Source organism: Corylus avellana, chromosome ca8 (genome assembly GCF_901000735.1).
Source record: "Corylus avellana chromosome ca8, CavTom2PMs-1.0".
NCBI lineage: Eukaryota > Viridiplantae > Streptophyta > Magnoliopsida > Fagales > Betulaceae > Corylus > Corylus avellana.
Window position 1 is genome coordinate 3,822,245 of NC_081548.1, and position 70,492 is coordinate 3,892,736.

The window sequence follows — 70,492 nt, forward strand, 5'->3', positions numbered from 1 at the left end:
CAAACAGTTTTTTAAAAATACAAAAAAAAAAAAAAAAAATTGGCGAATAAAAACAAATTTTTAATGGAATTTGACTCTGGGGACTAAATTTTTTTTTTTTTTTTTGAATATCTCAAGAACCTTTGATTTTAGTTTCATCCAACATGAAGCAATTTGTAATTTAGGCTATTTACAGTAACTAATTATTTATTTATTCCAATTTTTTTTTTTTTTTTGTATTTATTCGCCCATTGTTTTTTTTTTTAATTTATTTTTTTATTTTATTTAAATTGTTTGGTTTTTTTCACAATTATTTTATTATTTTATAATAGGGGTATTATAGGAATATAAAAAAATAAATGGCATTTCTGATATATTTTAGTAGTTTGATGGGCTACTTTATTACCTTTTGAGCATTCTGGGGCTCTATTGACCGTTAATTTGAATAGCTTTTTTATATTTTTCCATTTATATTATTTCAAAATATTCCCCCAACAATTGCATTCATTTGCTAATTTAATATAAATGCCAAAGTATTTTTGAGTTTTTTTTTTTTTTTTTTGAAGTGTTTTATATTTTGAGTTGTTTGTTAATGTTTTTATTTAATAAATAAATAAATAAAAGTGTTAGCAAACATAGTCTTGGAGGTGGAATCACCTTAATGAATGGTTTAAAGCCACCCAAAAATCTTAAAAAGCTTCTAATATATATATATATATATATAAAGTTTATTTTTTACACTCCACTCCTTTTATGTAAAGTTTTGTCCCCTCATTCCGCTCTGATAGCCTTTAAAATTTATCCAAAACTGTAAAATTTAGCTCATTTTACAAATAAAACTTGCAGTCTCTTTTTAAATTAGGTTAGACAAAATTGATTTAGTTTAGTATATTAAACTTATATTTATAATTCTTGTATATATTTTTAAAAATGCATGTAAGAAGTAAATTTTTTATTAACATTTATGTGAAAAATAAGAATATATATAAGAATTATATATTTTAAGAACAGGCGTTAGTTTAATAAATTAAATTAAAAAAATTACTTTAACTTATTTTAATAGAAAATTTTGTCAAAATGACACGTGAATTTTATCCCCAGTGGAAATGTACGGATTCATAAGGAAACTTTTGGACACTTTTGACCCTAAAACTAAGGTTTCCCTAGCTAGGTACATTGTCTGTTCTTGCCCTACATGCACTTTGACTGGATTGGAATATGCTCTCTTCCAATAATTTATTTATTTATTTACTATTATTATTATTATTATTATTTTAAATCATTCACCCAAACTAATTATGATTAATTATCTTTAACCCCATCAACTATTACTCCTCATTTACATGTTATTCCTAAGTACTACATGCATCTCACCACACTCGAATCCTTTCAACTATCACTTATCGGCAAAACCTCAATCTATTAGTGAGAATCGTTAAAAGGGATAAAATAGATGGTGTGCCATGTACATGCATTCTTTAGACGTGAAATGATGAAAATACTTTGAGTTTAGAAACTAAATTTATTGAAATACCTTTAAAGTTTTTTTTTTTTTTAAAAAAAAATTTAAATATCAAATTAAAAAAAAAAAAAATAGAGTTGGGAGAATAGGTGGCTCGACCACCCTCAAATATGGTTGGAAGGGAAACTACTCCCAATGGCCATGGGTAGCTTTGACCACCCCTAATTGACAAAAAGAAGAAAAAAGAAAAAGGAGAGGGTGTGGCCGTAAGTTTGATTTAGTCATCCTCGTATATGGTCAGAAGGGTTGGCCGAACCATCCCCAATTGGTTAGAGAGTGGTTTGGCCACCGTCATTTGGCCAAAGGAGGTGGCCACTCCTTCTTCTAGATTAGTCATAATTTAATTGGTGTTAATGTGGCATTTGACAGTTTTTGTCAAAAAATTAAACAAAAGTCGATTGCAACGACCTATTTATTATTTTTGTATACAATAATTAACTTTCAACAAATTGTTATACTACAAAGAGCTTATTACAAATCACATAAACTGATTTTAATTTTTTCTTTTTTTAGTATTTAGTAAAAACTAAAAATAAATGATAAAGAATGAGTTGGAAGTCACGGGCTATACACCACGTTTTTTAAAAGCAGAACAGTAGACAACTTCTGAGGCAAAGGGCGGCTACTTCTGTTGGGGTATAGACAAGTTGATGGGCTGTTTACGTGGAGGAACAATTAATAAGAAAAATCAACCAATTCTCAATTCTGTATACAGATATTACTGATTGCATTTTATTAATTTCTACAAACATGACCTCATACATACACCTTTCTTTGACAGCTTGAACAGAAGGATAGTGAAATATATATATATATATATATATATATATATATATATATATGCAATTAACATTTAGATTAATTTGGAATGTCGTGTCGATATTGTTAAATAATTGTAGAATAAAAATATAGTATGTAAATTCTAGCCTTACTCATTAGTTTTATTTTTTTTAGGAAAAAATTTACTTTACCCCACTGAAGTTTCAGGTATTTTTCAATTTGAACCACAAAGTTTAAAAATTGGCAATGTACTTCCCGAATGTTTAAAAAATTTTCAATTCAAACCTTCCATTACTAATTTCCGTTAAATTGGACGAAAATCTATGAAATTACAGAATTACCCTCAAGTTTTTTTTTTTTTTTTTTTTTTTTTTTTTTTTTTTTTTCCGTTCAATTTAACGAAAATTAATAACGGGAGACAACACAACACTTACAAGTGACCACAACCATCTCCATTTCACTCGTAAGTCTCTTTCATTCACATTGACTCGGTTCACCCTCACTTGTAAGTCTTTTTATATTTTCAAGAATGTCCCGTGTCAAGAGTTGTTCTAGAGGGTTACAGAACACAACTCCAAATCAGACGCGTTTAGAGACTCGTCACAAAAAGCTAATTATGACTCTAATACTACTTATTGGAAAGATAAACAGTTTGAGAATTTTTACCAATAATACATTATTATACATATTTGAACACTACTTTAGTCCAAAAATTAAAGCTAATGAACTTTGATCCACTTATAAATATTAACTATTACCTATAAAAATAAAATTCTTAAAATACATGGAAAATTAAATGCCCTAAAAAGTTTATCCTTATCGTTTTTGGGATGAACTATTTGGGCATTTTGAGTGGTGGAGTAGAGTTTAGAGATCAATAATGGGGGTGGGCCTATCTAATCCTGTAAAGTGTGAAAGGTGTGGCCCACGGGCATTATGTATGTCGGAGGAAAGGGAAAATAATTATTGTCAAATTTAATGCTGTGGACTTGTCTTTTATTTGGAGTCGTTAGGAAACAGGAAAGAAGTTGAAATTAACGCAGGGGGGGTTCACACTTCACACTAAGAATTATATATAAAAAAAGAACTTCTTGCATTTGTATTTTGAAACATGATTCATGGGCTTCATTTTCCTAATCAAACGTGAAACGCGTTGCTTTGGTCATATTGACTTTTAGGTCCATTTTGATGGCTACTTATATTTTCACCGTTCTTCTTGGTTGTTTCTCCACGTCTATCTTTCTTCTTTTTTTTTTCCCTTTTCTTTTATCTCGACATGTTTCACATTTTTCAAGTGTTAGGTAATATGTTGGAAAAACGTTAACCACATCTGTAATTAGGAGTGAAAAGGTGGTTGCGGTTAGTGGTTAGTGGCTAAAACCAATAACCGCAATCGCCTAGGTAGTTAGTAAAATTTACTAACCACTTCCACTAACCGCTAAGCGGTTAACTGCATTTGGCATCCGCTAACTGCTTTTCTGGAGCTTTTTTGGGTCGGTTTAGAGAATTGGGCGACTCGACGATGGAGACCCTGCGATGGAGGCTTGGTGATGGAGACTTGGCAACAGAGACTCGGCAATGCTTGCACTCCATAGTATAGGTCCGTGGTGTCAAAACACTCTAGCCCCACTACACAACCATCGTATCGATCGGCTTCGTACCACACGATCCAAGCGATCCCTCGGCGTGCAGCGGCGATGGAGAATCGGAGAGAGACAAGAGGAGAGTCTAAGAGTTGGAGACTTGGTTGGCCATTTGGGTTGAGTGGGAGGCTTAGGGTATATATATATAAAGCGGTTAGTGGTTATAGCGGTTAGTGGGCGGTTAATAACTGCCCACCTTTTCAGCCTTAATATCAAGCTAAAATAATTAGTCAAATTACAATTCCGTTAAATCATCACCAACGTCTGAATCTTTGCAATTTTTTATAATAAAAAATATGGGTATTTTGAAAATTTTGACAAGATTTAACTGAAAATCCTAACAAATGGGGAATATTACAAAAAATTGAAAATTTGATACCATAAATTGAGAGTTTTTGAACATTGTGGAGTAATGTGGAAGTTCAAGGAGATTTTGTGAAGTTTCCTCTTAAAAAATTTTAAATGACATGCTATCAAATATAATACTAGATGCAATAAAACAAAATCTAAACGGTAAGATAGACTTGGAATTGAGAGGATCCCAGGTAGGGATTAGAGTTGAAGTGTAGAGAAAACAGAAATAGAAAGTAAGGGCTTGTTTGGCAAAACTTGTCTCTCTTTTTGTTTTGAAAAAAGTATTTTTTAGATCAAAAATAGAAATTCATTTTTTATTTTTTGTTTTTGCTTAAAAAGCAACAGAAAGTATAATCCCTTGCCCTCACAAGTTCCATGTAAGTTGATGACAGAGTAAGAAAAATGACCAAAGTTTTGTTATATATATATATATATATATATATATGATAATAATATAACAGTCTAATCTGACCAAGGGTACAAGTTGAAACAAAATAATAGTTCTTAATTCTTATCGACGAGTTGTAGTGGGTCAAAATTTAAAAGTATGAATGCAAATAGGTGGTAATTTAGGAGGGAAAAAAAAAAGTAATTTACCCTTTTTTTTAAGCAAGATAATATCATTACAATAGACATAAACAATACATTGAATACAAAAAGATTAAATAAATAGCCGGTAAAAACAAGACAGGACCTACACAAGGGACCAAACTAACCAATACGAAAAAAAAAACTTTGCCCCTTGAATTACTTCTACATTTTCATTTGCACCACTAAACTTTAAAAGTGCAATACATGTGACCATATTTTTTCATAAAATGCCCTCATTTTTACTTAAAAGTTTTTTTAAATTTTTTTTTTTTAAAAAAAACTAAATAAAATAATAAACATAACTAAACAAAACTAAAATACAAAATAAACATAAATTAAATTAAATAAAATAAAAATTAATTAAAAATAAAACTAACATAAACAAAACTATAATAATAATAATAATAATAATAATAATAAAAAGATTGTGGAATTGTTCGGCCACCCCAAAATAAAAAATGGGTGTGGTTTATCTACTTTTATAGACTATAAGAGTGGTTCAGTTACATCCTCAAATCTAAAAGAAGTGGTCGAACCATAATAAAAAAGGGTGGTCCAACCTCAAAACTAAAAAGAAAAAAAAAAAAAAATGTTGCGATTGATCCCTAAACGGAGCCCCTTTCACTTAGCTTCATCCGTAGGGCTTTTTGGTAAGTCGGATGGAAAATGACGATAATACCCCTGCTTTAAATTAAAAAAAAAAAAAAAAAAAAAAAAACGGCCAGAGACCCACAGGCCACAAGTTCACAACCGGTCGTGGGTTTGCATGGGAGGATTAGGAGCCGTGATTTAGAGCACGCCAGGCAGCAAATTTTTTTTTTTAATATTTTAATAAAAAAAAAAAAATTTTGCCTGCTATTTATCTTCACCCGGAGGATTAGATCCGAGGATGCCTCATTGGGAGTCTCCTTCAAAGATTTTTTTTTTTTTTTTTTTTTTTTTTCTTTTCAATTTTACGGCGCATTGATATTTTAACATATCTCACAATCATTTTAGTATTTCACACATTTACCGGCGGTGTAATGGACATTTCACGTGTTTGTTGTCCAAGGTAGCAAAAAATTCTAATGACAGCAGGGCTAAGCGAGAAGGACTAGTCGTTTAAGGGGTCAATTGCAATTTTTTTTTTTTTAATTTTTTTTTTGGACATTGCAATTGGGCTTAAAGTTAAGGGGAAGGTAATTGCAGTTTTCCCAAAAAATTAAAATTAAGAAATGGCCCAAGCTCGATCCCAAAGCTTCTTGGCTCAAAGGTCAAGAAATAGGCTACCATGGATGATGGTTTTTGCCTTGCAACCAAACAATGACTCTGAAAGGTTGCAGGAGATGGGCTCGCAATGGCTGTTACCATAAACACAAGGCTTTGACAAGGAGACGTGTGCTCGTACTGATTGGTTGAGAAGCCATGGAAGAAGCCTCTTTGGCAAAGCTCTAAAAAGGAGGATTCCAACAACACTAAGGATTGATTTGGTATACAGAATGAAAATAGAAGAATGCAGAATAGAATAAACTTGAAATAGCCATTCTCATGGCCCATAAGAGAATTACTATTCCTTAAATTGATAAATAACTATTCCTCTCAAAATTGAGTCAATTTAAGAAATAATCATTCCTTCATTGAACCATGATGATACGGATAGAATCCTTATCATATACTCTATCGCCAACATTATTCTATTTCACCTTATTTCATTCATAATAAAAGCTATTCCGTTTTCCTCATAGAATAGCCATTCTGCATATCAAACTTATGACGTAACCCAAGGGCTTTTCAAAATCTAGCATTTATAAGCAAAAGCAGGAAACCCCCATGCATTCTGTAGCTCGTTACTCACTCAGCAATGGAGGTGGCATTTTGTATGTAAAGCCAACGAGAAGATAGATACTCTACTGTAATGCATTTCGTGTTGGCTCCTTCATAAAGAATCTAAGCAGGGGAGATGAACAAGAATATAAAATGTACAGTAGCACCTGTATATAATTAGCACAAATGGGGACTTCAAAAAACCAAAAGAAAAACAATATAAAGGACAGGAAAATTTTGGAGTTTTGGGTGCTCAATCATACAAACCCTCCTGCTCCCAGATATCTACAAGGAAATCTATCATTTCCTGCCATTTTAAATCCAGTAAACAGTCAGAATAGTGTGTGCTATCACATGCGACTGATAACAAATGAGGAAACAATCTAGTCCATAAAAAACTTACAGGCAGGGGGACGGGCTGCGGAAAAGGCTTGTTGGTCGCGAGTAGACTCTCATAAGTTGCATTCCAACTGCAGAAACATGATGGTTAATCATAAGAGGTTAAACAGCAGAATGCTTGACCAAGGCTTGCTCAGTTGCAGGATTGTAACTATTTGCAGGTTGAGTGTTCCCATAAAGGATTCAAGACCTCCAAAAAAGTGCGCATTTATGAGCAAGAGCAAGACTTGTACTAATTTAAATAACTTTGCAATAAAGAAAATTTGTTTGTGATTACTCATATATACTTGCATGACAACAGATGGAACAGAATAGTTTGAATACTTCAGTATCAAAATCAATAGAAGTTATTCACCTTATTCTGGGTTCTCGACCTTGTCGATGGCTCTGCAACCTTTTGTTTCCAAGCCACTGCTGCCTTGTCTGGTTCCACAGAAGCAGACCTGCATCCAGCAAAGCTTCCATTATAAATAGAGTTGGCTTGACAGACATTTTTGCAAATGCAAAGAGAGGATTAATGGTGAAAAAAGGTTTTTTTTTTTTTTTTTTTAAGAGAAAAAGCTTGAACAAGATGGCACAGAAATTAAGCCTCTATATTACATCAAGGAGCACCTCAAAACCCATTCATTGTGTCCATGGTATAGGTGCAGAGGAGTGCACTCGTGCAGATCATTAGATTGGCTAAACCAACATCAGAGGAGATACAGAAATTGCTTAGAACAACACAACCAATAATTCAAAGTTAAAATAAATAAACAAAGAAAAGTAAATAAACAGCTATAGGAGCTCCAAGCTTGCCAAAACATTTATCATGGTCCTTTTATTGGGAGAACAAGAACAGATAGCAGTAATAATACATGAACTGCACACGATCTGGCACAGAAGCTACTTCAAGGCAATTGAACTTCGGTTGTGCCCAAGGTCCTTTTAAATTAGAAAACATGGGTGCAAATATTGAGACAGCTGAACTACACAGCTAAGAATTGGCTCAAAGAGCTCCAACAATCACTAGTTTTAGCAAGATTGTTAGAACCCACTAGCCCCGAGCTGGGGGATCGGACATAAGGCTAATCAAACAAGCTATGATAGATTCCAACCGGTAACTTCAAGAGCATAAGCAATGTAGAGTGAAATGAATTAACACAACAATCAGCGACCGTGAATAGAAGAACAAGTTAACAAAATATGAACTTGCCGTGATTTATAAATTCGGAAGGGTTGCTCACGCTGCCAGTACAACCCTGGGGATCAAGGACTGGGTTTGATGCGCTGATGGATGAGATGCTTCTCCGGGACTGAACTGCACTGTTGTCCATTTCACAAGTGCTGGTGCTCCAGAAATCCTCTGATACACTAGGTTTCTTCACAGATTGACCTTGAATTTTCAGCCCCTTCGATGGTTCATCCACCGCGATAATTAGTTCATGATTAGTATAGCATCCAAGGCAGCCTCTGCTCTGTTACAAATCAGGGTTTAACCACAAAAATGATTAGTGCCAAATATAGCGTTCGAAATAAAAAATAAGGATTGTTAAATGCAATTATTTCCTGAACTAAAATATAAACACACTACACGAGCTCCACGCCTCCTTGCCTGCCTCTCTCCCCTTGAACCACCCGAAGACATTTCACTAACAAATGTATTTCATTTCTACACAAAACACAAATAAAAGGAAAAAAAAGAAAAAGAAAAAGAAAAATCTCTTTCTTACACTGAAAAGCTTCTTCCATTTAACCTTGACCCTTTCCATCGTCAAAAGCGCAAATGCGCGGAAACACGCTCCAGAAAACAAACAAAACGAACAGCAGGGTTTCTTCCCAAAGCATCTCTCTGACTGAGCTAACAAACAACACCTAGAATACATAGCTCCTATATAATCCCCTATAGAAAAGCCAAATCTATGTATATAGTCTAACCAAGTTCCCAAGACTCCAAGAAAAGTATGGCAAACCAAAAACAGAAAAGGAAATTGAAAAAGCCACCAACATGTCTCCCTTTCTACTCACTCTCAAAGCTCGCTTGCTAAACAAGCAAACACCAGTCCATAAGATTCCAGAGGGTACAAAGAAACCATAAACTACAAGAAAACCTGACACCCTTAAATCAAAAAAGGAAAAAGAAAAGAATCTCAAATCTTGTATTTCTCGTAATCTCAGTATTCCAAAAATTGCAAATTTAACTCAACTGACCCAAACAGAAACTCTCTCAGGCCTCAGCTGAACAGACAAGTCTTATATTCTTTTACGCCAAAATAACGCTTCTAAAAAATGTTTACTGCGTTTCTATTTCCATTTTCCCCTTTTCATATATTTTCTCAGCAAGCAAACGGCCAAAATTAGAAGTTTCAGAGTTCATTTTTTTTCTCCTTTCCTCAGTTTTCTCAGCAACCAAACAGAGCCTAGGGTAATAAAAGAAGAGAAAACTCACCCCATGCATGCGAGAAGATGAGAGAGCCAAGGCGGAACGTATCTACAGTGCTGCATTTATACACGTCCAAGCTGAGATCTCTCAAGCAAAGCCCCAACCCCGGGAAGGATTAGCGTCACGGTTCTGCATATTCAATCACGAAGTCGAACACCCACTCGGAATTAAATACAGATCAGCCTTGTTTGGTTCCCGAGAAAAAAATCCCAGAACTTTCCATCAAAAATTTCCTCATAAAAAAATAAAAGAAATTCTGTGGGCTTGCTCAGACCTCAGACATGGCATGGCTAGCTGGATTGCCCTCTGTTTTGCTTATTTTAATTATTTCTTTGCCTTTTTTTTTTCTTCTTTCTACTGCTCTGCTTTGTGATGCACACCAATGAGTGCAAAAGAAGAGAAGGTTTGGACCGTTTGGTGAAAGGGAAAAGAGTCACGATTTGTTTGGATTAGAACAAAAATAAAGAACAATTAAGAAAAAGATTATTCTTTTTTTTTCTTGCTTCTTTTATACGCTACAACGAGTGCTGTAATTTGCTGTGTTTTGAGGGTTTGTTTGGGTTCACAATGGATGATGGCGAAATCGTTAATAGTAAAATTATTTTGGAAAACATCACCTCCTATCACGTGTCCCACTACTAATAAAATAATAATAATTTTTTAATGATATTAATAATCATCATTATTTTATTATTTTATTAGTAGTGGAACACGTGGCAGAATAATGGCTCTTAGATGAAAATGAATAACCTAAATCTGAAATTTCAGAAACTAAAATTTTCCTAAGAATTCCAGGGGATCCAAATCCACATTTTGAAGGATATAACACATTTACCATCATTAAAACTTTTAGACAACACAACCCTTTAAAATATACTAAATAGAGAAAATTAAGATAATTTAAAATGGAGATGATCATTTTCTAGTTATTTTTCACTCATTTTACATCAGTTGGTAGGTGTGTATAAGTGGGTAGTTATTAACCGCCTAATAAAAAGGGTTGCCAAACACACCAACAGTTGCTTTTTCTAGTTGAGCTTCGGTATTCGATTGGTGTTCTGAAATTTAATTTTCCACATGACAAATTCATCAAATTTATTTGATTTCTATTTGCTTTACAAAAAGAAACTTTAAAAAAAAAAAAAAAAAGTTAATAGGTTTAGGACTTAAGATGAAACTCCACCAAAAGACTTATTGATTCATGTTCTTTCAAGTTTTTGGGACATTAGGGTTGACAAATCATGTCTTCTTTTGAGATTTGCTGTAAAATCTTTATCAAACGCATCAATTAATAGTTTTATAAATCAAATGTCAACCGGGACAAATTGTTCCCGGGATTATAATACCATAAATACAATTTAGAATTTTTTCTATCCAAACACTATCCCGACACCAAATAGTACTAGGTAGTAAGGATTGGAGGAAGGTAATCAGATTTGGCACCCAAAACATGAGCCTTGGTGTCGGGGAAAGTGTCAAAGCCTGGCAGTGTCGTAATCTCTCCATTGTGGGTTACTTTGATGGGGTAGGGAAGAAGGTGACCCTCCATATCTTTTTCATTGATCTCCTGTGTGTATAATTGCCAGTTTTTCTCAGCAAAGGCATTCATCGTCTTGACACATGCCTCGCTTTGTGGGTGTAGCAAGTTCGTGCTATGCCCTCCAAGGTGCTCAACCCATAATGCCATTCGGAACCCGTGGATTTGACCCATGGCTGGCTGGTTGGTGGCTAGATGTTGTGGTTGGAATGCCCCCATTGCAATCTCAGTGTCCCTAGCTCCATCCATCGACCTCTGGTTTATGTTTGCAGATCCAATGATTATGTATTCATCATCAACTGTAACAAGAACTCAAGAGACAACAGTTACAAATGATAAATTAATTTTATTATTGTTAATGTAAAAATTGAAAAAAACATGTAACATTCATACAGAGAAGATATTCTTTTTTCTGTAAATAAAATATTGTACACAATAAAAAATATGAAGTGTGGATGTAGGCCATAAGCCGATCAAATCACCTTAATTCTCTAAGGGCTCGTTTGGTTCACAGGTTGAGTATTCTATTAAAAAAATGAATAGCTATTACTAGGAATAGAGAAAAGTGGAAGTGAATAGTTATTCTTATTCCTTAGCTTGGTAACAGCCTATGTATTTTAATTAGAGTTAAACCTACTTCTAAAAAAAAATTAGAGTTAAACCAAAATTACCAAAAACCCCACCCTTCTTAAAAAAAATAAAAAATAAAAAATGGAAAACCTAGAATTGCAGGGGTGGCCGCCACCCCTTAAATTATAGGTTTTCCTTTTTCTTTTTCTTTTTTTTTTTCTTTTTTTTTAATAAAAAACAAATTTTATGTTTAAAATAAAATAAAAAATAATAAGGGGTTTTTTTGGAAAATCTATTCCATTCCATAAGGAATAACTATTTCACACTTTTTTTTTTTTTTTCTTTTCTTTTAGAGAAATAGCTATTCCATTCATTTTTTTAGAGGAATAGCTGTTCTTGTGTATATGAGAATAGTTACTCTCAATAATAGATTCCTACCAAACAAAAGAATGACTATTCCATAGGAATAACTGTTCCATTCCAGGGTCTATTCTGCAAACTAAACGGGCCCTAAGTCGCTCTTCCTTGTTGTCATCTCTCTTTCTTAAATTTTAAGTTCTAATATAGATTAAATTTATAAAGAGAATGTATGTATAATGTACCTATCATCATCTTTGCATGAACATATATCATGAAGCGACGAGCCTGCTGAGCTTTACTGTAATCACTGTTGGGTTCTGGGGTCTCTGTGGGCGAGTATTCTCCAGGTTTTGATACCTCCCGATTCCCAAGGCAGTAGAAATTCAGATAATCATGGGGGTCGACATTATGAAGGCCATTTGTTTGAAGGGCATGAGAAATATCAGAATACATCATTTCCATTGTCCTTCTCTGCCAATCTAATATTGCCTGAACAGAAGCACTCTCTGGTATACCTTCTGGCCACATTGGGATCACAATGTAGACAGTGAATCTCTCCTTTGCTTCAATCTTACTAATAATCTTTAGTGAGAGCTCTTTTGGTATGAGATGCAAAGCTCCAATATCTGCAACCCTTATATCATTTGATTTCCACCCATATGAGCTTCCTAGGAAATATTGATTCTCAATGTAGATGAAGTTTTTGGCTCGCCGAATAGCATTGATATATGCATCTTGAATACTCCTGTCAATGATGTTATCCTTCCCACTAACAAGGCCTACATTAGATGCATCATCAGGATTTTCAGGAAAACCCATAGCAGCGCCACCATCGATGGATCGAAAGACCTGAACATTCCATGTTTCGACGTCGTTCGATGATGTAACCGCGCAATCTGTACTTGATGGAGAGATTACAATTTCATCAAGTTTGGTTTTGGGAATTATATACTTCTCCCCAATCTGCCTTTTCCACCTCTGCTCAAAATTGTATAAGACATCCCAAGCAACAGGCCCTTCTAGCTGGCAATGGATGTCATGCCAGGGCTCCCTTGGACCACCCTTCTTGATTGAAGCACCTGCAAAATTTGGCTGATGGAAATCATCATGGTGGACTGTGGTCAAAGTAGTAAATAAGGGATGTTCTGGTGTATCATATCTCCCATCACAAAGATCAATACCACCAATGAAACTCACAATCCTCCTCTTTTCTGATCCTCCTGCACTCCCTTCCTTGTCAACAACTATTGTCTTCTGATGGTGAGTAAACATGGCAGAAATCTCAAACCCTTGAACTATGCTTCTCCCATCATCAGGATTGCGTGGACACAAATAGCAACGCACATTTGTGTTTCGAAAATACTCTGCAGTTTCTTGGTCGTGAGTTGCCATCAAACCGTCCTTCTTCACTTCCTTAACAGAAGTTCTGTCATCCCAAATCAGCATGAGAACTGTGACACCTTCATTAGCCTTCCTCTTAAGCAACTCCCCTAAGCTGATTTCACCTCCTTGCTGTGGCCTTGCCTTGTCCCTTATCAAGGTTATCTTTGTATGCACAGACCATCCGGTTATGTAAATCAAGTTTCTTGCATTGTTGATTGCATCAAAGATGTCCTCCCAACATCTTTTAGGTTTATAAATCTCTCCTCCCGACAGTTTTATAGGAGGGAAATAGTTTTTTGGGATATGGGCATCTTGGTACAGAGTAACTCTGCAGCCCTGTCTTTGCCTGAAGAATGTACGAGGAACACCCTCAAAATGGGGAAAAATGATTCCCTTAGACCAATGGATGTCTTGGTTAATATTCAAAAACTGGCACTTGACATGGATTTTGGATTGTATAGGATTATGTTCTTCATCCAATATGTCAACCCATTTCTCGAAGACAAACCCTCTTACAACATCTTCAACAGAGACAAAGGCTCTTCCAATTAGAGTTGCTCCCACAGGGTTATCTTCTTTAACAGTGAACACAAGATTTGAGATGTAATGGGCACAATATATGTGAAATGACTCTATCCACTCTGGGTGGGAGGGTTCATTTCGTATCATTCTAGTTCGCCCAACCCTGGCCTTGTCTAGATCAACTGTTGCATACAGTTTGGACCCAACAATCTGCATGGTGGTGTCTTTATATGTCAAGAAAGATATATATATATATATATAAAATTACAAGTGAAGTTGATGATATCAAAAGGAGGATGAGATTGTTAATACCTCAGGCCGGCACAACACAAATCTCTTGACTTGGGCCAGAAACTTTTTCACAGACTTTTGTGTAGCAGCCATATTAATTGTCCAGCATTTCAAGAAAGCAAAATAGCACAAGGGTGAGAAAGAGTTCAGGAAAAACATAATGAAAAACTGTTAAAGATGACTTACCAAAATATTCATGCTGGATTTTTTTTTTTTTTTTCTTCAGAGCAATTTAATCATCACATTACATTAAACTAAAATTACAAAATGAGGGGTAGGGACCCCAACGACCACATGACCAAAAACACTCAATACCATACCCTAAGCTATTGAACAAGAAAACTCGTTTTCACACAGGCTTAAACACTCTAGTCACATAGTTCCTTAACCAAAACGCCAAGGAAAGGGTTGTTGTGATGGCGGTATGCGGTGCGATTTGAAGATTGAGCCGTAGAAAAAGGGTGCATTGATGATGATTGTGATAAGGCGATTGATGAAGATTACATTTCTCACATCCGTAAATAGACGAGCATGTTCATCAACAGCTCCAATTATCGCTTTATTATTACTAAGTAGGTGAGATGAGCTCGCGAAGGGAAAAGTTGGAACTGAAAACCACTAGACGGGGTAGCGCGTATGCCACATGTGCCGATGGAGAAGGCATCGCATGGTCCCCATGTGCTGATGGAGAGGTTTGCTAGCGACGGCTCATGGTGGATCAAGGGACCGGGAGAGCGACGAAGATGGACGAACAACAATAGATATGGCTTCCAAAAAAAAAAAAGAGGAATAAAAACAGTCAAAGAGTGGAAGGAGGTAGCAGAGGAGGAGGAAGACTTCTCCCTCCTCCTCCTGAAAGGCTCATGGAGGGGGCTTGCAAATAGGTTTTTTTCTAGGTAGGGAAAGAGAGCATCAAGTTTGGTTGGCATAAAAGAAATACAACTCAAAAAAGTGGTCAATTTTTCAGGCAAGGTGCTTCACAAGACTCCATTTTACTTTTAAAACAACATATAAATAAGAACATTAGGTAATTGAATACATATTGACAGGAGAATGGCATGGTTAGTACAATTTGTGGTGATAAACATGATCTAGTCTTTCAAAATTTTCAACTATGAGTAAAAATTTGCTCCTCTCATTTATTTATTTATTTCTTGGCAAACAAGGAATTCTAATGAGACAGACTTCCTATGTAACGACCTAGGGAAAATCATTAGCCACATCTGCGCTATAACACCAAAAGGACTATAGTCAATTTGAAGTTTTCATAGAATTCATTATAAAGCTCACTTTCACCTAATAACTAGGCAATGTGGGACTTAACACACTATCTTTATAAACCACCCACTTTATGTGGGCTACTTATCTTCCCAATATGGAGCTGGGGCGTTACATCCTAAGTTATAAAACAACTAAATGGCTCAGAGGCGGGGCTAGAATTTTAGGTTGGAGGGGACACTGCTTAAAAAAAAAAAAAAATGGAGGCAATAAAAAAATTAATTTTGAGGGGGTTTTTTAAAATTTTGGGGGCTGTACACCTCAATGTGGTTTTGCTCCTAGGCTCAACTCCATTTTACTTTTTGCAATATCACAGTAAGATTTTGGCACTGCCATTGTAGCACAACAAATGAAGTTTTTGAAATAATCTGGTTAAACCTGCCAATATCAGAGTACTCCCCACTTATAATTAAAGACCAACTCATAATTAATAGAGTATAATTAAAACTTAAAATCATAATTAATCTAGTTTTATGATCTGTCCCCAAACCGGGATATATATAGCAATTGTATACTACCACTTGATAAAATGTGATGACATAGAAATGAAAGTGATACCCTATAAAGTTATTAGTCCCACACTACCACTTGATAGAATGTGATGACATAGAAATGGATGTGATACCCTATAAAGTTATTAGACGTCCCACGTCGGGTGAGTTAATGGATTATAATGCTCGTGGGTGCTAAGTCGAAAGATAGGTCCTTGTACCAACAATTTGGGTAACATATTTATTATCAATTTTATAGGCTTATAAAAGCTCCCTATCACCTATTCTGCAAAGAAAGCATTTCTAACCAAAATTTAATGAACATATATAAATAACCCTAATTTGACTTTAAAACTCCCCAAAACAAAGTGCAAAACTGCAACAACAGAAAATTAAAAGCTTCCTATATATGGCCTTAAAAGAATTATATGAGCTATAATTAATATCAGCTTTTAGCTCGTATTCAAACATTCATTTATACCAATTAGAATCTCATTTCCTACAAAGTCATAGGAAGGGTCCTTTCTAATCTTTTTATCCTTCCTTCTCAAAACAAAGTCTATATATGAAAGCCCAAAAGAGAATTATTGAAGAAAAAAAAAAAAAAAAAAGGAAAAACTATATTTTATCCCCCCGAAGTTTCACCTCTTTTTCAATCTTGCCTCAAATTAATGTTTAAAAAGTGGCAATATACCACAAACAAGTTCTTAAAATTTTCAAGGGAAAATTATACTTTACCCCCCCAAAGATTGGAGCGATTTCCAATTCGACCTCCAAAGTTTCAATTTTGGCAATCCACCCCCAAAGTTCCAAATTTTTACAATTTGACCAATATTATCCCAAAATTCTCATATTGCCCCTAATTTTTATTTTTTATTAAAAAAAAAAAATTTGGGGGTGCTAAAACGGCCAGATGGCCAAAGGGGTGGCTACGTCCACCCCGAATTTTTTTTTTTTTTTAATTTTTTATAAAAATAAAAAAATTAAAAATTATGGGCAATATGAGAAGTTTTGGATACAATTGGTCAAATTGTAAAAATTTAAAACTTTGGGGGGTAGATTGCCAAAATTGAAACTTTGGAGGTCGAATTAGAAATTGTCCCAAACTTTTTTTGGGGGGGGGGGTAAAATATAATTTTTCCAATTTTCAATGTAGCCACTCCGTCAATAATTTATGTTTTCTTTGACAGAAATGACTTAAAAAACGTAAATGCCCTTTTTTTTTTTAAAAAAAAAAAAAAAAAAAAAGGTGGCTGGGTATTTTTGGGATTCAATGAGTGTACAAGGGAAAATTTTGCACTGAAAAATGAATTTTTCATTAAATAAGACGGAAATAGCAAATAGAATGGCTAGATTGAAAATTTTAGACACTTGGTTGGGGTATATTATCAATTTTTAAACATAACAGGCAAGATTGAAAAAGAGATAGAAACTTTAGAAGATAAAATATTGTATTTAACCAAAAAAAAAAAAAAAAAAAAAAAGAGAAAATATAATCCTATTGATCCTGAACAATTCACATAATGTATACCTTTCGGCTTGATTGGAAGTCGAATCCAGTGTGTATCCTATCAATGTCGTAAATTGTTACCAAAAGTATCCCATGGAGCAATTTTTGCATTGTTCCTCACTTGGAAATCTCCCTTGATAATACTAATTATATCTACACCAACCCAAAACAAGAAAAAGAATGTCACTACCATGCACTAATTATTACGGTAACAATATTCAATTTCATAGTTTAAATTTTGTTTTTGTTTTATTTAAAGTATTGTCACGTGATTTGAAATTTTAAATGACGTACCAACATATTATACACTATTAAATCTATAAAATTTAATATGAATCATGTAATACATAGACAGTAGACGAGTATAACAAGGCATTAGAAGAAATTACGTACGTGGACTTGGTGGTGTATATGCAGGCAGTGCTTGAACCCTAATAGAGAATAGTATGATGGGATATATTGTTATTGGATATATAGAGAGAGAGAGAGAGGGAATATAATGGACATTTGGTTGAAGGAAGAGATATATCTTCGGAGAAATCAAGACAGAATCAGTTCCTCCTTCGCTTGTAATTGCTGGGGAATGGATAACGTTACCGTACGTACAACGGTCACCTTGATTTCCAGGGAACGGGGCGATTCGAAACGGCAATTAAACGCAACGTTTTAATATATGATCTTAACGACAGTAGAATAAAACGTGCTGTTTACGGCTGGGTCTTAAACGGTAACACACTGGACGTCGTTTAAGACAATATATTCATTTATTTAATTTTGTACATGCATCTAGCGATCCAATAGTTTGATTGGATAAATATTTGATGCAATGGATGAGGAAGAGAATGCATCAATGGGTATCCATGATTGCTAGCTTCCATGCATGCATGGGAAACATTACATGAAAATGAAAGAAGTGTCAGAATTTAGAGCATGGTTTATTGGGTTTCATGTCAATATCATGAGAGCTCGGTATTATTAATGAGGGAAAGAGACAAATATCTTATCTAACTACCCACATTGCAAGCAAGCCCGTAGCACTTCTATACAAACATTCTCATGGCATAGTACTAATTATTTGTGGGCTTACGCCATCCTGTCAGATAAATCTTAGATTCATGCAAAGTTCGTTCGCCAAACAGTTAGGATAAAACTATAGTTTTGTCCGTGGACGTGCCATATAACATTGTTTACAATTAATCCAATTAATCCATGGGAGAGTAGATCAAATCAATCCAATTACCATTTTCATGGGAGAGTAGAAAGAATTGATAGATATGATGATGAATGAAAAAGTCCAACAATATTAGAGGTAAGTGGGTATTTAAGAGAGAACGTGGTTGGAAGGAGACAATGGGGTCCTAGCCAGCCATATAGATGAAGAACAAACCACTGACGACTTAAGCAAAGACGAAGACTTATATAACACGTTGTTCATCCAAATTAAGTTGGTGGCCGGCGGTCGCTCCTGCTTTTCTATTGCGGAAAACCAATTATATGGTGCAATTGGTATGGACTACACATATTTTGGTATGTAATTAATAGAAGGTAGAAGTAAATCCATATTACATATGCATTTTTCATAGTTAGTCATTAATTATATGTCACTATGTTTATTGGAGTTTAAAGAGTTTACAGTATGAAGTTTATTGCTATTAAAGTCAAACCACTTACAAAAATATGAATATAAAAACCATACCTCTTAGCAACCAAGCAAGATGGTTCTTTTACGCTATGAGCTTAATCCAAATCTAAGTTGTACTCCTACTTTAACCCATGTAACATGGACATTGTGGCTTAACAAAAAGCATGAAGCAAGATTGTTTTTCATGGCATAAGGTGTTTAATGATGCTGATATCATTTCAAAGAATGTAATGGGTTTAATAGGTTAGTAGGCCCTTTAATCGATCAGCTTAATAGAATCAGTGGGCTTTTCTTGTAATTTTTCAGTTTCAATGGGTCATTTTCTTTTGCAAATTATTTAGTTGTCGTAAAAGTTGTAACTACGGAAAGTGTTGAATAAAGTTACCATGAAGAATCGATATTCGCTACCGAGTGTTTTGATGATTTGCTCGACCAGTTGCAGGGAGCACAAATCTTTTCGGAGGTAGACTTGCAATCGTGATGCAGCCTGACTTGGTAGGTTGCAGCAAAGAACAACAATAAAGTAGCGAATAGGTAATTCTAGATCTTGAGTCTATCAATGACCTGAGAATTCTTCTTGAAAAACTAGATAATTTCTAGGTTCTGAAGGAAAAAGAGGAATAAACTCAATTATGAGTAATTCTCATTAATAAAAATCAATAATCAACATAAACTCCCCTTTCTCTGGAGGCTATAAGCATATATTTATAGCCCAAAACCCTAAACCTAATAAAATATGACATAAATACCCCTCAAACCCTAAACCTAATAAAATAACGAAATAAAGACTCCTAAAACTCTAACCCTAATAAAATAACAACATAAAGTCGGCTAGAAAATAAAACAAACTGATGGTGCCCGTCTGGACGGGACATATGGCTGTCCAAACGGCCACGACAAAAAACATAAAGAAACATAGGCCGTTCGGACGGGACTCCGAACGGGGTCTTCTGCCAGCCTTCCAGAACTGCACGTTCGGACAGTTGTCCGAACGCCCCTGCGAACGAACGCTTTTGTCTGAATTCTTGAGTGTCCCGATCTGCATCATCCTCCCCTGGTTGGAGAGAATTCGACCTTGAATTCAGTCGGTTCTTTCTATGATCCTTCGGATGCCCTATCAACTCATTCCACTCGCCCTTCTTCAAGATCAAAACAAGATAACACCCCACAATAAACGTGGTGTTCTTCATCATTGAAATACTTTGAGGGTTGTCGTGAAGGCCCCACAAACCACTTGACAATTCTTTGGATTTGCTGTACTCCTCTTGTCTCTTCTCCCTTCCACGTGCCATGAAAATACTCAAGAGTGGGTCAGCCGTTGTTTCCCTTGTGAACATATAATTTTTTTTATCCGCATAAAACTCATCATAATCATTGTTAGGAGAGTTTAAATTTTCTTCAACACCAAGGAAATTAACAAAATCAACATCTTCACCATTAAAAGTAGTATATTCACCTGGAAGGTCTTCATCAACCTCTTCATAATCTGCGATGTCATCCGTGGGCTCTTCCTCTTCCAATGGGTTATCTTCTTTGGGGTAGATGCCATCAAACATAGGAGAATACCCTTCTTCTTCGTACTCTTCTTCTAGGTTGGATGACAAAGGTCTTTTAATGGAATCTTCCTCATTGACATCGTCATCATAGGTTGGTGGGGATCCCAATCCACGAACCCTTGTATAAAGGATCTTCAACATCTTCATACTCGAACTCTTCATTAAGGATCTTAGATTCTAAGAACTCCTCATCAATGGACTCACCTTGCCCCTCCATATATAGATTGGATAGACGGATTTGGGGTTGGCGAGTAAAGGTCAAATTGGCCTATCGTGGACTCTTCGCCTCATCTCATGTTTCCTTAAATACTTTTTTTTTTTTTTGTAGGAATTTTATATTTTTCTCTTCACAGCCATAGACCTTTGTCTCCAATTTTGTGATTTTTGGCCCATGGTATACTTATAGGGCAAGAAGGCGATTTGCATGTATTTCAATAGTTTCTCCCAACTATTGATCTTCAATTTGCCTTGCCGCACCCTATTTTGCTTCAATTGTTGCCACCATGCAGTAACTCTTCGTCGGAATGTGCGTACCACCGAAAAGACTCATCGTTCATCTTCGTCTTCCTCCTCCGATGCGTGTGGTGGGGGTCGATGTCGACGCCTATCGTGGAGGCGCGCGTCAGCCAATTGGGTAGTGAGGTCTTCAATTTGATCCCTCATAGTGGCAAATTGTTCCTCCTCGTGCCTCCTCTGTGTCGCCTCTTGTTCTTCACGAACTAATTCCTCTTGTTCATGCACGTCATGCAAACTTCCATAGCTGTTGCCCTTTCCTCTTATGTTTGAAGCCATGGAAAGTAACTGGCGCTTTGATACCAACTGATGCATCCTGACTTGGTAGGTTGCAGTGAAGAACAACAATAAAGCAGTGGATAGGTAATTGTAGATCTTGAGTTTATCAATGATTTGAAAATTCTTCTTGAAAAGCTAGATACTCTCTAGGTTTTGAAGGAAAAAAGAAAAATAAACTAAAGTATGAGTAATTCTCATTAATAAAAATCAATAATCAACATAAACTCCCCTTTTTCTGGAGGCTATAAGCATATATCTATAGCCCAAAACCCAAAACCTAATAAAATATGACATAAATACCCCCCAAAACCCTAAAATTAATAAAATAACGAAATAAAGACTCCAAAAACTCTAACCCTAATAAAACAATAACATAAAGTCGGCTAGAAAATGAAACAAATTGATGGTGCCCATCCTGACGGGACTAACGCAGCGTATCACCAAGAATAATAGAAAACATAGGAAAACAAACTGAAAAATAGCGACATTCACCCTGAGGGTGAGAAGTCACATCTCAATAACGGCTGAAAAATTCTATTTCAATTATATCCTCATTGAGGCAACAATGGTCTTAAAATAAACTATTGCAAACCCTAATTCTAACTTGCAAGACGTGGGGCTCAAGCCCATTATTAAAACATAACTAAAAAACACATTATTAAATATAAAAGACCAACAAACAATACATTGGTTTTATTTAAAACTCCCAAGATGTGTTGGCGCCGTTAGGGACATATGGCCGTTCAGACGACCACAACAAAAAACATAAAGAAACATAGGTAGTTCGGACGGGACTCTGAACAGGGTCTTCTGCCAAGCTTCCAGAACTGCATGTTCGGACGGCCGTTCGGACACCCCTACGAACGGATGCTTCTGTTCGAATTCTTGAGCAACCTGATCTGCATCAGATCGGGATATCACTAGGTAAGAGTCAAGTGTGATGACATCCCAAAGACGACATTCAAGATTCGTTATGGACATTACAAGTTCTTGGTGATGTCGATTGGCTTGACCAACTCCCCTATTGTGTTCATGGATATGATGGACATAATCTTTGTTGACTACTAGGATCAATTTGTATTTTGCAGTAGTCTTCATTGTAGACATCTTGATCAACTACAATATTCAGGAAGACCATGAAATGAATCTATGGAAGGCGTTGGAAAGGCTTAGGCATAAGAAGCTCTATGCTAAGTTTGAGAAGTACGAATTTTGGTTGGACAAAGTGTCATTTCTTGGACACGTGATCTCTAGAGAAGGAGTTTCAGTAGACCCTGAGAAGTTCAAGGCAATAGTCAAATGGGGAAGGCCAACCAACGTGCAGGAAATCTAAAGTTTTTTAGGACTTGTTGGATATTATTGGCGTTTTATTGAGGGCTTTTTGAAACTATCAGGTCTTTTAACTGCCCTCACAAGGAAGAATGCTTATTATGTATGGACCGAGACCTTTGAAGAAAACTTCCAAGAATTGAAGAAGGGGTTAATGACTACACTCATTATGACCCTTCCTACGGAAATGGGATGAGATTACCATGGACTTTGCAGTGAGATTACACTAGGCACCAGCCGAAGAGGATGCTATGTGGGTAGTACTTGACCATTCGACAAAGACCTTATGCTTTCAATTCCTTACCTCTCTTAGAGTTTCTTTAGACCGCGCAAATTCTCAAAAACCTTCAAAGCACCGGAGTTCCGGGTTGTAGAGGAGACCAAATAGAAGATTGGCCAAAGTTTTGAAGCTACTGCTGTAAAAAAACAAATGGGTCATTTGTTGGGTACAAATCAGATTTTTATTGCAAAAGTTTTGTAATTCTTGAATTTAGCTAACTCCATAATGATTTTATTTTTGAAGAGTTGTTTAAAAGGTTTTCATTTCTTTACCAATATTGTTGTATATTAATTTATTATTGTTTAACTCCTTTAACATCTATCTCCCCAATAATACTCCTAATTTTTTGTAATTTTAGCTTTTAATCTTATCTAATGAACCGAAATGCTAGCTCCGCTACTTATTGTACCCATCATATAACAAAATCTGCCACCTCTAAAAGTTATATTAATGCATTCCTATCTCTCATTTCTGCCTCTCAATCTTACTTGACAATGGTCCACAAGAAGTAGTTCAATCGGCTAGGAATTACGCTTCATGAATCGAAAGTCACTAGTTCAAATCTCTCCTCTCTCGCTTGTGCTGACATGTCAAAAAATAATAATAATAAATAAATAAATCTTACTTGACTATGGAAAAGACCCACTTCAATTGATTTGCTTTGCATTCTCGCCTTGTTTCTTTTTTTAGGAAAAAAAACAAAAAAGAAGTTCATATTGATTGTGGGCGTCAGCACGGTCTGTTTGGTTTTAGATATTTTTTGAACCTAGCTAACATACTTTGTCGGTTTTGGGCTTGTCTGTCAACATCATTTTGATCATCTATTTTGGACCATTATTCAACTATTTAAGCCTATTATTCATTCAATTAATGATTTGTATATCTTCAAATTTGAGCCCAAACATCCAAACTAGTCTCACTAATATTTCAATTGTTTACTCAAAATAATCTTATATAGCAATCAAGATATAAAAAGAAATTAAGCCCAACATCCCAAATGCATCAGGCTAACAAATCCATAAGAGAGCCCTTCTATCTCGATACGATATAAAACTCTTTTTTACGACATTCAATAACAATTTAATACATCAGGTAAAAACATCAAATAGAATAAATATGAAAACTCGTATATTTAAATCAAATCAATCCCTTAAGTTTTTTCATTAATCTTAACATAACGTCCACCACTTATTACCGTACCCTCATTTACCTTCGAGCCCTCAACACCGAAGTCTCCATAACCAATCAAGATGGTAAATCTGATAGTTTTATCAATAAATATTTTGTCAAGAGAAGTGGAATTATTTGATATAAATGGCTGTTATTTTTTTTATTATTTTAAGTTAAAATGTCTGCTTTCTATTGAAAAGTACAAAACACCACATTTACAATTCAACCCGAAAGAAGTTATACTCATTACTGTATAAAGATCATGAGAAATTATATAGGCAGTAAAGATAAAGGTCTATCAAACTTTGATAAATGAAGTCAATAAATACGTGTCAACATCATCATTTTAAGATGCACTTTGCAAAATATCACTTTGAGAAACATTTTAGCAAGCCTAAACAGATCAAAACTCACTCTTTTTAACAAAAACTGGCTTAATCCATGGAGACTTTTCAATCATTCATATTCAACAAGAAATTGGTTTTTAAAGGCTATTCCTCCAACATGTGGATACAAATTCAGCCAATTTATTGATATTAACTTTTCTTTTCTTTTTTTCTTTTTTTCTTTTTTTGGTATGGATTGGAAGGTTCATTTATTCCAGTTGTTAAGAACCTCTGGTTTATCAGAGTGGTGCAGTTGAAACTTTTATTGCATCAAAGTACTACTTCCTTCAAGTCTTCAACTTTCCGACCAATCCACCGACAACTTGCATACTTGACAACTCATCCCTGATCCCCCATACTTATAATCTCTGCAACTTTCCATCTCTCTCTCTATCTCTCTCTCTTCTCTGCAATAATATGGTACAATCAAAGAAGTTTAGAGGCGTCAGGCAACGCCAGTGGGGCTCCTGGGTGTCAGAAATTCGCCATCCATTGCTGTAAGTTTTTCCACCCACTCGATCATCACGTTATCAATGTGCAGAGATAACAATATTTCATATATATTTACTTGCATTTATCAAACACATTGTGTGTTGTCGAACTCATCCATTTTATTTTTTATTTTTTATTTTTTTATTTTGTAGCAAGAGAAGGGTATGGCTAGGCACATTCGAGACAGCAGAGGCTGCGGCGCGTGCGTACGACCAGGCATCCATATTGATGAATGGCCAAAACGCGAAGACCAACTTCCCGACATCAACCGTTAGCGGCCAGCATGAAGACACGAAGACACGCGACCATCGTCAAGACTCTCCATTGTCTCCCAAGGCTCTGTCGGAGCTTCTCAGCACCAAGCTGCGAAAGTGCTGCAAGGACCAGTACCCGTCGCTCACGTGTTTGAGGCTCGATGCCGACAACTCCCACATCGGAGTTTGGCAGAAGCGCGCCGGAGCGCAATCTGGGTCGAATTGGGTTATGAGGATTGAGCTTGGGAAGAAACAGAGTGCTCAGAATTTGGAGGATGGCGGCTTGTCTTTGTCTTCTTCAGGGTCAAGGGTTGAGATTCATGATGATGGTGGAAATGGGATGGATGAAGAGGACAGCATTGCAATGCAGATGATTGAAGAATTGCTCAACTGGAACTATCCTACTCCTACAAGTAATCTTCAAGAAGGAAAAGGTAATTTTGTTGTTCCTAATTGTCTTTGAGCTCAGCTTTCTCTTGATTGCTGAAGTCTGAGAACTGCAGAAGAACACAAAGTTACAGCTGTGCTGTCACATGGTGAGCAGTGATTCATAATTGCAGGTACCCTTTTTCTTTTTCTTTTCTTTTCTTTTCCAAATTGTTAGCTCTTGTTCCAAGTGAAAGAGAGATGTATCTACCTACTTTGGTTGATGTAGAGTACCCCCCAAAAAAAAAGAGTGTGTTCCTGTCTATTGGAGTTACTGATAACACATGATTTAAATTGGAGCCAGAAAAAAGTACTTGTAATTTCTGTCTCCTTTTCTGTATTTAATCTCCTTCTAAGTTCTTTTTGTGCTTTATTTTGCAACCAAGTTGAATCCAAATGAATAAAAGAAGAAGTAATGTGAACCAAGTCACGTTTTCTCTTTTTTATTTTCCTTGCTAAAATTGTTGTTAAAAGTTTGCTATCCTTTATGTCTGTCTCAAAGCATAAGCATCAAACAACATGTGTGGTTTGATATATGATCTTTTAAGGTTAATAACTAAATCAATATCCAATCATTCTAGAGCTTTTGAAGGAATGGATCATAAGCGCTTAAGAGTTAAGAGCATCTCCATTAAATGCTTTAAAGGGTTAATATGAGCATCTTTGGGTCTCCATCATATGCTTAAAAGCATATTAAGGAAATATAATAATTTACATTTTGTTTTTTTTTTTTGGTTGATTTCTCTCTTGCTTCTCTCCTTTTAGTACAATAAAAAATAATAATTAAAGAAAGTAGAATAAATAATTTGTTGAAGTTTGTATTGAACAGCTACTAGCTAAAACAAAGGGAAAAATATAAAAAAACCCTCCAAACTACCAGCCATTTTCGATTTAGCCCCCTAATGTTTCAAAAGTGATAAAGTAGCCCCCTAAACTAGCAAAATATTGCATTCTGGCCACTCCGTTAGTCAAAACCGTCAGTTTGGACAAAAACTGCAAAACGACGTCGTTTTGTTTTAGGTAAGTTACTACAACGCCCTTTTATGAAAAACAAAAATTTTGGAAAAAATATAAAACAGCCCCCCAAACTACCAGCCGTTTTTATTTTAGCCCCTTCATGTTTAGAAAGTGATAAAGTAGGCCCCAAACAAAACGACGTCGTTTTTCAGTTTATGTCTAAACTGACGGTTTTGACTAACGGAGTGGCCAAAATGCAATAGTTTGGGGGGCTACTTTATCACTTTTGAAACATTAGGGGGCTAAATCGAAAACGACTGGTAGTTTGGGGGGCTTTTTTATATTTTTCCCTAAAACAAAAAAAAATATGTGCTTTGAGTAGCTAAAATAGCCACTACTAACAATTGGTATTGGTAACAAAACAAACACCATATTACTGGTTTGAGTGACGATCTATAAGTCGGATTAAAATATCTTGCTATTAAGTTTGAACACAGTATTTAGTCATTGAATACTAATAAGCGAATAAAACCGCCAAAAAAAAAATAGCTATAAAATGGACCACTATAAACGTTAAATTCGGAAGTATGATAAAATATTGCGATCTAAAAGTTAAAGATTTAACCAAATCCGTACGTAACAGTTTTAGAGCTTTTGAATCCATGGTTAATACAAAGTACAAACCATGATTATCGTTGAGTTTTTTGAACCATGAGGACAAGGTCTCACTTGAATGGGTGGCAAATGATGGGTCGCAAAAAAATTAGTTGTTTCTTTATTTATTTTGTCCTATCTTGTCTTTATTATTTGGCTTAATAAACTTTGTTTTTTCTTTAGCCATAACAATCACACACCTATAAATAGGGGTTAGGTCACATTTTGTATGTTGAAGAATTTAATAATAAAAATTGATGTTTTATGTTTCTTCTAATGGGTTTTCTCCGAAGAATTTAATAATAAAAATTGATGTTTTTCTTCTCCTAAATGGAGGCTCAGGTTTTCTCGGAAGAATTTAATAATAAAAATTGATGTTTTCTTCTCTCTTAAATGGAGACTCGAGTTTTCTCTAACTCTAAATGAACATTAAAGTTTTTTTCTGCCCAAAATAGAGACTTGATATTTATCGGTGTTCATTTGTTTATATGTGCACAGTGCACACAAACATTCATACATACATTTGCATGCATATAGTTCCATATGGCATAAAATGATGAACATTTTAAATGACCACTCTAAAAGAATGGTTTGAGATTAAGTTATGCTTTCTAAGAATCATGAGGGAGCTCGAACAAACATAAATTAACTTATTCTTATTCTTTTTCATTTCAAGATAAAAATATTAACAAACAACTTAAAACGCAAAACACTCAAAATTATATATTCTTATATTTGTATTGTATCAAAACACTTTTCAGACAAAAAGCAAAGCTCCATTCTACTTTTCTATTAAATCATTATTTATCTCAAAAGTTTAAGCTTATAAAAATAAATAAATTTAATCATTTAATCAATATTTTATAGGTCTATCGCTCCCTAGACAATAGGCCACGCGCATGCAAGCAAACGGATAAGCAATTGTACCTTCTTGTTCTGATCTTAACTCCGACAAGATTTATGAGTAGTTAAGCCATCATATCATTTATCCTTTTCGCATGACATAGGTTTGGTTGATCAAGTTATTGGTGATGGAAAAAGAAAAATCTGTGGGTTGAAATGATGCAACTTTTGAAAGAGTTGTGTCTATCAATATCAAAAGAAACCTCCCATAAGAACCTAAAACCCTAATGTAAACTTTCACCTTGTACCTTGTATATTTTTTCGCATAGGAAATTCTATAATTTAAGAGTAACTCATTTGAAGAAGTTGCAGAAGAAATGAATGGGTGTTAACGTAGTGGTGGTTCGTGTTCGTGTGTCAGATTTGAATTGTATTAAGATATGAATATAAGATTATATATAATTATAAATGTCAATTTTAATCTAACCTATTTAATTTCATGTTAAATTTATATTAAATTTATAAATCGTGTAAAAAATTAATAGCAGTTATTTACGAGGCGGTGAGAGATTCCCTTCCCATCAAAGTTGAGTTGATCATGTGAGATGTTGTCATGACAAGAGACTGAAAAGAAGTGTTGGTCGAAGATCATAAAGAGAAAATTGACTTAAGACCCAAGTGGTTGGTTGAGATCATGAATACTCCACGAATCAAGGAGTCATTTCTCTCTTCTTGCTGCTTGCCATATCAATCACAAAGGAAAATTATTCTTATTATTATTATTATTATTAGGAAAATGTTAAGTATTGTCCTAGTACCAAAAAGAAGTGTTGGTCGAAGATCATAAAGACAAAATTGACATAAGACCCAAGTGGCTGGTTGAGATAATGAATTTTTTATTTATAAACAAAAAATTATATATTATAATTATTATATTAAAAAAAAAGTGAACCACGTTGCCAGGGGTCACTTACCGGCGGGTCACAAGTCACCCGGTGGGTGGTTCAATTATCAAGAAATTTCAGGTGTTGAGCCTTTCAACACTTGGATCAGCACTTGGACCTGGCCTGAGCTCATTGTGTTTTCTATTTCTTGATGTGGGACAGTTAGGTTTGCATTTTCTTGATAATTAAATGATCTACCACGCACAAACCCATCGGCATTGCGGCCCAAAAGCTCATAATCAATCTTCTCAAGAACAACTTCATTTCCGCCAAATTTCCATGCGAAGGGGGCATTGTTGTCTACCATGATCTTAAAGTCATCGCCTGTGAGAAAATGCGGGTGTTGTTTCGGGGGTTGTCCCACAACATGAAGTGAAGATCATGGTTTACTGTGGTGTTCCGTAACTCCGGGGCATTGCAGATGACTGTATGGAAATACCCTTCATGTGAAGAAAGAAAGTTGGCATAATACCCGTCTTTTTAAAAAAAAATAATAATAATAATATTACCCGTGGGTCACAATACGGGTGGATTAGATCCACCGGTAAACCCACAGGTCCAGAGTTTTTAAAAAATATATATTTTTAATAAAAAATAAGAGTATTTTAGTAATTTAACACCGGTTCATTAGGATTTCCTCTGAAATCTTAACGGAATGAGCAAAGTGAACGAAACTAAAAATTTGATACATGAAAGTGAGAGTTTTTGAACAATGGGGAGTGCCTGCAAAAAAGCGCAAAAGTGTGAGGGGGGTAAGTGAAGTTTTCTCTTATTATTATTATTATTATTATTAAGAAAATACTAGGTATTCTTCTAGTGTTCTTATGGTGTCCTTTTAACTGTGATGTGACTTTTAAGATCACTAATAGATTAAAAGTCAATAATAATAATCTTAAATTTAATAATAATTTTAAAAGTTACATCACAATTAGGAGAACACCAAAAAAACATTAAAAAAAAACCTAACATTTTCCTTATTATTAGGCTTGATTTTTTGTTAATTCTCATTGGTCCCTTTAGACATGGTTCTGTACGGGAACCCCTTTGTTACTTCTTTTTGCGCCCACTGGGACCCTTAATATTATTGAGGGTACGTGAGCTATCAATTTTGGGGCATTTAATTTAGTTGGTGGTCGTACGATGAATTTTTATTTTTATTTTACATTGATTTTCATGTAACAAACAGGAAATTTAGTTGCAGGGAAGACGCGACTTCTTTTAGATTAGAGAAGCGAAAGGGTAAAACTATGAATGTTTATTTGTGTCGGCTAGTTTTGCTTTTACAATATATAATATTTAAAAGAATTGTAATACTTTGAGATAAAATAATAATCCGTGCACTGAATAAAAGTTTATTTAACGTATTAGACGGGAGGTAAACATCCGGTTTACTACAAAAAAAAATAGATTTAAAAAGATTAGAAGAAATGATATTTTTTATAATACTTAGCATATAGATGGGATATTAGTTTAATCTTGTGGAGATTTTTTTTTGTTTGTATAAGTGTTTAGTTGTTAGTCAACTTAGTACCTGACGGAAATTATTCATGTGAATAGATCATGTCATCTTTTTATCTGGTAGTATATGAGCTTTAGTTTGAGTTAGTCAAAGGTCGCTGTTGGAGTTGTTATATTTAAAAGTTGTCAGAATTATCCTATCTATCTACTTGAAAGATAATAAAAAGATGAGAAAATATCAAGTCACTCCTATATATGAGTTTTAACCTGAATATTTTCAGTTTTATGTATTTTACTTGAATCCTAGATAAATCCTCAAAATGGTTTTTATGTAAAATTCCAACGATAGCATTAATTTATTTAATGCTATTAAGCTGTCCCACTAGGGGCAAGAGTCCTAAATGCACCAAACCCTCAAAATTAAAGCCTCACACCCTTGAGGCCCACTTACATGTTAGGTTTGCTGTCCTTATAATACACAAACTTGGATCAAAAGTAAATATAATCCTATTATGGAAAGTTCTCAAATAATAAAGGAAAAATTTCAAATAAATAAAATCCTAATGCAAGAACATAAATAATAAAAATATAATATATTTGATTGCTGGAATATCTCATTTGCTTAAATAAAATCTTCGTTAAAATTCCCAATAGAGCAATCAAGTATTTTCTTATTGGATTCTTGCATTTAATACGCCAGCTTTTGCGACCTTCATTCGGACGACTCAATTACTCGTCCGGATGAATATGAGAAAAACACGGTAGTTTAATTATCGTTTGGACGAGATAGCAAACGAGCTTAATTCTCGATGCTCCTCTTGGTGTATCCCATAGCTGCTTGTTCGAACGCCATAGATTGAGACTTGTTTTTTATTGCTTGTATCTGCTCCCATTCCTATGCGCATTGGCCTACGTCATCATGCAACACATCCAATACAACCCAAGGGATCATGAACCCTCTCGACATGAAAGATGGACAAACCTAGTTCGACCAGAAGAAGAAGTGACCGAAAGTGATCAAGAAAGCCTAACAAGGCGTCATCACTAAACTCCCAAGACCCAAGCTCGCACTCTATGAGCAACCATGGAAAAGGGAAGAGCATAAATGCTTGCATCGAGGAACTATAGGTCAAATATGAGGAAATAACTCGGAAGATGAAGGGGAAAGAGTCTCCCATTAAAAACTTGCTACAAATCACCAATTTTCCTTTTACCAACGAAGTATGACTGACACCAGTGATGGTTGCACCACCCCCAAGTTCTGTTATGGGTGGATGAAATTCATTTAGTTTTATTTTTTATTTATTTATTTAGGTTTTAAAAAAATAAAAATAATGTGGGCTTATTTTGAAAAATATAATCTAATCATTTAGGATAGTTATTCCTCTCATTTTTAAGTGGAACATATATTCATCTTTGTAGAGGAATAGTATGATAATAGCTATTATTAAAAATAAAGTGCAATAAAAAATAATAATAAAAAAAAAATAAAAAACTATTTCATAAAAATAATCGTGGCCTATTGAACTAAACATGCCCAAAAATACTTTTAAGTTTCATCTAATTATAGAGAGTATCGGATTCTGAGCCAAAGAAATCTTTGATGGGTGTAGGGCTATTCTACTCCACAACTGGAATACAGTTCTCTCGGTAGCCAAACTGACTCGCAAACGCTTCAGCTTTGGATCGGGATCGGCTCAGACTCTGATTGAAGAAGTAAAAACAGAAATGTTGCTCGCTTTGCTCATCTCCAACTCCGTGGGCAACATTCTCGTCGAACGGTACTGTCTTTAGCTCAACCCATTTCTTTTCTGTTAATTCTGAACTGGGTCTCATATTTGGATTATCGTATTATTTGAAGTGCGCTTAAATTCGATCCATGTGTGTGCCCCTCTTTTTGTTCTTTGCGTAATTTCGTAGAACACTTTGATTTGTTAAAAATTACTTCTTCTTTTTTTGCATAGAACTTGTTAGTGTTAATTCAAATTCATTTGAGATTGTTGGGAGGAAGGTTCCTTCGGAAGGGAATTATTGGCTAATAATGTGAAGGGCTTAATTTGGGGAAGATCACTCTTTTTTTTTTTTTTTTTGTTCTTTCATTTATTTAGGAATCGGATGATGCGAAAGGCTTAATTGGTCGAATGAATCGATGTAACCACGCTTTTACTCTTTTGGGTATCTTTTTTTTGACAAGTTTCTGTGAAGGAATGCAATTTATAAGAACAAAAAATCTTAAATTGTGTGCGTGTATTAGCTATTAATTATGAGTTTTCCTGATTGTTATCATTATCAATTGGGGATCTTATAATCATTGGTCGCAGATATCATGGAGTTCCAGCGGAGGAACGATTGCATTGGAGATCTTTTTTAGTTAAACTGGGAGCAGATAATCTCAAAGGTGCAAAAAATGAAGAGCTCCTTGTGGCTTCACACAAGTATGTAAATTTCTCTCCGAGCGTTTAATCAACCAGGAGATGTAGTAAAGTCAAAGAGGCTTTTTTTTTTTTTCGATTTTTTCTTTTGGGATAACAAGAATGGTTATGGCCTGATGATTTTTTCCGTGAAACATAGATTGCTCTAGAAGAGTTGGGTCTATATGCAGAGGATGTTTTATGTACATATCATTACTCATTTAGCGTTTCATTTGTATTTCGGTCTACTATCGTTCTCTTAGTAAAATGGGATTGACTATGAATGTCTTGGTAAGGGATGATTTATTTCGCATAATAACTTATATATTTTATGTTCTTTTCTTTCATTTTTGAGCCAAGTGTCGGTGATAGAAATGTAGAATACCCATCACTAAGTTCATATATCCTTATGTATGACATTTGTAATTCTTTTGTCAGGTCTGTTTATATTGTTTATACGGTGCTTGGAGATGTCTCAGTTTATGTGGTTGGCAAGGATGAGTATGATGAACTTGCATGTAAGTGCATGGGTCCTTTTTTCTCACCAGTATTTAATAAGTCTAAGGATGGACAGAAGCTGTAGTCCATGCTGGTTTATGAACAGCTAAGCAGCTTAGGGTGGGAGATGAGAGCTATCCTAGAAAAGATTTACACGGCCACTTCTTGGATATGGGAATCCTGCAGAAATGTTTCATTTTCTTATTGTTTTCCATGGCAATTGAAGGCCCAAAATCATTCATTTAAAACCAAGGCGTTAGCAAAGAAAATGAGGAGGCTATGCCTGCATTTTGGTTAATGTCGTCTGATAGATTTTCTTCTAGTCTTGAATGATCCTGAAAGATAGATTTACTGAAAATGCTGTGATAAGATAAAAGGGTACATGATCCTCTCCAATTCAAATGAACTGGAGAATATCCAGTTAGTTATAGTAGATGGGTATTTTTGTCTTTTCATTTTTTTAGGGGACAAAAATACTCATTTACTATAACTAACTGAATATTTTCCAGTTTAAATAAATTAGAGAGGATCCTAATTCAGATAAAAGCAGACTCGTCTTTAAATGTGATACACATAGGTACATTAAATTCAGACCGGATATCTCTGAGTAAAATACTTTCCCATTTAAAGCCTCTTCTTTGCTATCTCCACATGGCTTATGTTGAATTTTTGTTTTTGTTTCTTACATATTGGACCCCCTAATCATTTCTTGGTTGCTCTGTAGTGGCTGAAGTGATCTTTGTTATAACCTCAACAATCAAGGATGTATGTGGAAAACTTCCAAGTGAACGCTTGTTTCTTGACAAATATGGAAAGATATGCCAGTGTCTTGATGAAATAGTTTGGACGGTATGATTTATTTCCCCCCTCCCCCCTTCCCTTTTTTGCATGCTCTTTTTCTGCGTATTGCATTAGCGTCCAACAGTAAAAGGAAAATGGTCTTTTGTTTAACCATATATAGCTTTCCCCGGTATCCTTTTTAATTTCTTCCTTCAATGCTCTTGCATAAACAAGGTGATTATGGATTTCAAGGCAGCAGGCTTATGGAAACATGTTTGTCTTGAAAATTCTAATGCTTTGTTATTATACTTGTATTTTGAAGGGGATCCTGGAGAACACAGACAAAGATCGAATCAAAAGGCTGATTAGGTTAAAGCCTCCGGCTGAGTTTTGAACACTGAAAGGGGGTGCTTCTTACTTCTTTCCATCTCACTTGTGCGGATGACAGTGAACCACCCATGCCTGCTTTAGTCACGGTGGCGCCACTGCTTCCTGAGTGAATATTTTTCTGAAAGAGAAGTGGTTCACAAATATAATTCTACTATTTCAAGCTTGAATGTTTAATTGCTATGCACGGAGGTGGGGGTGTATTGTGTTAATCCCTCTCTGGTTTTGCGGATAATTGCAATATGGTTCAGGTGATGGATTCCATTTATCACTGGATAATTTGTGTCGCCAATTTGTTTAAGGCATATTCGCATTTGTTTGAACTTCTTTTGATCTTTGGACTGGCAATGCACACTGACAATTAGTATCAGCAATTTTTGACACAACTTGCAAACCTTCAATGTGAAAATGAGTTAGGGTTAAGGAGTTTTAACTCATTTAATTAAATAAGTCAGATTAGAATTGACCTATATAGCTTTACATACATCCCCAATATAACTTGAACATGACACAACATTTGTTGACAATTTTTTACATAACCCACGAACTTGACATGAACTCAACACAAAATTAACAAGTTAAGATTGTGACAGAAATTAGCTACAAACTGGTTTTTATGAATTAGTTATAAATCAGTCTAATAAAGTGACGTGTCATTTAATATGTGAGAAACACATTTTTTTAATAGTATGCATTTCTCACTTTTTTTTTTAATAGCATTAATAAGAAAATATGTGATTTTCACATGCTTTAAGAACACATTTCACTTCATTAGATTGGTTTGTAGCTAATTCATCCAAATTAGTTTGTAGCTAATTTCTGTATGTTAAGATTTAGAGATGTAACTCATTTAATTAAATGAGTCAGGTTTGTATTATTAACATCTGGTTTTATACCATACTTCAACACGACTCGAATTCAACATGTGAAACACAAATTTCACCCGTATTGAAACAATAGGTTCTTACATGTATTTTTCTTTCACCTATAGTGGTCAATTTCTAGGTCCGTCCTGCATACAAGCTGATGAAATGCTTTAAAACAAGCAACCAGATGTTAACCAAACGCAGTTGTATACAGGTCAGGGATCAAGTAATCATGAAAGTGCCCAATGGACAACCACTCTGAAGGACATTAAAGCTTTGAAACAAAGGCAAAATAAGACCAAGATTTCTATCTGATTCTGTGTCTCCTACTGCTTTCATTATGAGGAAACTCTCCACATTTACTAAAATGTATCTTTGAAGTTCATATGCACCAATACAGGATCAGTCCAAGCCAATATGCATGCTGTTAAAGAGGTCAGAGAAGGCAGGAAGCAAATTCCTTGTCTTTTCCTTTTCCTTTTTATTGAGCAAAACTCTCCAACTAAATATGTAGTAAAATGGTTTGACTTTGACGAGAGAACTCCCATCATTTTGTGTTTCAAATATAACCTAATGGAGTCCAAGTTCTATGAGCAGCAATGCAATAACTTTCTCCATAGATGTTTAACCTGTCTGGGAAAACCTAATTTAGGCATTCAACCTGTATGCATCTACATGGTCGTACGCTATACAAATATAAAAGAAAACAGGCTAAAGGATAAGTAGATGTGATTACAATGCTAGAAAATTCAATTCCGATTAAAGCACAAAACACTTCAACAATTTGATTACAAAGCAAGCAACTTCTTGTAGTCTCATTAGGTAAAGTTCAAAAGGAAATATCACTAGGGCCAAAAAAAGAAGAGGGGAATACCTTATATAACATGGATATACAACTTATCTTTAAGAATGGCAGAGTGGCTTTGCAGCCAAAAAGTTTAGAGCAGCAACAAAAGATAGCTCCATACAGCTTCAAGTGCCAATCATATTCGATCAACAAGGAACCTGGCCAGAGAGTTAATTGGCTTGGCAGAGTCGACATTTCCCATTCCACGTCTCCTAATCTTGATCCGAGCAAGGTAATCAGCTACAATCCAGGGAAAGCTCAACATCACTACATTCTCTGGACCGTCAGGCTCTCGCGACTCCAGCGATTTCTTCACCCACTGTGGATCATAAGTGACCTGGTACCATGCTGATGCCTTCTGCTCATACAACATGTTCTTCTCATCATCAGTGAGTCGCTCAAAATCTGTGTCCATCTTATCAAACAGTTGCCTGAATTCTTTCTTCAGAGCACTGTAAGAATGCTTGAGCTTCTCCTTGAGCTCCCCTTGCTTCCTGCTGTTGTACTTTGGCATGGACCAGATGTGCCCAGTTACAATCTCTTCTTCCCTCCTCACTTTATACTGTCCTAGTAGACCATTCAGCTGCCCATCATAAGAGCACTTTTGATCCCACGCCTCCATAATGAAATCAGTAGATCCTTGAACCACAAGATCTGTATCATAAGGTACATTAGCAGGAACAAAATTTAGCTCTGCAGATGTAGCAACATCTTGATCATAAGCATCCATCATCTGGCGATATAGTCTTCCCAAAATTTTAGTCGACTTGTAAGATTGGTAATCCTCTTTCCCCATAAAATCAGGGTACAATTTCGGTTTCAGATGTGAAGGCATGACGACAAACTGCCCAGTCTTGGGAAAATCAACAGCTGTAGCTGCTAACTCCGCAAGTTTGATACAGTTCTCATCCAAAGCCCCATGGTCACTGCGGTCAGCATGAACCACATGAGCACTGCAGATTACCCCCAGGTTCTCATTCACCATGTTTCTCGCAAAAAATTCTATTATATCCTATGGAATAAACACAAAATATGAATGTGAGAGAATTTCACCGTCACAAACCTGGAATTTGAATAAAGTGTAAAGCCAACAAGAGAAACATACATGTGCACAGTTTTGTCAAAAGTGTATCTATCTTAACTAATCCCCTAGATAGATTGGTTATCATTTTACCCCATTTCATCACAATAACGTGGAAGTGTCTTGAAATCGAACCAACAATATTAAGGAAGTCCACTATGCCATTCTAATTGTCTTAGATGTGCCATTGACTAACATTATAACGCCATTCATCCTACAAAACTCCGTTATAATGCCATTCAAATTCTCTTAGTTGTGAAAAGAAAGTTATGTTATTTTGAGTCAGCATGGACACTAGCACTTGCATAGTCCTACTCTAGAAGGAAATTTACTATTTTTTCCCATAATATATAGAAGGAAAATGACTTGGAGATATAGGAATCTTATCAACAATATCAAAATGCAGTATTATCTTAATAATCTAGGTCGATGAAGCATAACAAGAAAATAACAAGGATCTTCGTCTAAAGGAATAAGTATGACATCATATCCAAAAAAGAAAGAAAATCTAGCATTGGTAAAACTATGTCATGTTCAAGAAAACAAACATTCATAGAACTTTAGAAATTACAGTCAAACAGGGGGGATCAAGTACCTTAGAAGTGACAGTGCGTGTCAAAAGTTTGGCTTCTGCAGGAGCATACTCCATGGGCGGCCAGCTCTTCTTACTAGGGGGAATGAGATTTTCATCCCATGTTACAAAGTAGAGGTCCCCATCAAGATCACTTCCAGATGCTTCATCTGTGTGGGGCCTATCACCCTTTTGAGGGAAAACAAGGCAATCATATAAATGGTGTAAACCAGGGGCATCAACTGCTTCAAGAATCCTTATATCTCCTGGGTGAAGACAAGGATTTTTTGCTATCACTACGTGCCCTTTAATTACTTGAAGATTTTTCCCCCTCTCAGTAAACCTGGAACCATGCTTTGAGAAACAGTTCTCCAATGATGGGGAAGACACTTGGATATAGCACTGGCCTTGTTCAAGTACCCCTAGCTCGTCTAAGCAGCCCATTAACCACCTTCCTGAAGGAACAAAAATCCTAGTCTTCTCCCTAAGGCCCCAATGTTGTCCAGCTCGTATACAGGTTAGCATGCCTCGTAAATGAGGTTCACTTTGAGGCTCAAATCCTGCACTCAACATTATTGCTGCCACATTTCCTTGCTCAGCACAGGATGCCATCAGAACATCAAATGCCACATCCTTGTCCACGAGCATTTGGTTTAGTCTGGAAAGCATAGAGTCCTGCATTTGCCAGAATATTTCATCTCGAACATTCAAACATGAAAGCAATGTCACAATCTGCCTGTTTAGGAAACCAGGCTGAAACCTTGTCCAAGAACAGATTTCCAGAGTAGTATGTTTTGACTGGAACTTGTCCATACTAGGCCTCAAAGACAGTCGGATCCCATCGCCTTTTGCTGGCCAACAGGCCACAACACCCTTAAAACCAGCATACCTTATCTGATAAGCACATGGCGGGTTTGTGTCCAATTTCAGCTTCTCTGCAACTTCCATCGCAAGATCAGGAGTAAGCATACCAATCCCATCAGAGAACTTGTACGGTCCCTTCTCTATCTCTGGAAGCTGAGGATTAACTTCTGTTGATGGAACTTCCACTGTAGCATATGTAGAGGAGAAGCAAAGACCCATTCTAGCAGCACACTTAGCAACGTTCTTTTGGGAAAACTTCCCCATAAAATCTCTGATGTCAGCAACAGTTGTGTTCCTGTCTTCGGCAAAAAACCAGGCAGAACGGTCCCTAAATTGATTGGATGAGAAGGCTAAAAAATAATACTTCCGACCACATAAATGAAACCCTTCAAACAGGATGGTTCTTACCCTTTGGTATACTTTTGTTCTCTGAGAGTAAGAATTTGACGTTATTTCCTTTACAATAGGAGCAACAAAATATGTAAGAACATTGAAATTGATTGTCTGCATACCTTCATCCATAAATGTAACCCTCAAAAACCGATCAGCAACATCTTTATATTTCCTGAGAACCCTATTAGAAAGCTCAACTTCTGGTGGAAGACAATATGCTTTTGTTGGTGTTATGACCAACCTCCTAACTGCAACAATATCATCCAACTGTTTAGGTCTCTTGAAAAGCTTAGGACTCTTCAACAACCAATCCTGGACAACTTTCAACCTTTTATAGGCATCAAACACTGGGCGTCTGTAAGAACATATGTGCTTAAGTGCAGCCACGTTAACCTCATTAGGGTGGCTTCTCAGTAAATTGAAGAAATTGTCTGACAACTGGTGCTGATTGAAAATGCCTTTATGCAAGACAGCATTTACCAAGAACATTATCTCAAAAGTTATTTCTTCTTTGTAATGAATACAGAAGAAATGATCTGACATGAGCAGCCCAAAATCAGGTTCATTCTGGATCCTAAGCGGGCATCTAAGGCAACTCTCCTGCACTCTTCGTTCCTTAAGATAATCCATGGCCCTTTTCAACTTACCACCATGGCGGGGTGGGATTGAAACCCTATAAGAATTACACCGACTAAGGGCACCACTACGCGTAAAATCGGTGGTTCGGATCCAAGGATCATCATCATCCAACAAATGAAATGGAACAGATTCTTCAATGTCATCATCAGCTGTTCTATACCAGACCAAGGGTGACGAAGTCAACTGCAAAAGGATTACTAGATACGATGTATCAGTATACCGTTTGATCTCAGTGATGTCTCTCACCAAGAACTCCATCTTAAAATCACACTTTATAACTACGTGCTTGTTTGTGCTTTTAAAAGAGAAAGCAGTATCTCTTGTGAAACAAAACTTACATGTCCCATCAAAAGGATCCACCAGAAAGTCAACCCCATAAGGAGGTCCTCTCCAAGCAACAAAAAAATCATCTCGGCTGACCAAGGTTCCAATCTCGACAAGCACATCAGATAACTTATAAGGAGTTGTAGTCCTCCTCCTCTGATTCAAGCGGTACGGATTTTGAGGACCTAAACTAATCTTCAATGGTTTCTCCTCCATAAAAAGATCACAACGCCCCACAGCATCCACAGCCCAAGTTGCTGATTCAGGTGAGGCAAAATGCACAAATGCATGGGGCTTGACCTTTTCGTAATCATCTGATCTCTCAATGCCTTTAGTGTCAATAAACTCAAAATTTGGATAGGACTCTGGAGGGGTCCAAGAAGTTTTCAGTCTGCACCTATAAACTGCTCCAACTTCATCTTCTAAGTATTGCATAAGATCGTTCGCTGTGACATGACTGTCAAACCCACCAAAACTGACTTGACTTACTACCATCTCCCTTTCACTTCTTTCCAGCTCCATTTATTTTCCTTATAATTCTGCAGGTTCAAATCCCACAATTATAGATCGGATCACTCCTTTCAAAGATACATCTCCTAAGTCGACCTGATACAAAAACCCAAAAAGTACATAAGAAACCTTAAATAAAATGGTTGAATATTTATCTTACAACTCAACCCCAAACTAATCCGTTCATGTTACCAAATAAAAGCAATAAAAGCAAAACCATTCTTTTGGTAGCTGAGGATGATGACAACAAAAAGAACTCATTATTGTGATGTATGCTGTTTTGGTTGACAAAAAGATGAACTTGCATCGAGTAAGTCCAATGGTTAACAGACTTCTTTAGTTTAAATTCTTGATTTGCTGATACCAAACAAATTTAAAACATCAAGTTCTTTCTTAAATAATCTACTCACAGACACCAAACAAATTGTACTTTGGAAACAATGCAAGAAAAGACATTTAACAGAAAACACATAAGAGATTTCTGACACCAGGAAAAAGAGAAATTAAGAAACATTGTAACCAATAGCAGTCCACAAGCAAGCAACACTTAAATTTTTGGCATTGAAAGTTCCAGATCTATCTCATTACCTCCAATGTAATGGACTTATATGATATAGAAAGTCACTGAAAACTAAGGTGATGTTTGTCAAACACTAAGGCATTGTTCACACTTTTTGTTAAAAAAGAAAAGAATAAGGATAATATAGGTGCACAGCTGAACAAGAAGTTGAACAAGCAGTCAACCTCGGCCACTCCATTGGTGGGGGTGGAGGGTTATTCCGAGGTGGTGCTTAATGCGATGGAAGCCGCTCCCTCTATGGGGCTGACTTTTGGGGGTGACAAGAAAAGACTTAAGGATCTTTTTTCGGTAATTGAAGTGGATCGGCATCATGAAGAAGGGGTTTCTGCTTCAAATATTAAGGGGATGAGGGAGCTCAAAAATTTCGAATGCTCCATTAATTTTGAAGCTAGAGGTAGTGGCTCTAGTCAAGGTAAAGCCAGGATTGCTTTGCGGGTTTAGGACTGCTTTGTGGGTTTAGGGCTTATTTGGGGTTTTAGGGGTCTGTTTTGCGGGCTTCGGGCTTCTTTGGGTGTTAGGGTTCTCTTATGAGGGTCTTTTGTGGGTTAGCTTTGGTTTTCCTGTGTACTTAGGGGCGCCTTACGCTTTTTGATATATACAACATTACCTATAAAAAAAAATAAAAAAATAAAAAAAGAATAATGATTGATATAGAAAAGTGAAAAAGTGAAAAAATTTTGTTTTGTAGTGGTTTTTTTATTTGAATAGTAGTAAAAAGTAGATGATATGATATAAAAAATGAGAATGTTTTGATGTTGATTTTTTTGGAAAATGGAGTGAATAGTGTTTAGGGAGGGGTGGTGTTTAACAAACACCACCAAAGTGAAATCTCCTTTTAAACAAAATAAATTAAAAGTACAAAATTCCATTACTGGTTGTTTAGTTGTGAAGTCCAACAAAAGCATTGGAAGGGTAGAATTTGTATTTTTCTCTTTATCATTTTTGAAAGAAAAAAAAAAAAAAAAAATCCTTTTCCATAACTGAATAACACAATTTTCATTTATGCGGAGGCTAAAGAGAAGGTAAATAAAATATTACAAGAAGAAAAACATAAAAAAGTTCATATATCAGAATTTCAATTTGGTTAGAAATCCCACTACATAGGCAATATAAACATGTAAAAGAGATTGCTTCTAATCACCCTAATTACTGGCCTATTTTCTCTTGTTCAAAGCAAAAAACGAACCAAAACAAAACAAATGAAATAGTAGCCTAAAGATACAAAAAGTAAGGTTCACAAATTGACCTTGGAATTGAGCAGTAGTATTGAAATTGAAGACATAATTCCAATTCCATCCTTTGAGAGCATCGCTGGAATCAGAATCATGATTCTCACCGTAATTCTACTGAATTGGGAAAGGCTTTCAAATTAAGCATCTTAATTTGTTGGGTGGTGGATCTGGAATTGCAATTAAAAAGGTTCAATTTAGAAGATGATCCCATACACCATTAAAAAACACTCATCTGTTCTACCTGCAGCTCACTTTTTTTATTTTTTATTTTTTATTTTGCACTAGGTATTTGGAGCTTCACTCCAACTAATCCCAGGGATGCACAGGCCTTGGCAAGGAGTTTCCCGCAAGTGCACCTTGGTTAATTCAAGGGGTGAACCCCCAGTCCGATGGCCCCAAAAAGCAGTTTGCACTCAATGGGTTTCGAACCTAATATCTTGAGGAGCACTCAAAGTCCCTGGTTGTCCAACCACCGAGCCAACCCCTTGGAGTTCTGCAGCTCACTTCTCTCCTTTTTACAACTCTCTCTCTCTCTCTCCATATTACTTCAAAATTGTGGGTCAAACTCATTCAATTCATTTCATCTTGAGTTTAACATTGTAGTCATATATGCTAATTATGTGTACAAACTAATGCTAATGTTAATTATTTCTCTTTCTCCAAAATAAGAATTCATCTTTGTTTTCAAATTTTGATAACTTGCATGAAAGATGGTTATATAAGGGTTTGGTTGAAAGGCTATTGAGGAGTCTTCCAGTTTGTTAATTATTTCTCTTTCTCCAAAATAAGAATTCATCTTTGTTTTCAAATTTTGATAACTTGCATGAAAGATGGTTATATAAGGGTTTGGTTGAAAGGCTATTGAGGAGTGTTCCAGTTTGGTTGGGTCTGGTGAATCCTATGGTTTTGTCACTCTTCCCCGGTGTCAAAGAGCACTAATTTATATATCTAATGCTGGAAAAGAAGGAAAAGGGAAGAAAAACAATCAGAACTTAGAGAGCAGCAATAATAGTAAAAGACAAGCTAATACTTTTTGAAATACCATTAAATGATGGAGAAAACATGGTCATAGAAACATAATGGGTTGAGTGGCTTCAATTGTGTAGTTCGTTTGTATGTCATCCAAATAACAAAACCATGATTTCCACTTGATTCCAATTTTGATGTATTTGCTTAAGAGGAATGCTAGGCTTACAACATATTTTACAAAAAAAAAAAACTCTCATATAAAGTGTTGTGGCACAACATGATTGAGAAGGAGATGAATCCAAATCTTGAGAAATTCAATCATGCTATGACACATCACTTTGTAAGAGTTATTTTATTTTATTTTTTTGTAGAATATTTTGTAAGCCTAGCATTTCTCATTGCTTAATTGCAACCATAAATCTTAATTCCTATTCCCATAACCAATTAGAATGAAACAATGACCCTAATCCTACTGAACCACTATACACCAATATAACTCAATTTGATCTCTAAGCAACAATACAAGCACATTAAATTCTCTTTAGTTTCCTTTTCTTTTTCTCAATTTATGCAGAAAACAAAATCTAGACAAGAACGAATCATAAAATTGATCTCTTTACTAGCTGAGAAAATACATGAAGATAAAAGAAAGTAATGCGTTGAATCAACAATACCTCTCCTTTGAGCCCAGCAAACATTCACATTAATGCACAACTTAATTTTAATTTTTTTTGTTATTCTCCTTGCACATTGTCCACAACCAAATAAAGAAATCAGATAAATCATGAACAAAATTTTTAAAAGTTTATCATAAAACCTTAATCAATGTAAAAATGATTAAAAGATTGCCAACAAAAAAAATTTGAAATCCTTGCATAATAGCAATCCTATCAATCATGCCATGTGCACGAATTTTCATTTTCCACTTTTTCTTTAAAACTCTTTCTCGGCAACCAAACAGAGTCTTTATAAAACCCTTTATCTATCTTCCCCAATTTTACAGGCAGTATCGAAGGGGATCGTTCCCTTCTCCTTATGAAATCTTTCAGAATATCTCCTACATATAGTACCATATGAGTGACCATTGGGATGATCGTCCCCGTTTCAAGTAGAACCGATTTCCCTTCGCAGCCTCCGTGTACGCCTCTTCAACCAAAAAACAACAAAACCCAAACACAAATCCCATTGTCCATTTCTTTAACCCACATTTTCCCAGCAGGATCCAAACAGTCTCAAACAAATACCCATAAATCAATGACAATAAAGATTCCAAATTTTCCACAGCAAAAGCAAAACATTTAATAAACAAATATTCCCAATTAATGCAACAACAACAAAAAATCACAGAATTAGGAAATTGGGAAAATTGAGAAAAACCCAACTGACCTTTCAAGCAATTGCTCATGAAAACATCGAAACCGTCCTGAAAATCTTAGAGAGAGAGAGAGAGAGCGAGGAGGTGCGAGTGTGAGTTTGTTAGAGACCGATGAGAGACATAAAACAAGTACGTGACTTGTCTTTTTGGGTTAACTTCTTCAACAAGTTCTTAAAGTATTCCCAGCAGACTCCTTCCCTTATAGAAAGTCTGTCCCTATTGTATAGAGAATGTCCAAAAAAATCACAAAAAATGTCACACAGCAGATTTTCTAAATGAGCCTCAACCATGAGAATCGCTACAGTAAAACCCAAAGTATAGGGTTCTACTATTGTGATCCTTGTGATTATTAAATTCAAAAAAAAAAAAAATTTCTCTCTTCTTTACACTCTTCTCTCCTCTCATATATATAATATAATTAAAAAAACAAATATTTTAATGATATAGGGAATGATTAAAGAAAGCTATTGGGGTGTATTTTGACATAAGGAAGCAAAAAGTAGTTTAAATTTTTAAATATAAAAAAAATGACGAGGAAACTGTTGAGAATGCTTTTAGAGAGAGACAGACAAAGAGAGAAACTGTCTGGGGAAAAGTGTGTTGCTTTTCTTTTTCATTTCCCGCTTGAGGAATGCTATGGTTCACAATCTCATAAAATGATAATATTTAAAATGATAAAAGAGAGATTCTTCCATATTTAAAATTCACAAATTATATTTAAGTGAAATTCTATTTAAAATTCTTCACGCAAAGACAATATATATATATATATATATATATATAGGAGAATGCTTTTTTGCATTCTCCCTTAATTTTTTTTTTTTTTTAAATCAAAATGATAAAGTGAAGATGGTGAGGAGATGGTGGGTAGAATGCACCGAAGCATTCCTCATATATATATATATATATATATGAAATAGTCGAAATCTCTCTTAGAAGTACTTTAATATTGTGACATGTAAAATGAACTCATACTTTTAAAATAAATAAGCCGATTTTTTTACTCATAATTTTTTATAATTAAACCGTTTTGACCAGTTTTTCCTTTTTTTTTTTAATGAATTAAGTGTCTTAATGCCTTAAGATCTCTCCCTTTATTAAAACACAATTTTTCCTTAATTAATGCCTTTTGACATTTCTTTTTATTAACTCACGTTTATCTCTCTCTCTCCCTAAATCACCTCTCTCTCACTCTAAACGCATGTCTCTCCTTCTACGGCAATAACAACGTTTCAAAGCCCTTTCCTATAGAAGTTGACTGTTGCACAAAGTTTATTTTGATCGCTTTCATGGAAAGCGGGGAGAAAAATATGTGACTCTAAACTGTTATTTAAGGTATGAGATATTCTAGATGGATGTATGTTTGTGCTTTTATGTATAAATTTGTAGCGATCGTGAATTGATTATCTTTTGTTTGTTTTTTGATAAAAAAAATTTTTTTTACCAAACGCCGTTTTAAATTAGAGATTAGGTAGAGATGAAAATGTTTCCGTTTTGTTTTGTGAAATTTTTTGCTCAGCTTTTTTTTTGTGGGTATTAATCTATTCTTCATTTTAATGGTTTATAGTTTTTTTTTCATGTGCTTTTTTGAATGTTCTGTTTTATTTGTATTAAAATATAATAGGTATTACACCAAAAATATTAAAAATTTATGCTAATTTTCTATTAATAATTTGATAATCAAAATTCATGTTTTCTTGCCTTTTTCTAATTTTCTATTAGTTTTCTTGCTTCTTCTTTTTTTTTTTTTTTTTTATGCTTTTCATTTTAAACTACATATATGGGAACAAAGAATTTAGATTGTTTTAATTTATTTTTTAGATTAAAAATGGAAGACTAAAATTTATTTGGTTGTTGTATAGAAAAGGAATAAAAACACTTCCGAAATTTTGAATAGATAATTAACCGTTGAACCTTATGTGAGATGATATTTTTAGCATTAAGTAATGAGATTTCACTAATTTTCCTTATATGAGATTTCATTAAGTTCAAAAATTTATGGTTTTGTCATGATTTTGAAAAATTTATTGTGCTTTAGTGAAATGATATTTTTAGCATTAAGTAATGAGATTCACTAATCCTCCTTATAGAGAAATGATAAAGGCACAACTTTTTTGTACAACTTTGACATAACTTTGGCTAATCTTCCGCAATGGAACTATCTCACTAGTGTACTTCGGGCTTATGAAGCGGCTTCGGGACAGAGGCTCAATAATAACAAAACATTGCTATTCTTCAGTAAGAATACTTCACTCGTGGCTAAGAGAGCAATTTTGGAGGCCTCCAATCTTCCAGATACCCAAATATATGATACTTATTTGGGACTCCCTGCTTTAGTTGGGAAATCTCGGATGGCCGCTTTTAAGAGGATTACTGATCGTGTATGCAAAAGGCTTAAGGATTAGAAGCTGAAATTTCTATCATAGGCGGGCAAAGAAGTTCTATTGAAAGCAGTTGTTCAGGCCATACCAACTTACTGCATGAGTGTTTTTCTTCTTCCCCGTGCTCTCTGCATGAAGATAAACTCACAAATGCGCAAATTTTGGTGGGGTCATAAAGAGAATGATAGTCGGGTAAACTGGATGAGTTGGGGGCGGTTGGGTTGGTCAAAAGAACGTGGCGGAATGGGATTCCGGGACTTTATTTGTTTTAACAAGGCTCTTTTGGCCAAACAAAGTTGGAGGCTATGGCATCAACCGGATAGCTTGGTTGCAAAGATAATGAAGGCCAAATATTATCCGGATTGATCTATTTTGGAGGCTAGGGTTGGACGGAGGCCTTCTTTTGCATGGAGAAGCATTCAGAGCTCTTGTGATCTCCTAAGTGATGGTTTGATTTGGAGGGTGGGTAATGGCAGCAAAATAAGAATCTGGAAGGATAGATGGGTTCCTATCCCCACTACCTTCAAAATTACTTCCCCACCTTCTCTCTTAAACCCAGATGCGATGGTTAGTGAATTAATTGATGCTAATACTAAGGGATGGAATCGGCCTCTTTTAGAAGCTTTATTTTCGGAAGATGAGATAGCTAAGATTCAGGAGATCTCGACCAGCTGCACTAACCAAGCGGATTTACTTATTTGGAGGGGCACAAAGACTGGGATTTTTTTCGGTTAGGAGTGCATATCACTTGCAAAAGGAGAAGGAAATTTCTGCCATGGCCTCAAGCTCTACCCCAAAGCTGGGAGGAGTAGTTTGGAAGCGATTATGGAGCATGCCGGTGCCTCAGGTGGAGAAAAATTTTCTATGGAAAGCATGCCACAATTTCTTACCGACTCGCGAAAATCTCTTTGAAAGGAAGATTATCTCGAACCCTCTCTGCCCGGTTTGTAGTTTAGAAGTTGAGACGGGGTTTCATATTTTATGGCAATGTTCGTCGGCCATGGATGTGTGGTCTATGGGACACAAAATTTTTCAGAAGAGCTACTTCGCTGGGCCAGAATTTATGCAGGTGGTTATGTCTCTGTTTGAGAGGTGTCCCCAGGATGTGCTTTGCCAATTTGTGGGTTTGGCATGTCGAATTTGGCTAAGGAGAAATGAGTTTGTTCATGGGGGGTTTTTTTCACACCCTAAACTCCTTGCGGCAAAAACTGAGTCAGCTATACAGGATTTCAATTTGGCCTAGGATCGGGGAGTATAGAGTATGCCTTTTCGTGAGGAATCATCTGGGGTGTTTTGGGCTACTCCTCTGCCGGGATGGGTAAAAGCTAATTGGGACGCTGCTCTGGATAGAAAGTCGGGCTGGATGGGGCTGGGCGTGGTGATCCGAGATCCACATGGCGGCATGGTGGCGGCATGGTGGCGGCAAGGTGTGCGGTCCAGAAGGGGAGCTTGGTCCCGGCAGCAGCTGAGGCGCAGGCTTTCCTTTTGGCTGTGCAACTCTACTGTGAGCTGGGCATGGCTAATGTCCACTTCGAAGGAGATGCAAAGTCTGTAATTGACTCAGTTAATTCGGCAACTTTAGATTGTAGCTGGATGGGGCATGTGATTGCGGATATAAAAGTAAAGCTAAGGGCCCTTCATCAATGGCAGGTCTCTTTTGTTCGAAGGGAGGGAAACACAGTGGCTCATCTCCTTGCGCAGTTTGCAGTGAATAATTGTGAGAATAATTCATGGCTGGTAGTGCCGCCAGCGTGTATTCGTGATGTTTTGATATCGGAGCTTTTCACTCCGACTGATTGATTCATTAATGAGAAATCTCTATTATCTTCAAAAAAAAAACTTTGGCATAACTTTTCTCTTATTTTTTTATTTATTTAGAAAACAAAATATAAAATATAAAAAATTTCTGAAGCAATAACATCCTATATGTTCCTTTTTTAATTTGATATTTTTTATAAAATAAATAAATAAAATTAATGACCATTTTTATGAAGAAAAATACCATTTTTTTTTTTAAAAAAAAAATGCCAAATAAAAAAAGGACCATATAAGATGTTATCGCTTCAGAATTTTTTATTTTGTTTTAACAAAAAATGACTACATAAGAGAAAAGTTTGGCTAAAGTTGTGCCTTTATCATGAGTAATGCTGCAAGTCCCTTTTATGTCACTCTTGTGTCCCTTCAAGGATGATGTGGCTCTTAAAATTACCATTAGGCTTGTGATTGATTATTATTGGATTTTAATCAAATGGTGATTTTAAAAACCACGATATTTTTTGAAGAACACCAGAGTGATATAAGAGGGACTTTTAGAATTACTCATTCAGGGATCATGCCTCTTCCTTTTTTATATACTTATTTTCGTTATAAATTACACGTATAGGAACAAATATTTTAACATGTTTAAATTTTTATGTATTAAAATAAAATTAAGCGTCCTATGATAGTAATTTTTTTTTTTTTTTTGCTAATGAGCCGCTACCAAGTAGATTTTTTAGCCATGGGCCCTTGCCCATTTTCAGTGCTGGCTTTGTCCTTGAATGTACTGATGTATAACTTTAATTTTTTTTTTAAAAAAAATAGGTTTATATTTTTTTGACCTATAAAGAAGCGTTTAAAATTAAATTATAAAGAAGAATCTCACTGATAGCTGAGCTACAAGTTAGTTTAACATAACAATAAGACTTTCCACCAAATTGTTGCCTTTCCAAGAGCCTGTTTTCCAAATTCAAAGGAAAAGCCGGGTAGTGGGGTCCAACTACCCTCATCGGATCAAACCCACCATTATCTTCTTCCAACACCAGATCTTTTTTTTTTTAAAAAAAAAAAAGGCTGGTAAAAGAAGAAAAAACACTGAGGATTTCTCTCCTCCCCCTTCCATGTCCTTCTTCCTCTTTCTTTCTCATGCATAAGTGTTCAGTGTTTTCTATATAGTCTTTTTCAATATCCATTTTGTTAAAAATAAGATAGGCATCCACAAAAGGCACAGCTCTATGTGTACAAAGCTAAGTGATACAACACTTGGCTTGTAAGTAGGAAACTGACATTATTAGTTATTTACAAAAAAAAAAAATTGATATCTTCATCAAAATGGGTGATAGTATAAATCCTCTCCTATTGAATAGTTTGAGAGACGTATGAAAAAAGAAAAACAGAAAACAACTCTCTCTTTCAATATATTTTTCATTGGTGCTCTTAGACTGTGGATTCTGTGAATATTATGTTGGAAATAATTTTGGATGGTGCATAAATTTTCATTGATATAAAATAATTACAATATGAAAATTAACAATAAAATAAATAAAATATAAGAGATGAAAAGTAAAGTATGGAAAGATCTCACAATGCTATAGAATCACGCAAGAGCGTTGTCCTTAAAGGTTGATTCGTGCCTCCCGGAGTGTATAACTCAGTGCGATCGGATCCTTTGACACGCAACCTCTTTGGATTAGACTATAGTGTCTATCTTCATTAAGGACGCACTTCCAATAACAAAGAGTAATAGAACAACCCTTTGATCTTCTTGATAAAAAACCGCAAAGAGAAAATAGAAATTGAATAGAATAGAATTCTATGCAATTGGTTTTCTAAAATAGGACAAAACTCTTTTATAAAGAAAATGAGTTTGCCTTTCTTTCTTTCTTGTTGCAAACTCACTCTATCATAGGATTTGAGATGTTTTCTTTCTTTGTATAATGTCCAAATAGTCATAATACCAAAAAACGGTAAAACATTTGTTAATAATCAAATGGTCAATTTTGATGGCTGTTTGGGTGCCGTAGAAGAGAGGGTGACAGAGTCAATGAATGAGTCGCTTATGAAACCGTTCGAGGAGGAAGAGATTAAGGCAGCTCTTTTCCAAATGGCTCCTCTAAAAGCTCCAGGACCTGATGGCTACAATGCTGGATTTTATCAGAAGAATTGGGACATTGTGGGCCCTAAGGTTTGCAAAGCTCTCATTTTCTCTCTTAATAATGCTTTTATTGATAGCTCCATAAACTCTACGTATATAGCACTCATTCCTAAGACACATAACCCCACATGCGTCTCGGAATTTTGCCCGATTAGCTTGTGTAATGTCCTATACAAAATTATTTCGAAGGTTTTGGCTAATCGGTTAAAAGGGATTTTATCCCACATTATTTCACCTTATCAGAGTGCTTTTATTCCTGGACGCCTGATCTCAGACAATATTTTGGCGGCTTATGAAACCCTTCATACCAGGCAAACCCGGATGCGGGGAAAGAAGGGTTACATGGCGGTTAAAATTGATATGAGCAAGGCTTATGACAGGGTGGAATGGGATTTCTAGAGGCGGCCAAAAAATGGGTTTCACTCCCACGTGGATAAAACTTGTCATGATGTGTGTATCTTCGGCTAATTATGCAGTATTGGTAAATGGGGAACCTACGGGAAGGATTTTACCAACCCGGGGGATCAGACAAGGCGATCCTCTGTCGCCATATTTATTCCTGATATGTGTCGAGGTGTTAAGCTCTTCACTGTTGAAAGCGGATAGTGAGGGTGATTTAGAGGGGGTGCCGACCTCTAGGAGGGGCCCTCGACTAAATCATTTATTTTTTGCTGACGACTGTTTACTTTTTTGTAAAGCAGATTTGGGTCACTAGAACCGTATATCTTCTCTCCTTAGTATTTACGAAAAGGCTTCGGGACAAAACTGAATAATTCTAAGACGGCCATCTTTTTCAGCCATAATACCCCAGGAGATAGGAGAAAGCAAATTCTTGATGTGGCGGGCATCCGCAGTTCCCAGAGATATGATACATACCTAGGTTTGCCAGCCTTGGTGGGGAAATCTTGTATTAAAGAGTTTAAAGGGATTATTGACCGAGTTTGGAAAAGATTGCAAGACTGGAAACTGAAACTATTATCTCAGGCGGGGCGGGAAATTTTGCTCAAGGCGGTGGTTCAAGCAATTCCAACCTACTGTATGAGTGTATTCAAGCTCCCAAAAACTCTGTGTTCTAAGCTTAATTCTCTTATGCAGCAGTTTTGGTGGGGTGCCGCAAGCATACATTGGATGAGTTTGAATAAAATGAGTATCCCGAAGTCAAGAGGAAGGATGGGTTTTCGGGATTTTAGATGCTTTAACCAGGCTCTCCTGGCTAAGCAATGTTGGCGGTTATGGAGATCGCCGGACAGCCTAGTCTCCCGTATCTTGTCGGCTAAATACTATGCTCATAGTACAATTCTTGAAGCAAAATTGGGGTAAAAACCATCTTATGCATGGAGAAGCATTATAGGCGCCTGTGACCTTCTTAGGGAGGGACTCTTCTGGAGGATTGGCAATGGAGAAGATACGAAGATTTGGGGAGATAATGGGTCCCTCGCCCATCCACTTTCACTATCCAATCGACCCCCCGAGTGCTGGAACCGGGTGCAACGGTTGCTGCACTCATTGATCGAGATATGCACGGGTGGAATAAAGGCTTGCTGGAGAGGTTGCTTCCCCTGGATGAGATTGATGCAATTATGACGATCCCAATTAGACTGAACTGTATTAATGCTGTCATATGGCGTGAAACTCCAAATGGCCTCTTCACAGTGAAGAGTGCTTATCATGTAGCCATGCGGAAGGAAGCACAAAAGCAGGCCTGCAGTTCACATAGCAAAGGCAACAAGAAGATGTGGGGTACATTATGGGGTCTTAAAATCCCCAATGCTGAGAAGAATTTTCTATGGCGAGCATGGCACAAGATTCTACCAACCAAAGTAAATCTTTGCAGAAGGAAGATAATATTGGATGTTCTGTGTCCTGTTTGTGGACGAGAGGCCGAGACAAATTTCCACATCTTGTGGGACTGTCCATCTGCCAGAGATGTGTGGAGTGCAAGCCTAAAAAAATTCCAAAAGAGCTCCCTCGACAGGCCAACGTTTGGGCGAGTGATGGAGGAATTTTTTTAGACTTGCGATGGAGAAGAGCTACGTTTGTTTGCAGGGATAGCTCGAAAACTGTGGCAGAGGAGAAATGAATTCGTCCATGGTGGACCCTTCTTCCACCCGAATGCTCTAGTTCAACAGGCCAAAGACGCTCTTTTGGATTATTCTGCAGCAAATTGTCGAGTAGTAGAGTCCCACTCAAATTTCGAAGAACCTGATGGGGGTAGGGGTGTTGGGTAGCCTTCGGGTGGCCCATACCACTGCCTGCATTCCATCTGGGAGAAATTTGAGATAAGCGGGATAGGATGGGGTTCTGGAGTGAAGTTACGACTTATGTCTAGTAGGAGTGCAGTGTATTCCTATTTCTCTAGTGATTATTAATAAAACAGTTACGACTTTTTTTCAAAAAAAAAAAAATGGTCAAACTACTATAAAACTTGTTAAAGACTGACGGTAAAAATGGTAAAAATCAATTAAAACTAATTTTTACTTAATAACTCATAAACAAGTAATAAATATAAACGGTCATAAAAGTTATATCTCATAACCAAGTAATAAATACAAACGGTTATAAACCAAAATGGTTAAAAATGATTTTTATTTCTCATAAAAACTCGTGAAGATATTATCAAATGATAAAACATTTTCAAATGATTGAAAAATGAATGTTTGTAACAAATATTACAACAATCTCCCACATGTTACAAACATTAGAATAAAAGGAGATTGAAAGCATGCATCGATGTGATACCCGAATGTTTTAACAGCACCTAGGATAAATAAGTAGGAACTTAATAAATCGTGGTAGAGTTAAACTCGTTTAACCAAATCCACAAGTTAAACAAACTTATCATCCACATAACTTTCTCAAAAAACAAAAAATTAAATCAAATCAAATAAATAAAAAGTCAAATCAAATCAAATAAAGAAAATTTGGTTGTTCTATAGCGGGTTGGTGCCTTATACAGGCCATGCGCCTCTGGGTTTCATGAGTGTTCTAGAGACTTGCCAAAGTCTCATAGGAAACGGCACCACCTCCACACTCACATAGGTAGCATCCATCAAGAATGTGTGCAGAGAACATTTCATCCCAACAAGTAGGGACTATGGACCCATTAAAAGTTTTAAATTCATCCTTACTCACTCTGCATCTTTTGTTATTACACCATAAAATGGCTTTCATGAGCGCTCTAGAGACCTACCCAAGTCTCATAGGAGATAGCACCTCCACACTCATATAGGTGGTATCCATCAGAAGTGTGTGCAAGGAACACCCCATCCCAACAGGCAGGTACTATGGACCCATTAAGAGCTTTTAGCTCATCCTTAATCACTCTGCATCTTGTACTGTCTTACACCATAGGGATGGACTCATCACTAATCTTTTCCACAAGATAGTTAATAAACATAAATTAATAGTACCATGTTGTGATCACATGTGACTTCGTTTCCCATTAAACCTCATTCATGGGATCTCCAATCACAGAAGTTGGGTATCAATCACAGTGTCATAATTTGGGTATTAGTCCTATCCCCCTCAATGCTTCTCTCACTAGCCTTCTTACTAGTGGCTTGGTCAAAGAATCTGCAGAATTCTTTATGACCTCACAAAGTCCATGGACATTACACCGGTCTCAATAAGCTGCCTCAAAATATTATGCACTTTTTCATTATAAATTATTTGCTCGAGCTTTGGCAGCCTGACAATCATAATAAACACATAGATCCAGCTATGTTAGCATATAAAGGCAAATTAAATAAATTAACCAATAGGTTCTTTAGCCATTCATCTTCAGTTCATACCTTCTCCAAGGCAATTAACTCTAACTCCATAGTAAACCTTGCTATGCAAGCCTTTTTTAGGACTTTCAAGAGATAGCTCCTCCAGCTAGAGTAAACATATAATAGCCATTAGTAGGCTTTGCTCATCGGAATCAATAATATAGCAGGATAATTACAATAAGACAAACCAAAATTAATTGTGCCCTTTGAGAATCTCAACAATTTAGAGATAGCATCACAATAGCTCAATACCATGATTATGAGTATATCTACTCAATTTACTAACAATATATGTAATACCAAGGCATATACAGTTTGTCAAAACAACAAGCTACCAATAATTTAGGTGGATAATAAAAGTGTTCAAATCTTTTAAGCATCTTTTCAACATAATATGTAAGAAATAAAATAATGCAATCATTATCCCTAATAACTTTAATGTCCAAATTGACATTAGCTTTACCTATGTCTTACATATCAAAATTAGATGCAATAAATAATCTAACTTTATGCACAACATCAATGTTAGTTCAAAATAAGCAAGTCATCAATATATCAAAAATAAATACTGACACATTCATTATTGTAAAATTTGTTATGCATTTACTTGCACCATTAATCAAATATGCATTAGACAACATCACATAGTCAAACTTTTCATGCCATTGTTTAGGAGCTTGCTTTAATCCATACAAAGATTTCACTAGTTTGCACACTTTATGTTCTTGACCGGGGATTATTAGTCCCTCGGGCTGCTCCATATAAATCTCTTCATCATTTAGAAAAATAACTTTGACACCCATTTGATGTACAACAAGTTTATAAATATAAGCAATAGCAAAAAACATTCAAATAGATGCAATTTTAGTAACCGGAAAATAAGTATCAAATAATCAACATATACATTTACTTGTAGCTTTTAGCTACCAAGTCTACCATGTACTTATCTATTGTATCATCCGGTTTAAGCTTAATCTTAAACACCTATTTATAACCAATTGTTTTGGTCTTAGGAGGTAATTTAACAAGTTCCCAATAATGGTTAGACATAATTTATTCCAAATCATTATTTATAGCTTCTAACCAAAAAATACATCAAATAGATTTAATTGCTTCACCATAATATATTAGACCATCATCAATAATATAAGTAATAAAATCATTACCGAGATTCCTTCCGTTCTAGCTCGCTTGCTTCTTCTCAATTCTTACACACCATCAACAATTTATTAGAAGCAACAGAAAATTCCTATTTCCTCACCACGTGAGTCCCACAAGTCATTTTTCCATGACTACATATATATTTTGTGCCCTTGTTGACTTTTTTGACTATGTCATAAGACGGAGGTCTTTATGTCTGCTACTCTAGTATGTTGCCTATGACTATGATTGATGCAGCCTAAAGGGACATAATTGGGAAAGCGATTGGACCAAAGTTGAGTGGCATGAGTGCAAAGGGAAGACTATTCGATAACACATTTCTGAGTGTATTCACTGTCGACAGGTTAAGGCGCTATATGATAATAGCGACATAATCATAAATACATCATGGTATTTTAAGGGTAGGTCAAACATTCTTCTGAGTTAACTCAAAAGGGATTAGAGATGTTTGATCTGATGTATTCGAATGAGTCTAGGGCATAACGAGACTTTTTTTTTGTTTAGGGATGTTGCTATGCTGGTCTTTTTGATAAATATTTGGTATAGTGCTCCCACCCTTCTTATTTAGGTGTACTAGGTGGTCGCACAGTCTATTTGCAAGTATGAATAATGAAAAATATATTGAGAGATGCATGACCAGGTCGTGCCCATTGTGTGCGAGTGAGAGATGTTAAAAATAAGATAGGCGTCCACAAAAAGCATGCCTCTACGTGTACAAAGCCAAGTGATACAACACTTGGCTTGTAAGTAGGAAACTGACATTGTCAATTATTATTTTTTTTTATAAAAAAAACTACTATCTTCATCTAAATGGGTGATAGTATAAATACTCTCCTATTGAATGGTTTGAAAGATGTATGAAAAAAGAAAAACAGAAAACAACTCTCTCTTTTAATATATTTTTCATTGGTGCTCTTAGACTGTGAATTCTGTATATATTACTTCAGTAATTTCTGGTAGTGTATTCCATCACTAGGAAAAGGAAGAAATTCATTGGAGAATTTGATTGCAATGCAAATAAGGTACTGTTCCATTCCACTGTGCATATTAATTTTTTTAACACATTTTTTGTGGTTTTGTTTTAGATTTAGATCTAGTTTTTCATACTCATATCTACTTGCCTTGATCGGTTTCTCCGCTTTCCATCAAGCTGCGCCAATCAACCAAAGGAATCTTGCGTGCTAGAGATTGGATCTCACATGCCAAGGCGTGTCTTCTAAGGGATGTCTACGATGTCGTGTTCCTCCCCTGCTATTTATGGTAAGGATTTTGTTGTTTTTAGTTTTTTTTGCTTTGATTTTTATTTTTGTTCTTTTTGTCATTTGCGTTGAGGACATATGTTTTCTTCTGACGTTTGGGCCGAGGATGATTAAATCGGGGTGAAAAATTATTTTTCATTGCTAGATAATAAGATTTGAGAAAATGGGTTACATATGTCTTAGACCTAAGTAGATCCGTTTCATAAATGAAGTTGTACATAGGTTAACATATGTTATATTTAATATTTGATTGTAAGAATTTTCTGATTATATCTATAACTTTGTAATTTCATAACTTTTGGCTATGTTATATGCTCTATGATGTTAGAGTTGTTATGCTATTGATCTTCTATCAATGAAATTTGAAAGATTCCCATTCAAAAATAATAATAATAACACGTGATTTTTTTTTTCTAATTTTTTTTTTTTTGAATGGGAATGTTTTGGGGTAATTACTTTTTCCCCATTAACTACAATGCATTGTCAATTTCCCCAAGAACTGCCAACCTTGCTGTCTGACCCTATCATATTACAATTTTCTTCCAAAAACCCTATGTCAGTCAAACTCTTTAAAAACTTTGAAATGACCTAAATATTCTAACTTTATAAATAAAAAATTATTGTCATTATTATATTTTTTTAAAAAAATGACCAAGGTGACCCACGACGGGTCACAAGTGACCCCCGGTGGGTCACCAAGTGACCCAATGTGGGTCACTATGGTGACTCGCTGTGGGTCACTTTCTTGTCTTTTCTTTTTTAAATAATAATTTATATATTTTAACGTTTAAAATGGAATATTCTATCGAATTTAACGAGTTTGACTTGGGCAGTAAGGTTGGCAATTCATGGGGGGAAATTGACAATGCGTTGTAGTTGATGGGAGGAAAAAGTAATTACCCCGAATATTTTAGATTTCATTGATAAAAGATCAAGAGCATAACATCTCTTACAAGTTACATCACAGAGCATAAAGCTCTGATAAAACATAGTCAAATGCTATGAAATTACAAAGTCATAGATACAATCATAAAATTCTTACAATTAAATCTTATCAATGACATCAGTTTCCGCTAATTAACCCATGCACAACTTTAGTTATGAAACATATCTATTCCGGGCATACTAGATCTAAGACATGGGTAGCCCAAATTCTCAAAACTTATTTTTCGGCCGTGAGAGATGATTCCCACACCAATCTAATCCTCCTCAGCCCAAAGGTCAAGAGACAACTCATGTGCTCGACCCGAAGATCATGACAAAAAGAACAAAAAATAAATCAAAGCAAAAACTAAAAACAATAAAACCCCATAAGAAGCAGCAGTAGAGGAGCACAACATCGCAGACATCCTCGGGAAGGCACAACTTGGCACTTGAGATCCACATGTTGGTGCATGAGAAACACTCTCCAGCACGCAAGACTCCGTTACTTGATCGGTGCAGAAGCAATGGAAAGCGGAAAAGCCGGCTAGGACAAGTAGATCTGAGTATAAAGAACTAGATATAGATCTAAAACAAAATCACCAAAACGGAGACCGGAAGAGACTACAAATAAGACATCGAGTTATAGTGCTAAAAATCATATTTTTATCCCATAATGTTGACGTGTCAGTTTCAACTAACTTTTAAATTAGTCATTATTTAAAAAAAATAAAAATTAGTTAATATTGACAAATTTATTGTGAGATAATTAAGAAATCACATCCCCTTAATCATCAACAAAGTCAAACCCCTCTACAATCTCGGGTACCCAATCCCCTCAAATTCCCATCTCAGCTCTTTTTCTGATGCCAAGATAACAATTCCAATAAGATGACAAGACTGAGTTATTGTTTGTTTGTTTGTTTTTTTAAAAATAATAATAATAATAATAATAATAATAATAATAAAACATGCTAATTCTAGATTCTCAAACTTTGAATTTGCTCTACAAAAATCTCCTACAACAACTACATGGATTTAAACTTTATGCGTGTCTAAGTTCATAAAAGAAAATATTATTATTATTATTATTATTATTAATAAGATTGTTCTAGAAATTTTAAATATAACGAAATAAATGCATGTATGCATTAATGATTAGACTAAGCTTGACTTTGATCCATTTTACTAAGCTATTTTAGGCCAAACTAATCAAGCACCAATTCAATTGGTTTTGAGGCCTTTCTTGCTTTCCCCCTTGGGAAAAGCATTGTGATAATGCTTTGGATAAACACAACTCTCACATAAATAAAAGGCAAACCATACACTAAATTGTTTCCATCCAACAGTTTTTAAACTTTTAAAATTCAAAAACCACTAACAAACATACAATTATGTTTTCTATTTTAGTTGATTTAAAAAAAAAAAAAAAAGAGTACACAAAATTAATGAGAAAATAAAATTATGATTTATTGGCATACAACTCTTTTGTAAATGAGAAATGAACAACATTTTTTTATTTTTTATTTTTTATTTTTTATTTTTTGTCTATTTCCAGACCATTGTATATAAAAGCACAAGCATCTTTAAAAGAATACGAGGAACATGAAGAATCATAGATAAGATAATATATAAGACATTTATACCTACCTAGTAATTGCCATAGAAACTACAAAAATACACATAAAACGACATGATTCAAACAAAAAGTTAAACGACATGGTTCTAGCTTAACGGTGACACCGGTGGTGGAAGAGGATTAAACCCAAAGATATTCCTCTCTGATGCTTCAGCCCGACGTATATTCCCAAATTCCCCACATTCCGAATATTCCCAATTCCCAAACAGAATTCCTTTATATAATGCAATCTCCACCTGGACCACCTCTCGTGTCTCTCTCTCGCTCCTGTTATCGTTGTCATATCTCAAAACCCAGCTCTGGAACGGCGGTAATCACCTGCGGGCGGGGAGTATGAAGTTCTGGAAGATCCTGAGTAGCCTGATTGAGGAGACGCTCCCGGAGTGGCGGGACAAGTTCTTGTCGTACAAGGACCTGAAGAAGCAGCTCAAGCTCATCTACCCAAAGGAGGAGGAGGAGGAACACCGGAACAAACGGCGCAGATTGGATCCGGAATCCGACGGTCCTGATTGCGCGCCGTCGAGGGAGGTCGTTGATTTCGTTAGGCTCTTGGAGGTCGAGATTGACAAGTTCAACGCCTTCTTTGTCGACAAGGAGGAGGAGTACGTCATTCGACTGAAGGTGATTTTTTGGGGGTAAAGAGGGTTGGGTTTGTAGAATTAAAGAGAACATAAAAGTTTTGAAAAAAAAGAAAGAAAGAAGGCGTTTCTAAGAAGATGGGAATTGAGCTAATTGGTTTGTTTCATGGGTTTCGTGTTTAGACTATGAAGGAATTCGTTCGGAATATGAGAATTTTTAGTTTTGGGGTGTCGGGGGAGGTTAGAGTTGGGTTTTCAGAATTAGGAAAACTTTTTTTTTTTCGTGCCCAATATACATGGGAGTTTGAAGAAAAGTTTACGTTTTTCAGGGAATGGGAATTGGGTGAATTGCTTGTTTCATGGGTTTCCAGTTTCCTGTTAGAATATGAAGAATTGGATTTCTGATTAGAATTTTGTTAGGAAGTTTGGTCGGGAAGATGAGAAACTGTGAAATCGATGGGTATTTTGTTTAGAAATGAGAATTTTATCGTCTGTTGGGAATATTGGGAATCGTATAAATATAGATTGAAGAAGAATAATGATTTCCTCTGTTAAACTATAGTGGCTTGGAAATTTGGTTAAGAATCTGAGTAGTTTTTTTTTTTTTTTCAAAGATTGGCTGTCTGTTCGGCTTAAAAGGCAATGGAAAGCGGATGAAATTCTGGATTGATTATTTTTTATTTTTTGGTGTTTTTCAGTTCATAGTCTGCTGTGGTTTTGTGGGATGTTTGTGTGGTGTGTAGCTTTACTCTTTCTATAAATTTCTGTACGAAAAGATTGGCTAGCAACAGATCACAAAAGATGAAAAAATGGACTAAGTCAATCCAGCATGAAAAATCCTCAAACTCCGTTCTGCCTTGGCCAAATTATGATTGCAATTCCTTGCCATACTGTTTTGTCTCTGGCAGATTATGTTTTTTTTTTTTTTTCCCTTTCCTAAACAATATAAAGGAAAGGAGCTCGGGCAGGTTTTGCTTGCTTGAGGAAGGAGGATGGTTAGCTAAAGTCATTTGTTGCCAAGTTGGGTTTCGTGGTGTTTATATGGCATTATTATGATTGCCACTATACAAGGACTGCTTTGCTAGTTCTTACACTTTGGGCTCATGCTGATTTTAGCTTTTAACTGCCTAAAATTTCTGTGTCTCCAATGTGCTCTTATCTAATTTAAATCTGTACAATTGTCAACTGTCAAATCCTTGTTTGTCCAACAAATCTTGCATTTCACAGCACTATCACTCTAATCCAAGATTCATGCTTTCTTGTTTGGCATTTAATGGCACTCGGCTCCTTGTTGTTGACATGATTCATTTGGGTATTGTCTTAAGTTTCTTTAGAAATATCTTGGTTCGCCTTTTTGTCTGTCTTTGGTTCTATACATGGAACATGTTATTCACTATGGGGTGTGCCCTTCGGTTACGTGAGGATGTCAGATGCATGGACAAGTGTTCTGAACTGAACTTTTAAGATAGTTGTTTGGCTTGTGGTTGAAATTGCAGGAACTGCAAGATAAGATAGCAAATGCCGAGGATTCAGATGAAGATTTGATGCAAATATGGAGAACATTGGCGGATTTTCATGGCGAGATGGTTTTCTTATTGAATTACAGTGCACTTAACTACATAGGTACTTGTCTCTCAGGGCAGTGTTATTAGCCTATTTAATAAGCAATTTTTGGTCAATGCAGATGCATGCTCGTGAAAAACTTGGAATTCAAATTAATTATAGGTTTTAGTCTAGAATTGATTCTTGTAATGATAGTAATGCAAAATAATAATAGATTTTAGGACTAGCCCGACAAACTACTAGTAACATAAAATAGCATACCATGTTTGTAATAGTATGGTAAAGAGAACATGGTAAGATAAACTTGTTAAATATCACGGGTTTAGTTTTTATCCTTGACAATTATTTGGAGAGAATTTGAGTAAACGAATTTTTTTTCCTTTACATTAGCCAAAACCCTAAGTAGCATCTGAAGATGTGAATTCTGTGTCTTATCAAAAAAAAAAAAAAGAAAGATGTGAATTCTGTGTAAATATTGAGTAGGCAAAATGGGCTTTGAGAGATGAGAGTGTTGGAGTGTTTAGGTGTGATGCTTTAACTTTGTAGTGATAGCAGTAATTGATGAGCACGACATATACATACATACATACATGCAGAGATTCATATTGAATTTAGCAAGAAATTTTCATTTGAGTGTGTTAGAGCCTATTTCTTGTGATCCCTCTCAACTTGTTTCCTACAAATGGAGCAAAATTTTTGCAAATATGTGGCTTATTTCATGTTTTATGAGAACATTAATACATTCCGGCATTGTCCTATACTAAGCAAATATAGTTCATTTACTTCCTCTAGTTGGTAAGAATGAATGTCCCTTGATGCAAGTGTGTCACACGAAGTTGAATATATGATATAACATAACATCAGTGTGTTACAAAATTTGTATGTTATGCTAGCTGAACTATCCTTGTGGGGAGTGTGATAAAGCTGATAAAAAGAAAAGAAAATTGAAATACAATGGATAAACATTTGCTTTGTCACAAAATAAAATGATTAATTGTTTGTGTAATTTGGAGGGGGGGGGGGGGGGGGGGGGGCTATACTTGGTTGTCCCCAAGAGGTAGCTCAATCAGCTGGAGATCACGCCTCATGAAACGGAGGTTACTAGTTCGAATCCCTCCTCTCTCTCTTGTGTGGATATGTCAAAAAAAAAAATACTGGCTTTGAATGTTCTAATTGCTTGACAATTTGAGGTTTTTTAGTCAAAATATTGACTCCTTGGTTCTGTATTGAAGGAATTTGTGGGAAAAACTCATCTGTGTTCACTTTGTCTGCAGTGTAAACTATAAGTAATTCTATATGATATAAAACTAATTATCAGTTGAAAATCCTGGATGAATTTTAATACGTATATAGTTGAGCGAGACTGATATAATGTTTGAGATAAAAATTGCAAAATCAGATGTCAGGAAGATAATAGAGATGTTTTTGGGAGGCCTGGAAAAGAAATTGGTCAAATGAATTGATGGTTATTATTGACTGCGGAACGTGTCAGCTCTCTGCCTTTATTATTATCTTTTTTTTCTTCCTATTTGACAACATGGTGGGCATCTCCTCCTCTTTTAATGATCTTGTTATCCTATACACAGGGCTAGTAAAGATACTGAAGAAATATGAGAAGCGAAGTGGTGCTCTCGTTCGCTTGCCTTTTATCCAAAAGGTCTTGCAAGAACCATTCTACACAACTGATGTACTTAACGATCTTGTGAAGGAGTGTCAGGGCATGCTGGATCATCTTCTCTCCAATAATGAACTGGCGAGCCGGGAACTTGCAGAAATCAGGCATATGGAGAGCATGTACATGAAGCTAACGGAATCGGCATTGCGCGTCTTAAAGGAGGTCAGGAGCGGAAGCTCAACAGTGAGCGTGTTTTCATTGCCCCCTCTGCAAAATAATGCTATGGAGTGGAGAAATTTAGCTTTAGTAGAACAAGCAGACGAATAGTTCTGGAGTAGTACTCTCTCTCCTCTTCCCTTATACATGTACTTTACATTGTGAAATTGCGGTTGTATGTAATAACCACGCTCTTGGTGGGTACTTTGGATAATCCCTTTTCCCCATTTGTAGAAAATTTCTGATCTTGAATGTGCTTTTGATCTCTCTTCTAAAATGATGCTAATCCAACTGAAATTGAGGTAAACAATAGCAACGCCAAGCAAAGATGCTGAAGAAGTGATGAAAATAAATTGATTTTTTCTACTGGTTTATTCAAAAAAAATTAATGGGAGAAATTCATTGAGATTGTCTTGTGTTAATTATTTCACTTATTTCAACTTTTTTTTTTTTTTTTATTCTTGTCTTTAGCACTTGGCAAAGTTTTGAGGGTTGTATCTCGCAGTTGCCTGTTGACTTGCATTGCAGGCTGCAGCTGTGCCTTCCATGTTGTTCCCACCTGGTGCCACCAGTCGTGCATTTGCCTTCCTGCTCACCTTGTTTCCTTTTTTTATTCATCTGCTTATGATAAGTTTTCTTGGCAATGTTGATTAGTCTTTAGATCACGATTCATTAAAAAAGAAAAAAAGTTAAGGGCAGATATTACTTAGTAATATAAGTGTGAGATAGGAGAGTGAGCACAGGAAAAAAAAAAAAAGAAAAAGAAAAAGAAGATAACATAATAATATTTCAATTTTTTTTTTTTTTTTGGTTGGCACACTCTTTTTTACAATTCTTAATCGATAGATGTCTTTGTAGGTAGTTACCTAAAGAATAATGCTAAACTTAAAACTCTTTTATAATTCTTTTACGGCATGCAATTGAAAGGTGTTGAAATATTTTTTAGTGGCTAATGTGACTCCAATCACATGCTAACACTTGCCAATAAGTTATAGCATAGTTATTTTTATAAGAGTATCTCCAATGGTTTATTTATTTTGCATTTCTAGCTAAAATAGCTAATAATTCCTCCAAAAATACTCTTCATCCGATTATGCAAAGAAAATGCAAAATCTGTTACAATGTCTCGTCATACGTGGGTTGATACTGTTCATCAACTCATAATTTGTTTGGGTTTGGGTTCTTCAGTCAAGGAGTGATTATCAAGAAGTCAAGCTAGTTTCAAGAAGCGAATTTTCTTCTATTTCCATATTCCTTGATACCCACTTTGAGTTTTATGAGTTTTCTATGTATGCTTATTATTATCTTTGCATTAGTATCTTATATTTCAGCAATGGGTTATGACCTTATGCTATCAAAGAACCTTAATTGGGCTAATACAGCCTTTTTAGATGATCAGAAATTTTCTAAAGTGATTTCAAATTTGAATCAATGAAGGTCCAATTATGTGGGAACTAGTGTGAAGCTCATCTATGAAATTATAATGTATTGTTAATGCCTAGTATTTTTTATACTTTTGATATATATAAAGAATGTGTTTGGACATACTTTTGGTGGAAAGGGATGCTTTGACATCATAGATGTAGTTGTATGTGGAATGCAGAGTGGCAAACCACATGGAAAGGATCTAAGCCATAGAAATTTATACACATTATAGATATATTTTTAAGAAGCTTAATTCAAATAGAGAAAGAATGAACAAATATTTTTAAATGGTCGAGAAAAAAAAAAAGAAAAAAAGAAGAAGAGATAATTGGATGTGGAATGTATTTGAAAAGCAATTAGTTAAAATTAAAAAAGTAGCTTTTAATTAACTATTCATAAGCCATTGTAAATGCTCTAAGACAATGTATGTTTCAAAATCATGCGGAGTAATGCTAGTAGTTATTGTTCCTCTCATGTCACTCAAAAAATAATGTGACTTTTAAAATTACGATTTGATCAAAATTCAATAATGATAAATCATAAGCCCAATGATGATTTAAAAAACGACATCAGTTTTAAAATGACACAAGAAGAATACAAAAATGACTTATAGGATTACTCAATCATACCGAATTCTTTTGAATTCCAACCTAATCTCTTAGCAACACGCTCGGGAACCCAAATGCACTTTACATGACCAACCAAACACCAAAACAACATTCAAGCCGTCACCACCTAACCTTGCAATATACAAAAACTTCTTTTTATCTTCCCAATTATGAACCACTATAACTCCCCCACAACTCTTAGAAACTAGACATAGAAGAACCTAAAAAATGTCCATAGTGGAAGAAGCACCAGGATACCTTCAAGTCTTTTCTGATGGATCTGTAAAACGCTTTGTGCCTGGAATTGTCCCAGCCTCACCAAAGCCAATTAATGGATACAAGTTCAAGGATGTGATCATTGACCCATCAAAGCCAGTTACTGGAAGGTTATTTCTTCCCAGTACTCCAAGTCATGGGTTCTCAGGTAAACTTCCTGTTGTGGTTTATTTCCATGGTGGTGGCTTTTGCATTGGCTCCACTACATGGATTGGCTACCATCATTTCCAGGGAGATTTCTCTGCTGCATCCCAATCCATTGTTCTCTCTGTCGACTACCGTTTAGCTCCGGAATATCGTCTCCCCGTAGCATATGAAGATTGTTATAGCTCACTGGATTGGCTTGGTCACAATGTAGGATCTGAACCTTGGCTTGAGCAAGCTGACCTTTCCCATGTGTTTCTGTCGGGGGACAGTGCTGGAGGAAACATTGCACACCATGTTGCTATCAAAGCCATTCAGAACAACAATTGTCACGTAAAAATCAATGGTCTGTTGCTGATACATCCGTACTTTGGGAGCGAGAAGAGGACTGAGAAAGAGATGGTTGAAGGAGCAGCAGAATCTGTTGCAAGCAACGACATGTTCTGGAGACTGAGTATACCAGAAGGCTCAAACCGTGATTATTATGGTTGTAACTTTGCGAAGGCAGAACTTTCTGCAGTTGAATGGAGTCAGTTTCCGGCTGTGGTGGTTTTTGTGGCTGGCTTGGATTTCTTAAAGGAAAGAGGAGTTATGTACGCAGAATTTCTGAAGAAGAAAGGGGTTAAAGTGGTGAGGCTAGTGGAGGCTGTGGAGGAGTCGCATGTATTTCATGTGTTTCATCCTGAATCTGAGGCAACAAGCTTGCTCCTACGACAAATGAGTGAGTTCATGAAGAGCTATTGACATCCTAAAATGAAATGAAAAGAATTTATAGTCTTCTTGGAATTCAGTGTTCATATGGACTGACTATATATGGAATTTTAAATAAATGAAAAGGCTTTCAAGCAATGAATGGAAATGAAACATCCAAATCAATTTTTAATTTTTGGATCAATATTAAACAGAATCATTTTCCAAATTTGCAGTACTGCCAGTGCAGCCTGCAGAATCCTCCGTCTCCTACCCTAATATGTAATACAGATGACTGAAACAACAAACTGAAATCTACCTTTCACAGCAATTAAGTAGGATAACTTTCACAGGGATGGATAGGGGGGAACTATCATTTTCTGTTGCATGCTTTTGCACAAAGTTGACATACATGCCCCAATAAATGGCTACGTTAATGCATATGTGCAAAAATATAACCATGCTCCGAGGATACAGTGGACCAAATCATATAACTTCTATTCATCATAAGTGCTCAAGAAACCTCCAACAAAACCAGCTCCATTGCAATTTCCACATAACATATCCTTTTTCCCTCTGCACGGGATAAAAAGAATCATAATGACAATGATGCAACAATACTAGTTAAAGAAATAGGTAATGATAGAATAATATATACACATTGACTACTACATCAACAACAAGCTGAAACATCCCCCCTCTTTGATTCCAAACTCGCTCACATTGTGGTCAAATTCTAGCATTTAGCTGAATATAACAAATTAATTTCATGAGAAGAGGATTGATCTAAGAAAAGAAGTTCATCTGTGCTATGTGCAAGTTAACGACTCACTTTTCCCTCTGCCCTCCAATATGAACCATTTTCTGTTGGCAAGAGACCTAGAGAGTCCACCAAGAACATGTCACTCACTAAAGAGTTGCAACAAAAATAACTGCTTTTGGTCATTCTTAATGAAGTTACATCAAACACATTAAGACTAAGACGTTTATATAAACTAAACCATTCTGAAACCAATTTGTTGGGTCCAACTTCAACTACGAAGCTTAGATTTGGGTCCAATTATGTACATCAACTACTCACTTTCTTTGTTTTTTTCTTCTTGTGAAACTCGATACTCGTACATGCACTCACAAGACTCTCCATACTGAAGATGGACCATTTTAATTGAAATAGAAGATAAATGATGAAAAAAGCCATAACTTTTTTCTCTCATACCATGTTAATTACGAGTTGTTCCAAAAGCTAGCTTATAAAAAGGGTCAATTTAATCATTTAATTAATACTTTAATAGCAATGTTAACAACAATAGAAGAAATAATTTATGCAATGGCTTGATAATAAAACATTAAAAAAAAAAAAAAAAAAAGGAAGAACTTGAAGTAATTACCCGCAAAGCCAACATGAATCACCAGCTTTAAACTGTCCATCGAAGAGATCAACAGAATTGACTCCACTACCTTTGCATTGCGAGCATTGAACTGCACCTGCCCATTGGCCAAAATAACTAAAATCTATCCAACCTCTACATATTCTTTCAATTTATCTCCTTCTCATCTTGAAAAGAAGAGAACTTTGCCACGCACAAATGTACAACTACAGTACTAAGCTTACCATTTCCGTCACAGTCACTACAAATTACGCTATTCGGTTTGGCGCTTGGATTACTTTTTGCAGCCTAATTGAATATCAAGCAACATATGTTAGATTATATGAATTTAATTACTTAACTAGTATTTTAACGCAAAAATTTTAAAGGGTATTAAAGGCAGGACCTTAGCTTTCAGATTGCGAAATTTGGTAGCTGGAGAACGTTGGAATCCATCATGTTTAACCTGGCTTTGATTGTTATGCTTGCCCATGCATTTTCCTAAGCATTTGAATACACAGACAATGAGACAACTCAATTCAAGTGAACACAAAATTTGCAGAAGTAACTTCAAAGAGAGAGAGAGAGAGACCTGGTCTTGGTGTGGCTCTGACGGAAGTTAATGGTGGAGAGGAGAGAGCAGACGCCATTGAAAGAGAGCCTGTTGTAAGGTTGAAGAAGAGCAGTAGATTTTTCTTTTCTGTGTGGTTTAATTTATTTGCTTTGAAGACACGTGGCTGAGAATCGGGCCAGGGGTTGAAGATAGGCTTTGGACCATCATGGTAAATGGGTATCTGGGCCAGAAGCCCAATGGATCAGATTGAATGACGTTGGCTGGAATGGATTGGTGGGTTAATGTCAGTAATTGCCCCCTTCCGCTTTTGTTGGGTGTTCGGCCACCCACTATTTTTTAGGTTTTTTATTTTTATTTTTTGTTATTATTATTTTTTAATTTAATATGAGTTGAAACAAAAATGTGGAGTTTTTTGTAATTTTGGTTCAATTCCCGTTAGAGCATGTATATTGTTACTAAACTAAAGAACATGAATAACTATTTTATTCCAATCTTCTCTATTTTTAGTAATAACTATTCTCTTTCATAATAAAATACGCATTCCACCTTCCGTTCCTCCTCCTAGGAGCCATGCGCCGGGGCATGGGTCTGACGCGTTCATGTGACTTCATAAACACCTTCGCAGATATTGCTTTTTTTGGGTTTGGATTTTATTTATGCTTTTTTATTTGTATTCCTACCTTGTGTTGCTTTCTCTAGGCTTGTTTGTGAGGATTCTTGTTGCTGAAAACCGGTTTGCTTCTCCGACAGATCCATCTCGGAAACCATCAGTGCCTTCCTTCCACCGGCATCCTTTTGGATGTCTTGTTTGATGCTTGCTCGTGGGGTACCTTCTAGTGTCTCCGGGTTTTGCTTATTTAACCACTTTTAGTGGCCATTTCAGAGAGGCCCGGGTCATTTATGACCCATTGCCTATTATTTATGTGTATTTCCTGCACTATAATTTTTGTTTTGTGTGTACTGTTGGAGATCCCGTTTGGTGTTTTAATCCTTGTACCCATCCCTTATTTGCTTTTATATATATATATATATATATATTCCGCAAACTAAATGAACCCTTAGTTGATTCATCCTGACAGATTGTCTACTGGTAAAGTTACACACAAAACAGTGTCATCCCCTTGTAACAACATATCTTTCATGCTTTTCAACCAATCCATACCATATGAAAAAGGGACTTTTTTGAACTCATAAAGGCTCTTAAAAACTTATAAACAAACATGTTTGGTTGCCGTTTTGTAAACATGTTTTTTTTTTTGTTTTAAAACTTCAAAACTTGCTTTGACACTGTTGTTATGCGTTTGGCAAAGTTTAAGGGCACAATAACAAACACGATACACTTGACCTACAATTCAAGTGGTGGGAATAAAGATGAGGTGAGTGATTTTTTTTTTTTTTTTCGACCTCGTTCATTCTTCAAGTGCATCTCATTGCCCTTGTTAATTTC

At 35.6% G+C, this 70,492-nt stretch overlaps 8 protein-coding genes across 9 annotated transcripts; 4 read left to right on the plus strand and 4 right to left on the minus strand.

Annotated features, from left to right (window-relative positions):
• Window positions 1-6,747: 6,747 nt before the first annotated feature.
• On the minus strand, window positions 6,748-9,942 carry LOC132190705 (uncharacterized). 2 transcript variants are annotated; one of them, XM_059605748.1, is made up of 5 exons: window positions 9,500-9,942; window positions 8,267-8,523; window positions 7,427-7,514; window positions 7,076-7,142; window positions 6,748-6,979 (listed from the first exon to the last, which is right to left on the minus strand). In XM_059605748.1, exons 1-5 carry the CDS (start codon window positions 9,553-9,555, stop codon window positions 6,926-6,928), a joined length of 522 nt encoding a protein of 173 aa, XP_059461731.1. In that variant the 5' UTR covers window positions 9,556-9,942; the 3' UTR covers window positions 6,748-6,925. The 2 variants fall into 2 exon arrangements, with proteins under 2 accessions (XP_059461731.1, XP_059461732.1); XM_059605749.1 differs by having other exon boundaries at window positions 8,267-8,528; window positions 9,500-9,941.
• A 953-nt stretch (window positions 9,943-10,895) lies between these two features.
• LOC132190155 (phospholipase D alpha 1-like) lies at window positions 10,896-17,546 on the minus strand. Its single transcript, XM_059605057.1, has 4 exons — window positions 17,457-17,546; window positions 14,178-14,231; window positions 12,203-14,075; window positions 10,896-11,329 (listed from the first exon to the last, which is right to left on the minus strand). The coding sequence occupies exons 1-4, from the start codon at window positions 17,544-17,546 to the stop codon at window positions 10,896-10,898; spliced, it is 2,451 nt and encodes an 816-aa protein (XP_059461040.1).
• Window positions 17,547-24,860: 7,314 nt separating this feature from the next.
• On the plus strand, window positions 24,861-26,188 carry LOC132190037 (ethylene-responsive transcription factor SHINE 2-like). Its single transcript, XM_059604915.1, has 2 exons — window positions 24,861-25,087; window positions 25,235-26,188. The coding sequence occupies exons 1-2, from the start codon at window positions 25,008-25,010 to the stop codon at window positions 25,797-25,799; spliced, it is 645 nt and encodes a 214-aa protein (XP_059460898.1). The 5' UTR covers window positions 24,861-25,007; the 3' UTR covers window positions 25,800-26,188.
• Window positions 26,189-32,290: 6,102 nt separating this feature from the next.
• On the plus strand, window positions 32,291-35,029 carry LOC132189856 (uncharacterized). The gene is made up of 5 exons (XM_059604672.1): window positions 32,291-32,399; window positions 32,940-33,053; window positions 33,468-33,547; window positions 34,252-34,376; window positions 34,630-35,029. Exons 1-5 carry the CDS (start codon window positions 32,347-32,349, stop codon window positions 34,699-34,701), a joined length of 444 nt encoding a protein of 147 aa, XP_059460655.1. The 5' UTR covers window positions 32,291-32,346; the 3' UTR covers window positions 34,702-35,029.
• Window positions 35,030-36,298: 1,269 nt separating this feature from the next.
• On the minus strand, window positions 36,299-45,111 carry LOC132189617 (RNA-dependent RNA polymerase 6). The gene is made up of 3 exons (XM_059604365.1): window positions 44,957-45,111; window positions 38,084-40,885; window positions 36,299-37,419 (listed from the first exon to the last, which is right to left on the minus strand). The coding sequence occupies exons 2-3, from the start codon at window positions 40,799-40,801 to the stop codon at window positions 36,544-36,546; spliced, it is 3,594 nt and encodes a 1,197-aa protein (XP_059460348.1). The 5' UTR covers window positions 40,802-40,885; window positions 44,957-45,111; the 3' UTR covers window positions 36,299-36,543.
• Window positions 45,112-60,143: 15,032 nt separating this feature from the next.
• On the plus strand, window positions 60,144-64,219 carry LOC132190393 (SPX domain-containing protein 1-like). The gene is made up of 3 exons (XM_059605367.1): window positions 60,144-60,610; window positions 62,064-62,190; window positions 63,717-64,219. Exons 1-3 carry the CDS (start codon window positions 60,323-60,325, stop codon window positions 64,070-64,072), a joined length of 771 nt encoding a protein of 256 aa, XP_059461350.1. The 5' UTR covers window positions 60,144-60,322; the 3' UTR covers window positions 64,073-64,219.
• Window positions 64,220-65,933: 1,714 nt separating this feature from the next.
• Window positions 65,934-67,547, plus strand: LOC132189914 (probable carboxylesterase 6). The gene has a single exon (XM_059604752.1). It carries the CDS (start codon window positions 66,223-66,225, stop codon window positions 67,156-67,158), a length of 936 nt encoding a protein of 311 aa, XP_059460735.1. The 5' UTR covers window positions 65,934-66,222; the 3' UTR covers window positions 67,159-67,547.
• LOC132189915 (protein BUNDLE SHEATH DEFECTIVE 2, chloroplastic-like) lies at window positions 67,264-69,143 on the minus strand. Its single transcript, XM_059604753.1, has 5 exons — window positions 69,064-69,143; window positions 68,878-68,972; window positions 68,717-68,780; window positions 68,493-68,589; window positions 67,264-67,680 (listed from the first exon to the last, which is right to left on the minus strand). Exons 1-5 carry the CDS (start codon window positions 69,119-69,121, stop codon window positions 67,602-67,604), a joined length of 393 nt encoding a protein of 130 aa, XP_059460736.1. The 5' UTR covers window positions 69,122-69,143; the 3' UTR covers window positions 67,264-67,601.
• Between the last annotated feature and the right edge of the window lie 1,349 nt (window positions 69,144-70,492).

Coding starts and splice junctions, on each gene's coding strand:
- LOC132189915 (XM_059604753.1), bottom strand. CDS start 69,121: ATGGCGTCTGCTCTCTCCTCTCCACCATTAACTTCCGTCAGAGCCACA. Junction 68,973..69,063: donor CAGAGCCACACCAAGACCAG/GTCTCTCTCTCT, acceptor TCAAATGCTTAG/GAAAATGCATGGGCAAGCAT. Junction 68,590..68,716: donor TAGTGACTGTGACGGAAATG/GTAAGCTTAGTA, acceptor GCCAATGGGCAG/GTGCAGTTCAATGCTCGCAA.
- LOC132190393 (XM_059605367.1), top strand. CDS start 60,323: ATGAAGTTCTGGAAGATCCTGAGTAGCCTGATTGAGGAGACGCTCCCG. Junction 60,611..62,063: donor AGTACGTCATTCGACTGAAG/GTGATTTTTTGG, acceptor TTGAAATTGCAG/GAACTGCAAGATAAGATAGC. Junction 62,191..63,716: donor CAGTGCACTTAACTACATAG/GTACTTGTCTCT, acceptor TCCTATACACAG/GGCTAGTAAAGATACTGAAG.
- LOC132189617 (XM_059604365.1), bottom strand. CDS start 40,801: ATGGAGCTGGAAAGAAGTGAAAGGGAGATGGTAGTAAGTCAAGTCAGT. Junction 37,420..38,083: donor CACGCACTGTCACTTCTAAG/GTACTTGATCCC, acceptor TTTATTCCATAG/GATATAATAGAATTTTTTGC.
- LOC132190037 (XM_059604915.1), top strand. CDS start 25,008: ATGGTACAATCAAAGAAGTTTAGAGGCGTCAGGCAACGCCAGTGGGGC. Junction 25,088..25,234: donor GAAATTCGCCATCCATTGCT/GTAAGTTTTTCC, acceptor TTTATTTTGTAG/CAAGAGAAGGGTATGGCTAG.
- LOC132190705 (XM_059605748.1), bottom strand. CDS start 9,555: ATGCAGCACTGTAGATACGTTCCGCCTTGGCTCTCTCATCTTCTCGCA. Junction 7,515..8,266: donor TTCCGAATTTATAAATCACG/GCAAGTTCATAT, acceptor TGCTGGATGCAG/GTCTGCTTCTGTGGAACCAG. Junction 7,143..7,426: donor GGTCGAGAACCCAGAATAAG/GTGAATAACTTC, acceptor ATGTTTCTGCAG/TTGGAATGCAACTTATGAGA.
- LOC132190155 (XM_059605057.1), bottom strand. CDS start 17,546: ATGCAAAAATTGCTCCATGGGATACTTTTGGTAACAATTTACGACATT. Junction 14,076..14,177: donor TTGTGTTGTGCCGGCCTGAG/GTATTAACAATC, acceptor ACCACCATGCAG/ATTGTTGGGTCCAAACTGTA. Junction 11,330..12,202: donor TCATGCAAAGATGATGATAG/GTACATTATACA, acceptor TTCTTGTTACAG/TTGATGATGAATACATAATC.
- LOC132189856 (XM_059604672.1), top strand. CDS start 32,347: ATGTTGCTCGCTTTGCTCATCTCCAACTCCGTGGGCAACATTCTCGTC. Junction 33,548..34,251: donor TGAGTATGATGAACTTGCAT/GTAAGTGCATGG, acceptor GTTGCTCTGTAG/TGGCTGAAGTGATCTTTGTT. Junction 34,377..34,629: donor TTGATGAAATAGTTTGGACG/GTATGATTTATT, acceptor TGTATTTTGAAG/GGGATCCTGGAGAACACAGA.
- LOC132189914 (XM_059604752.1), top strand. CDS start 66,223: ATGTCCATAGTGGAAGAAGCACCAGGATACCTTCAAGTCTTTTCTGAT.